This window comes from Cynocephalus volans, chromosome 1, assembly GCF_027409185.1.
Source record: "Cynocephalus volans isolate mCynVol1 chromosome 1, mCynVol1.pri, whole genome shotgun sequence".
Classification (NCBI taxonomy): domain Eukaryota; kingdom Metazoa; phylum Chordata; class Mammalia; order Dermoptera; family Cynocephalidae; genus Cynocephalus; species Cynocephalus volans.
Window position 1 is genome coordinate 2462980 of NC_084460.1, and position 71751 is coordinate 2534730.

General features: G+C 46.9%; 1 protein-coding gene across 1 annotated transcript; it reads right to left on the reverse strand.

Annotated features, from left to right (window-relative positions):
- Positions 1 to 14054: 14054 nt before the first annotated feature.
- Positions 14055 to 38186, reverse strand: CCND2 (cyclin D2). The gene is made up of 5 exons (XM_063112439.1): positions 37750 to 38186; positions 35798 to 36013; positions 33054 to 33213; positions 23695 to 23843; positions 14055 to 14406 (listed from the first exon to the last, which is right to left on the reverse strand). Exons 1-5 carry the CDS (start codon positions 37942 to 37944, stop codon positions 14254 to 14256), a joined length of 873 nt encoding a protein of 290 aa, XP_062968509.1. The 5' UTR covers positions 37945 to 38186; the 3' UTR covers positions 14055 to 14253.
- Between the last annotated feature and the right edge of the window lie 33565 nt (positions 38187 to 71751).

Consider the following 71751-nt stretch of genomic DNA (forward strand, 5'->3'; position numbering starts at 1 on the left):
AAATATCATTTCACCCCAGTTAGACTAGCTATTATCAAAATGACAGAGATTAACAAATGCTGACAAAGATGTGGAGAAAGGGAACCCTCCTACACTGTTGATAGGACTGTAAATTAGTGCAGCCGTTATGGAAAACAGTATGGAGCTTCCTCAAACAACTACAGACAGAAGTGCCATATGACCCAGCAGTCCCACTTCTGGGTACATACCCAAAGGAATGGAAATCATCATGTCGAAGGAATATTTGCACTCCCGTGTTTATTGCAGCTCTATTTACAATAGCTAAGAGTTGGAATCAACCTAAATGTCCATCGACAGATGACTGGATAAAGAAAATGTGGTATATACTCAATGGAATACTACTCTGCCATAGAAAAGAATGAAATTCTGCCATTCACAGCAACATGGATGAACTTAGAGAAAGTTAAGTGAAATAAGGCAGGCACAGAATGAGAAATACTGTATGTCCTCACTTATAAGTGGGAGCAGAGAAGGAAGGAAGGAAGGAAGGAAGGAAGGAAGGAAGGAAGGAAGGAAGGAAGGAAGGAAGGAAGGAAGGAAGGAAGGAAGGAAGGAAGGAAGGAAGGAAGGAAGGAAGGAAGGAAGGAAGGAAGGAAGGAAGGAAGGAAGGGAGAAAGAAAGAATCACAATAATACTTTAAACTTTCAGTAAAAAAGGACTGTGGTTATTAGAGGCGGGAAAGCGGGAGGCGGAGGGAAGCTGCTGAGAAACTAGTTAAGGGTCATAAAGATTGATTACGTTTTTTAAACACGATATACTAATTATCCTGATTTGATCACCACATATTGTATGCATGTACTGATATTCAGTTCTATTCAGTTCTGTACACCATAAAAGACAAGAAAAAACACATCACTTATGTCAAGGGTTTCTCTAAGTAGTAGTTATAATGTTAAAAATGCTTGTTCTGTTCTGTTACTAAAGGATTAGTTTCCTGAGCTATATGCATATAAATAAGTAAGATGTCTTTCACAAAGAAAATTATCCAGAAGGTGGGTGATAGAGAATGTATATATTGCTCTATTTATGTGGCGACCATGCATACTAAGGCAAGCCAACTTACTATTATTACTATTTAATAGAGAACAACTCTGAATATTTTTTAAAATCTTAGTCGATGGGTTTGTATGTTCTTGGTATTAATTCTGTCTACTTTTAATTATGTCACCTTATGATTCTATGAAAAGGCTCTTTAAGACTCACCAGAACAGAGACAAAAGAATTTTAGGTTTAAAACTAAAAATGGACAGACAAAACTGGCAAAACTGACACCACGCAGTGCAGACAGAGAGTCTTTGGGAATGACTGACAATTGTGGTTTTCGCAATTCACACAAGCGATGTCTAACACCACGACTTTGCTTTTTCTTTCTATTGCTTTTAAGTTGGAAATTATGGTGGTTTATGCAGAAATAATGAAAGAGAAAGTCTTAGCCTTTGACTGGCAGGGGTTTTCTCGCACCACCCGCTGTCATAATTGATTACATTCTGTACCTTGATAGAAGAACAGAATTTCTAGGACAACAGAAAATCACAAATACATAGTAAACCATCTGCTTTGTCCTGTAACTGAGAAATAATAATGTGACCAATGATCCAAATGAGAAGGGACTGCCAGTCCAACTGTGCCCAGTCCTCCATCAGCTTGATGTCTAAAGGTGGAGGGAGATTTGTTTTGGCAGCCACTCTGCCAGCATCTGACATCTGTCACCAATAGGTCCCCATTATTACTGGCTCCAAAAAATCTTATCCGCCAGTCAAACAGCTTTTCTACTGGTGGACAGTGTGCCATCCAGCCTGACATGCTTCTGGGGAACTCCCCTTTATTTGAATACATGCACCCAATAATCCTTTTTCATGCCTTGCCTTTTAGCCTGTCACTTAGTAGGGGAAAGAACTCTCCCCCAAGCCCATTGCTGTTTGGAAGAATGGTAGCCGCTCAAAGGGGTTTTATGAAAGTCATAAACGTTTACAGTTTTACTGCTGTTGTATGAAGAGTAGTCTCCTCCATCAGGATCTGCAGAAAAACCCTATCTGCCTCCACCCCTACCTTTTTGGGAAAATAATATTTGCATCCATAGTACCTTTAAAAATAATTAATACACTACTTGATGTGGTTGCATATGCTCAGATTAGCTGATTCTTGTTGAAGCTTCTTATGTATTAGGCACTTTACATAGACTACCTCATTTAATCCTTTTAATAATCCAGCAGGTTTTCTATTTGATAAAAGAATACATAGAGGCTCAGAGCTCATATAGCTAATAATGGCAGCCCTGGGATTCAAGCCCAGATCTTCTTGCTTAAATGAGCCTCTTACTTTTTAAAATTCATTCATTCATTCATTCATTTATTATTATTATTTTTACATTCTAAGATGTTGCGGAGCAGTTGGGGTGGAGGGGGAGTTGTGCAGGGGGAGGGAGATAGGGTAGAGGCCAAGGAAAGGGGGAGGGGCATGGTCAAGGCCTGTGGCACTCCCCTCAATCCAGCAGAGGAGCCGGGAGGCTTCTGGCAGTGGCTTGGTCATGGCTGAGCTGGATGCAGATGTTGGGGGGTCATGGCTGATGCCCTCAGCTCCCATACTCCAGCTTGGGAGCCCAGGGAGCTTCTGGCAGCAGCCTCGTGGTCATCACTGGGCTGGATGCTGTTGTTGGGGGGGCATGGCTGAGGATCTCGGCCTTCCTGGGGGGCTTCCCGTCCTCCAAGTTTTATGGATGTTCTTTGGTGGTGTTAGAGCTTTACTGGTTAATATCCAAATTTTGTCTCTGATCTGTGGGTTTCTCATTTTTCTTTCAGTTCTGTGTTGGATTATTTGCTGTTCCCACACTTAAACTCTGCACTGGAACTAATTTCTTGTCCTTTGCTGACTTCTAAAACGGGGGAGCCTCCTGTGGGAACCAGCACTTGAGCCTTGTGGTTGAGCTAAATTGCTGCTTTGCTGCTGATTCCCTGGGGAAGGCTTTTGTACAGCTCAGGTTTTAATAGTTGACCTTGTAGGTACTTTTGGGTCTCATGAGGTCTGGGACACCTGGGTTGTGTGGAAACTCTGGTCTGGGCCTGAGTCTTTTCAGCAAACGGCACCCCCTGAAGTTATATATTCCTGACCAGTCTATACAGAGTGGGCCTGTGCTGATTGGGGGACAGATCAGCTGTCCATGCTGTGCCCCAGTGTTCCCCAGGTGGTCCATCTCCCCCACTGCCCATACTCCAAGCCCTTCCTATGGGATGGGCCATGTGCTGGTCCCCTGCAATGGCTCACCTGCCTCTGAGTGGCTCCTTTTTTCAGTTGTCTGTAGCCCCTCACTCCTATGTTGGTCCACGGGAATCCTGTCAGTGGTCTAGCTGGCCAAGGGGCCACCAAGGCCCTCTTCTCCCCTGCCACCTCCAAGTAACTTCATACGAAGGGCACAGCTGCGGCTTTTGCCAGCTCTTGCTCCGTGCGCTCACCAGCTCCAAATTGGTTGATTGTGGGAGAGGGTAATACTAGGGACCGTCTATTCTGCCGTCTTGATCGGAAGCCCAGTGAGCCTCTTTTCACTACAGCATCCTGACTCTTTCACAATGAAGATATGTGATATATAAATGTATGATACAGTAAGTAATATTCCAGGTAGTAGCAAGCACTGGGGGATATTAACTGGGAAGATCATAGCTCGAGCTTTTGCCAGAGCCCTGACAGAATGCTAAGGAAAAGAAAAGACTCTTAGGCCCTAAAATCTTGGTCTCCTGGCCCTAATACCTAGGAAGTACCATACAGAAGCAAATCTTTTATAGTCCCTCCATTTTGAGTTTTCAGTGACATATGGCAAATATAAGTGAGTGACTGGTTTTAAAACATCTCGTGCATCAAGACTTCCCAGCAAAGTATTGATCCAGGTGTCCAGAGGCTCCCTGGGCTGAACAATGAATGGAAACTTACAGAGGCCAAGAGTTCTATTCCACTTTCATCCCTACATTGCTGTGATCCTAAGCACGGCATTCACCTTTGCAGGGCCTCAGGCTGTTGCATGGAGGTAGATAATGGATACTCCACTAATTGGTAACTTGAATTTCAGAAATAAGATCTCATTGGTGAAAATAGCAGCCTGACAACTATCACAGAGTAAGTTAGAAACGGGCCTCACTGGAGTCAAGACTGACTTAGACATCTTGAAGACACTGTTCACCTTTGAAAGGACAGAGTGAAGAACCCAGGGGGACTGTGGCCTGCACCATTAGGGTTACTGCTGAGCCTCGACTCTACCAGCCCTCCGTCCAGCCAGAGGGTCAGGAGGCCTTTCATGCAAGGTGGCAGCTGGAACAGAGGCCTGGGGTGCCAGAGCGCTAGGGGACAGATCTGTTCAGGGCCCACTGTTCACCTGCTGAATGTTTGCCTGTATGTGCCACAAAATTTAGTCAAAGATTTGCTTTCATCATAAGCTGATAGCAAATTGTGAGGGAGAGGCCAATGCTCACCCACTTTAAACTTTTTAGTGGCAACAAATGTTGACCAAAAGAATTTAAGACTTCACTTACGTCAGTATGCAATAGTCATTGATTCTGAAGTGGCTCTGCAGGCATGAACTGCAGGATCCCCTTCCCACCTGTAATGCCCCCATCCTCACCCCGAGGGCTGTGGCTAAGCAAACCCAAACTGTTTAAGGGGAATAAACTGTGAATACCCTGGGATTCAGATTCTTCTGGCGAAAACTTGATTTTTTAAGGGAAAATAGTTACATTCTTGCACGTGAGTTCATGAGTTGAGAATCAGAACAGCAACCCACCTACACAGAGAAACTTGAGCAGAATGACTGAGAAAAATAAGCCAGGGAAGTGAAACTTCTGGAAAGAAAATACTACTTCCAGGGTATAAATCCACTGACAAACTTCTCCTTGGATTGTAAGGCCCTTTTCTTTCTTCTTGGAGTTTGTCTTCATCAAAAGACTATCTCCTGATGATTTCAACAAGTGATGTCACCAGCCAATCCATCCCATCTGGCTAACAGTCTCATTCTTTCAGCTAAATTCTCGGTGAGCAAGAGACATCTGGGTTCCAGTCCCAGCTACAAAATGAGGCATCACGTTCAGCAGAGGGTTGCAAGGATTATCTAGAAGCTTGCGAAAAGCTCTTTTAAAACTACAAAACACACTTAGCTGCTAATTATCTAAAAGTCTCCCTCATCTCAGTGCCGTAAGTTGGCAGCAACTACAAGAGTGGTACCTGTCTGTAAAATTAACTTTTAAAAAGACTGAATCAAGTGCCGCCCTTACACTCTGTTTCAGCCTGTGACGACAGCTAACATTTAGCAAGTGCTGACTGTGTGTCAGACACTAAACGTTCAAGTGCTCAAGTGCAGTAACTCACTGAATTCTGACAACAATCCTACAGGAAGACACTGTTCTTATTTATTCCCATTTCACAGATGAAGAAACTGAGTCACTGAGTTTGCTGTGAGCTACTGGGTGGCTAAGGAACATGCCCAAGGTTACAAAGGTGGTGGATGGACTGGTGGGATTTCAGAGCAGCAGGCCACTAGAGCACATGTGTTCTAAGTAGCAGCTGTCCTGTGACTTACTGTCTGTCTCTGCCATCAGCCATTGAGATCAGGAGTGCGGGGATCTTATCCCTGGAAAAGCAGGTACTGAAGAAATATTTGTTGAATGAGGTGCTCCTGTAACAGAATGCCTGCACATGAGCAGCCCCAATCTGTTGAATAAATGTGCAGTGCCCAGGAGCAGAGTGAAAAGGGGATGAAGAGTTGTGATTCTGAACAGACGGGTTGACTAAAACAAAGCCACAGGGATTTGCACCTTTTCAGCAGATCTAGAAATCTTATGGGTTTGTCTTCTCCGTGAGAACTAAAAATGACTCCAAACACAAACAAAAACAGAGAAACTGATCTTTATCCCCACCCCCAATGTATTTTGGCTTACCTGCCCACCTCAGGGTGGGGCTGAGCACTGGGGTCGCAAAGGAATTTCAAAAATCTGGCCCAGCCCAGGGTTATCTGATACCAAAAATCCAAGAAGATAAAGGAGAGGAGCAGAGGTCTGTTTCTATCTGGGGAAGAGAGGATTTTATCATGGTAGGAAAGGAAAGGGAGTGTTCCCGGCCTGACTTGTCAAAGAAGGTTCAGAGAGGATTAGCCCCACCTGGGGCTCACAGGGGTCCTACTTCACGGCCAGAGTTGTAAGAACAGCTACAGATGAGGCTGCAAAGTTGCTAACCTAGAGAAGCAGGTTCAGTGGGCTGCTGGGGGGTGGAGAGAGTAGAAAAAGACTCGGCGACTACAGCCCTCGCTGCCTGGCTGGCCTGTGGCTGCCAGGACTTAGATTTCCCAAGGGTCGTTAAAATCCTGACTTTTATGTGAAAGCTCTCATCTTATACTGGCAAGAAGGGCCAAGACCATTTCAATCACTGTGGGAGTCAAGCTAATTATGTCTGCGGGCTGGATTTGGTCTGCCATCTCTGGATTAGAGGCTGAGAAGAACGGGGAAAGGTGATGAATCAGCAGCAGCCACCCCAGATGGAGCCAGAACGTGGCAGGAGCGGCAGAACCAGGTGAGGGAGCTGCACGCCGGTGGCAGGGAGGAGGGCCTCGGCTCGGCAGAGCCGTCCACACCTGGCTGGCTCGGTGCTCCTTCTAAGTTGGTTCCTATCTGTGGCATTGGTACCACCTAGTGGACTCCACAGGGAGAGCCGTATGCGTCAACGTCCTTGTCGACGCCTGCAGAGGTAGCAACTGTCATTTAGCAGAGCAGTGGGGGACAAGGGCAGCCAGTGAAGGCCACAGCAGAATCAAAGCTGGATTTTGGATAAGCGCACACTCAGAGTTTCAGTGGGATAGTGAGACAGTCAGAAGGACCTCAGCTGAGCTTTGTTGTGCTGGTTTCCCGGCCACTGGTTCCACCGCGTCTGTGGCCAGCAGATGCGACATGCCCCTCCACCGTGGGGAAGGCCCCCAGAGCCCAGACAGTGAAAGCCACCAGTCATCTTCTTGAAACTTCCAGCCTTATTGCTTTAAGCCTCATGAGCAGGTAGGTAGGTGGTAATCCCAAATCAGTGTTGGTGGCTGAGTTTGTCCTGTTTCATGAGGGTGACTGTGTTTCTAATGTTTAAGGTCCAGTATATTGAGCATGCTCTTCAAGCTGCCTATGTGAACATTTTCCCTTCATTTTAAAAATCACTTCCCAGCCCTGTTTTTGGAAAAGGTTAAATTATGTTTCTACTTTTTCCAAACTATGTTGGCCCACACGGACATCTTAATAAAAGTGTTTTTCTAAAACTCATTTGCTTGAGGAAACTTCTGTCTCCCCAGAAAGGGACCACCTGCACTTCAGCATCAATTTAGCCCACATTCCTTTGCATTTGCTGATACACCTCCTTGCAGATTCACAGGCCTGGGTATTTGGTGCCTGCTGCTTTTCCTCCAAGGCCCAGTGCAGGCCCTGCACAAAGGCGCTGGCTGTGGCAGCTCCCTCACCTGGGCCCTCTGAGCCCTCACGCCCAGTCAACAGCATTTTCGTTGCTGTTCCTGGTAGATCAGGGGAGACACATTCCGGTGTAACATTCCGCTTTTGAGTCCGTGCTTCATAACAGTATGTTGAGAATATTAGTGCTAAGCCACCTGCAGAGTTTTATATTGGTGATACCCCTATGTACCGAATAAAAGTTCCATATCTTTGGAAAGTCATCAAGCACTCACTAGAGCAGACACAAAAGATCTGGGATTTCCAGGTCTTCACTGCATCTCTAACTTCTTTCCTTTCAGGAGGGGCATTTTTGCTCCAAGTCTGAGGTGTTCCAGTTTTAAGATAATCTGGAGGAACGTGTCCAGGGCCAGTAAGATCTGTTGTTAGCCAGCTGTGTGGAATGTAACCCTTGCTTCGTCGGCTCCCTTCCTGCCCCAAGACACCCATTGCTCTGTGTGGGAGCAATCCAGGTGTGTTACTGGGCAGAACAGGGACAGTGAAGTTGTAGTGTTCCTAACAGACACCGCACTGAGGCTGCAGGGTGAACAGACGGGGAGGGGAATGACGGGGCCCCGCGTTCTAAAGGTCATGTGGAAGAGAATTTCAAGGACGGCTAAGAGTGGCAACCAGAGGCCCTAGAAACCCCAAAAGGCCAACCAGCTTCGCTAGGCAGAAACCCAAGAAAAAAGTTACCCGTTTGTCTCCAAGAGTGGGGGATGGGAACAAAGGGGAATTTCGAGAGTCCTTGTTAGCTTAAAAGTCATTTGCAGTGCAGTTCCAGGAGGTCAGCAGAGAATATCTTAACCTGGACTTCTCCTGTGACCAGTTTTCCTCTTATTGCTTGTAACGCAGGTCAGAATTAAACTGGAAAACAGCCTTCAATGACTTTGAAAGAGAAAGGGAACTATAACAAAATGAATTTTTATAGTAACTTCAAAATGGCTATTAGGCCATTGCCTTCTGCACGCCCATCACTCCTGGGAAAGAAGCTGGTTTGAGGAGCTAAGGACCAACAGCAGCTGGGACCAGGCCCTGGCAATTTCTTTCACTGTTAAGGTGACTATCCCATCCCTCTCTCAGGCTCTGCCTCACCAGCCTCCACTAACAGCAGTTTGGCCCAGGTTTCACATGAGGGATGCAGAGAGGATCAGGGATCAGATGGAAGCCACTAAGACCAGCAGACAGGAGCCATGAAAGCTGCAGGGGTATGGTTCCCCGGAGCCTTCTGAGTCTGGAGATGACACTGCAGGCTTCTGGCACATCCTAAGCCAGGAGATGCTCACTCACAGCCAAGAGTGAGTAGGTGGCAACAATCAGGGGCTACCCTCTGAGGCTCAGGCACAGTACAGTGATTTATGAAGGTGGGCTGAGGCTTCTAGTTTATAACACGGTTGCATCGGTGCATCGGTGCCCCAAGAGGGAAAAAACATGTCAACAATTACTTGTACTGTAATAACAGAAAAGCACATGTAGATTACCTTCCAGGATAGAATTTGTATTTAATGCCACTACCAATTGCTGCCAACAGAGTTCTGGCAGAGTCATGAGGATTGCTGGTCTATAAATAAGTCACAAATGGCCAGAGAATTTAGGTCAAGGTGAGTTTATTGTCGAAATAACATAAACTAATTGCATCCAAAACCATTTTCAAATCCATCTTTAAACTAGTCAGAAGAACTGGTTATTATTGTTTAAAATCACTTAACACTGAACAGATAATACCTATATCATGTCGCCATCATAATCAATACAACCTTTTTTCCATACTTCCTAAAAGCCTTTTTGTTTACACTGATCATGCTACTTTAGCACTTTCTAGCATCCCGACCAAATAAACACCCACACCTCTTATAGAGTACATTGTGAGAGAATAACATTGACTTGATATGGCATCACACTCATTTTAAAGCAAAAAAATAAAATAAAATAAAAGAATAAAAAAATGCCAAGACAAGAAACTATAACTGAGAGAAAGAGAAAGAGAGAGAGAGATCTGAGGTACATGGTACAAGGGTAAGAAACATAATGGAAAAAATCCAATGGCCCGGTGGGGATGTAAGAGTTGACCAGCAGTTAAAAACTAAAACCAATTAAAAATAAAATAGAAAATTTTTCCCAAGACAGGCACCTGTCAAAATACATTGGCTACTGTAAATGGTTACAGTCAGTAAGGCACTTTTTTTTCCCCAAAGTAGGCTGCAGGCAAAGGAATGAAGGCTGCATACAGAGTGTGTGTGTACATTTGCTGATGGCTTTTGAACCTGAGCCAAGAATAGGATCTGATAGCCCAGCCAAGTTTAAAAGCAGAGATATACAAATGTAGAATAGTTCTAGCTGAAATGACTACTGTGGGTTGTTCAGAATCCAGAATCATTAGAAGGCATATGGTATGAGGAAAAAGCATCCTCCTGAATCTTCCAGCCCTCTTTTGTACAGACGACTACATGAGCAGCTCCTGAAAACTGCTCCAAGTCCACACCAATATAAGCTTGCACTCATTCTATAGCTACAGAGGAGTTGTGGCTTAAGGGGACTTTACTGTCTCAGCACTAATTTCCCTTTTAAAGCTATTCTCAAGGTTGGACTGTCTCGAAGATAAACAAAGAGGAATCCTTTTGGCTTAGAAGCCAACTGGCTTGCTCCGACTTCCCCATTCCTACCTCCAATTCCCACACTGCCAATATTATCTTTCGGAACTAGAAAGTCAATATTTACATGACATAAGGTGCAAGTCTATTTCTTCACCCAGCTCTGTCCCCTGTGGCGCATGGAGAGAAAATCCCCCTGCCCTCTTTGAGAAAGTCACATGATCCCACCTCATCTTCTTAACCTGTCTGTCCTAGAGCTCCCAGGGCACAGTCTGGAGAGGCCCTAATGGTGCTACAACTCCCTCTGAGGAGTCACCCGTCCTGCTAGCAGAGGGATGCAGTGTGATGCAGTCAGGGTGTTCCCCTCTGGCCTTGTCATTATAGCCCCTGCTGGAAGCCATGTGTGCCCCTGACCTGGCTGATAAGGGGCAGAACAGAGCCTCCAGTATGGAGCACGTAACCTGGCTGTGAGACACGGTGCGCTCTTCAGTGGGGTCCTGAAGCACTTCCAAATAAAGCCTCCTGTGAGAGCAGCCCCTTCTCTATGGAGCTTGCCTCTGTGCACACGTGAGATGCCCTGCGGCAGGAACTGCCCCCTGGCTTCCTCCTGCAGGCTTCATGGCTGCTAGGAACCCGCATGGAATTTAATTATGCTTAGCATATATTTTTGGCATACTAGGATTTCCTCCCCCTAGGATTTAGCCAAAACAGGGGAAGGATCAAAATTTGGCAGGCTGGGGGAACAAAGTAGCCCCCACTGATGGAGAAAAAACAAAGATGAGAAAGTAAAGAGATAGATAACAAGGTAAAAAAAAAAAAAGATCAGAATAGATTTTGGAACCCCTTTAGTGGGAAGTGAGAAAGAGAAAAAACATAAAAGAGCAAGTTCAAATCCACAGGGAGAACAGAATCCCTCTGGGACAGAAACTCCTACCAAGGAGACCAAGAGCACATCAGTCACCTTAACAAACCCAGGATTCCTTCTTTCGTGTAAGCAGGGAGCAGAAAGAAAAGCCAAAAACCCCAGCCCCACAGCTACCATCACGCAAGGCCCCCAGAATGGGAAAGAGGGTTACAGGTAAAGTGAAGAGTTGCACACTGTAGGTAGAGTGGTAGGCCTGTTCCTCCCCTTGGTTCTCAGGTTCTTTCATTTGCTGCTGCTGTTTAATCTCAAGGTGTGGTCACTGTTAAATGAATTTGCACCTCGTGTTCTCTTTAGGCTCCAAGACTCCCAGAACTCTAGGGATCATGCGCTCCCATTCTGTGGGGCTCCTTGGGGCAAAAGAGGGTGCTGTGCAAAGTGGGCTCTTGATAAAACACTGGATAACTTACTGGCTGCTCAACTTTCCTCTCCAAAACTTCAGAATTCACCACCTACTGCCCCACCAGAAATTCCCTAGAACCTCAGGGTCATGCTAACTCACAAAGTCCTGAACTACACATACTTCACAAGAGACTGACATCAGGAATTTCACCTCTTTAGAGAAGCAGCCTCTTCACCTTCCTTCAACTACCATCCCATACTCATCTGACCTATTTTCCCTATCATGCCAATTCAACGTGATTTAAAACCTGAAAACTGTTTAGTACTGCTTAGCAGATGACCTCGTGTTGCAGAGTGCTTGCCTGCCGCAGCCTGAGACAAAGCAGGGAGGAGGAGGCACCACTGGCACTGTATGCTGCAGACTCCTCACCCACAGATTCAGACCTAGGAAAACTTGGGAGATGATCCTAAACTGGGGGTGTCCGTACCAGGGAAGGGGAAAGATACAGGGGAAACTTTCCAGATGAAAGGGCCCTAAGCAGATGAAAGCCCTGCTTTTGAGACAGCTGGAAGGTGAGGATCTCCAAACAGTCTGCTGGAATTCTTTTTAGCCTGTTTCCCGATACCTGGTACCTAAGTGCAAATTATGACTTCCTAGACCTCTGCACAAATGTTTGTGTTCAATGTCTACCTTGTGGGGGAGGGAGGATCTCTGGGTTCAATGTATTTTTTCCATCATGATGAGGATACCGGAGTCAAAATGGGAGCCTGATGGCCTCCGTGACTGAGAAGGTCCCTGGGTCTGAGACCCTGGGGACAAATCCACCCTACCTTGCACCTGAGAGGTGCCCACCCGCCTTCTCTAGTCCTCACCCAAATGGGCTCCCAAGCAGAAACTGATGTGAGGTATCATGAAAACAAAACTGTGAATCATTGCCTTTTGTAGTTATTGATTTTGTCCAGTAAACCTGAGGTAAAGAATACTCTGTCTTTGAAGAATGTGACCAGAGGAAAAAAAAAAAAAAAAAACCAAAAAACCAACCATGAATATGCTACCAGAAGAAAATAAACTATGGAAGGGCTTTTCCAGTACAAAGAACTCGTATCTCAACCATCTACTTCAGGACTTGGAATTTAAGCAGTAAAATAATATATTATAAAAATGTTTATAAAATAGCAGCACACTCTGTGAAACATTACAGCTAGGTACTGTTAATGTGAATAAGGATGAATGATCTTAGCTTCTTAGCAGCGCAAAAAAAAAATAATAATAATAATAAAAAACTGAACAAAATAAAATGAAAAATAAGAGACCCTTAGATTTTTCTCCATCTTCAACCCTCATACTATAGTGAAACAAGGCAGAATTTGTGTATAAAATAATTCTTCAAAGTAGCCCTGTTCTGATTTTTCTTTTTTACTTTAAAAAAAGTTGAATATTTTAACAAATAGCTTCATCACCTGTCAATTACGATTGTGCAAAAAAAAAAAAGAAGGTTGTTGCTCGGACCTGTTTGCTAACTGAACGCCTCTAAGAAATGGAGAGGAAAAAAAATTCAAGTACGCTGAATACAACGTTGCAATAAAATCAACAAAAGACGAAAAAGGGAACAAAATGCCACACCTGCTGTTCAGCTGTCCTCGCACCAGCAATAACTTTTCTTCCCATGTCCAAGGAGAAGTATATAGATGGGAATTAAGATCCTTCTGTGACATCAAAATACTAACAGCTCTTTGTTTTCAGGCTTTTCTGAGGAGTGTTGTGGTGAGAGTCTCAGTGGGAGGGGTGTCACTTGAGTCCTGGTAGGGACACCAGAACTGTGAACCAGGGAATGTCGGACACCAGAAATGAAGAGTAACGCAGTCCGGGGCAGGAAGGAAAGGGGCAAAAGAGAAGAGGGGAGGAGTATTCAGCATGATTTGCATAAACCATCCCATCTATCCCTCGGGAACCATTTTTCAAAGTGCTTTTCGAATGGAATGGTTTATAACAATGCTAAACTGTGGACCAGACATGCCAATCAGCACCAAAAATTAGTTTTTCCTAATAAGGGATGCCAAGGTCACATTACCCTCTTTAAAAAAGTAAGAGAAAAGATTCCATCCCAGGTCCCATCTGCCTCCATCTCATGTGCGTTTTGGTTATGGCCCCTAGCTAAATCTCCCCATTAGGTAACAACATGGTGGTGTTTGCCATGAACCATGTTTGGAAGAAGAAGCAGGATGTCACAGAATATGAAACCTAGGAGCCAATCACCTGTGTCCGACTGGCAAAATAAAACATCCTTTTCAGGTAGCAGCTACTGTAGACAGCGGAAGTCCATAAGGTAGAGATCCAACAATGCTCCTGACTTAGTAGCAGGTGGTTGGGAGCAAAGGGCTTCTCCATCCAAAATGGTTCAATCATGTCGAGAGATTGTTTGGTACACCTTCCCCATTGTGTCCCTCCTTATTTCTAATTCCTTCTTGAGTTCATTGCTTTGCAATCTAATCATGCCAAGGATGACATATACAGTTCCTTGAAATCATACTAAAAGGGGTGTATGTGCTAGTTCATAACATGAAAAAAAAGTCTCCTCTAATTTGTTCCCATATTGCAGGCATACATATTCTCTAGCTACTCTGCAGGTTTTCCTGTAAGCATTTTACTATTACTTTTACATAATCAAACAATAACTGTTCGCATATACAAGGGATTCCCTTATGTTGTACTTCCAATAGGCACCAAATGCTTTTAATTATTCCGTTTTTATAGGATCTTTTTCTCTCACTTCTAAAAGATCTTTAAATATGATCTAGGTGGGGGCAGATTTTTTTTTTTTTCTTTTTTAAGCTTCATCCTAAAACACAAAGAACAAAACATAACCAGAGAGAAGGAGAGGACAGATGACAAACGCGCCTCTCTTGCTGGGCCCGACCGGTGTCCTCACAGGTCAATATCCCGCACATCTGTAGGGGTGCTGCTGGCTTGGTCCAGTTCATCCTCCGACTTGGACCCATCACGCTGGTCCTGACGGTACTGTTGCAGACTGTTGAGCAGCAGTGCCTCGATCTGCTCCTGGCAGGCTTTGAGGCAATCCTAGAAGAAGAACAGTCCAGACCAGAGCTGTTAACAAGATAAACAGGGCTCAGAGCATAAAGAAAACATACATGATTCAACTCGTGTAATTCTGTGCTAGTTTTCCAGAGGAAATGCACGTGAAGTGAAGGAGAGATGTTCTTCAAGTGCCATGTGACTTCACTGCTCCAAAGGGCTCCGTAGGGCTCCACGGGCTGGTGCACCTGCATCGCCCGGGGGCTTGTGAGAAATGCAGAAACTCAGTCAACCCCAAACCAACCTAATCAGAACCTGCATTCAGCAGGAGCACAGGTGACTCATATTCTGAGACGCATGGGCCTAGATGATGGTGCACTCACGGATGTGCATTGCCTGGTAATCAAGGGGCCAACTAGATAAATGCTTTCTGCCCGGGGAAGTTGGGAGATGGCAGACACAAAGGCAGATACCAGAATTAGCAAACTTAGCACCCAAGGAATAGATAAGAAGGAAGATGATGGATCTGTACCAACCTTCACATAAACTGTGGAAGTGCTTAAAAACAAACAAAAATCCCTGATTTTTTTTTGTTTACCACTCTTTTAACTCTCATAAAAATACAGTACAGAATGTTTACAAAATTCTGCACATGAGTTGTCTAATTTGGGAATAAGCAAGAATTTGCAGCATAGCTCTGATATTAGTCTATATTTGGTAGTGGAAATTTGGAGTGTTTGCCCCAGGCAGAAGCTTCTATTAGCTGGTGACATTCAGTGTAACAGCAAGCTATGGCCATCACGAGGAGGGACTGTGGGTGTGAGCTGAGAACCTTCTCTTAGCCTCTCTCCTCTGCAAGGCTGCTTTTCTACACTCTCTTAAGCAGCAAATACATATGAAAAATATGTTCAACTGAATCTCCTTGTGTTTGTCAACAGATGAATATATACTTTCCTTCTCTTTGTTTCACTGTGCATTTTTCACTACCTAGAGGTTACAATTTTGCCAAGAACAAATGCATTATTCTTATTTTCCAAAGTTCTAAAGTAAAGTTGGCATTAACTGCTAAGGAACAAAGTTTCCATAACCCAGAATTTTCTTTTCCTATCTCTCATCTATTCCACATTTCAAACTACAGCTTTGGATGAAAATTAAGATTAGGAACAACAGCAGACCTAAGTCTAAGGGCTGAAATGAAGTATCACCCAAAATGCATGAATAATGAAAGAGGAAGGGTGTTATTTGTTGCCCTCCCAGCATACTTGCAGGCAGCAGCTAAGTTATTTAACTTCTCTGATCTCAGTTTCCCCATCTGTAAAATAAGGATAATGAAACGATCAAAGGGTCAAGAGCAACTGAGATAATATGCATGAAGTGCTAGGTGGCAGCTCAATAAATGATAATTATTTATTATGTATAGCAATAAATCAGTCCTGGAATCTGAAAGAATTCTTTGAATGAGGTACAGATTAGCATTTACTCCAGATTGGTGCAGGGTCCACTATGTGTCTGGCAAGGGGGACAGATGTGAGCCAGAAGCAGAGGTGTCCCTGCCACCCTGATCAAAGCTGAGGAGGAGTCAGGCACTGACAACTAGGGACCTCCGATCATCTCTCAAACTTTTCTGTGCCATCTCCCATCTGCTACCCTGTCTGACCCTTTCACTAGTGATTAGAAATCTCAGGGTCTTGCCCACCTCCCTGTTCGGTTCCTTCTCTGTCCCTCCTCCAAGGCCAATTCCGCAGTGCTGTGCTCACAGGTCACTACTTCCTAGGTGGTAAAGGCTGAAAGTACAAAATTTCTACGGACCTGCATTTCAGCAGAAGATATCTGAAAATCTTAAAGCTTTAGAATCTAAACAAATTAATCTTAAATACAGAGTTGAAGCTAATGTGGGGCAGATAATGTATAAGGCAGAAGATGACTACAGTCAAAACCACTGTGGAATGTTCCTTAGGAAGGTCTGACATCAGAGATGGGTGGTGAGTCTCACTGTCAAGAGGTCGCTCTTTCCCCACCTGAGCGCCAGATGAAGGAGCCGGCCTGTTCTCCGGGGCTATGCCGCAGGGGGATGCCTCTCTTCAAATGCTGGAATCATCCTGGGCTGATGAGATGCTCACCCCTCGAGATACCAGCAGGAGCTGAGACCCAGGAACGGCAGCATCACAGACCGCAGCTCAGCCCTGGGCAGACTCAGCGAGTGGAAGTCTGAGCCTTAGAGCTGAAATTATGACTCGTTTCCTCTTTCTCTCTCTCTTTTCTTTTTCCTGGCAGAAGATAATCAGCTGAACGCAGGGAGTTTATGTGCGATGCTCCTCTACAGTAGAGGTACTTTAGGAGCTGCTGAAGGGTATGTTCAAAATTTTTCTTCTGGGAGGCAGGAGGAATGAATCAGAACACCTTCGTACCACGGAGGTTGTAACTATATATACTTACTTTCCACTGTACACTCATCCATGGAAGACAAAGCTTACCCAAAGCAGAAAGCCTGAAAGCTTTTGTTATCTAAATCTTCTTTAGAGATGGCAGGAGTCTCAGCTGATTGAGGGACTGTGTGTGTGCATGTGTTGTATGTGTAGTACGGATAGACAACGGCTCTGAACCACGAAATTGGAAAAGACATGCCCGTGAGGTGTAAGCAATGAGGGAATCTTTAAAGAGGACTGCGCACAGCCCAGCCACGTGGTGACTACCTTCCGATGTGCTCGCTCCCCAATGAGAAACCGAGTGTCCACTGGCCAGTCCGTCTTACTTTCCCTCCTCAGGGGCTCTGTATTGGCTCCATGGTGAGGTAATCCGGGTTAGCGCATAATATGACCAGTTTAGGACTCCACAGCCATCAGTGCATTAACCACACCAGCATCCCTGAGATAGACGGGCTCCAAATGGGGTGCCCAGGCTCCAGAAAGCTAAAGCCCTTGATTTCAGGCAGTGAGGGGACTTCCATTTTGGGTCACCAACGTTCCTACTTATCCTGATATTCAGCCTTCCCTTCCAGTAGCCTGAGACCTTAAAGGAACAGTTCTGAGAAAATCCTACAGGGAGGACTGGGACATTTGGCAGTCCCTTCTACTGGACTTTCAGAGCTGGGGACTCAAGATTACACGTGCTTGAAGAGTCGCATGGACTTAAATTCCTGCCAGAATGTGTGCATGGGCTGTTTTGAACAAAATGGAGGAAGATTTCCTAGATTTCATGCAAAATACCTCTCTCCTTTCTTCAGTCTCATTTAAATTTCAATGCACATCACTACTGACCACGGCCAGCTTTTGATCCCTGACCCTCTTACTTGAGGAGAAAAAGGGCGAATCAAGCAGTTTTTGCAGGAACGCAGGACACAGAATCCTACTCCCTGCTCGCTTCTAGATCCAGATCGGGACACAGCAGGCCACACACCCTCTCTGGGGTCTCTGCCTAACCCTCCTTCAGGTTCCACTTCTCATGACCTGGCAGTCTTCAGCTTGATTGTCAACTGCTGAATCCTTCGTTCTCAGCTCAGCAAGATGAAGCCGGCAAGAGCCTGTCTCGCTTAAACCCTGTCGAACATTCCACTCTCTGATGATGGAGAGAGAGAAATCAGCATCCCCCTCCCTGAGACAGAGCTCACCCCCTGCATATTGATATCCTCATTTAGCATTGCAGGAAACCTCCTTGGACTCCTAAAGGGCATGTGAATTTTCGGTGAGCAGGTGGAAAGTAAAGGAAGAGGAGAATGTGTCCTGGTGCTGTTACGTGCAACCGGACATACCAACCCCACATAGCCCCAATCTTGCCTGAAGCAGGAGGCAGGAGAATGCATGGGATTGGGGTGTGGGAGGCAGTGGACTGGAGGAAGGGCCCTGCCTCAAATCCAGCCAGGCTGCTTGTGCTAGGAGGTCAAGCTGAGAGAAGAGTGGAGTTAAGAGTATTTCCAAAGGGGCAGGACTGTATGGCAACACACATAAATAGTTAGAGAATTGTAGAACTTGAAGGTCTGAAGGGCCTTTGGAGATCAAACAGCCAAATGCCCTCATTTTCCAGCTAGGGCAAGGTGAAGTGACTCGACCCCAGTGACATCTAGTTAAAAGCGGAACCTGGCTTTAAAAAGAGCAAGGCTCCTTTTTAGAACTCTTTTTCCCTACATACCTGTCTTTCCAGGCTCTATGTGAAGACATACAGGCCAGAGAATCTCCAAGAAAGGGAGACAGCCCAAGCAGCCAGAAAAGAAGATGCACCTCCTGCGAAAAGCTGCTACGCGCACATGGGGTGTCGTGGCTCTAGGACCTCAGCTTTCCTGCAGCCTCCAAAAGCACCAGCCTTTTTGCTCAGATGCCTCAAATTAAGCTGATTAAAAGGCGAGCCATAATGCTCGTCTGTCAGCCTGGACAGGTGGCACTCTACAGCATTGGGGGTCGGGCAGTCCTCCAGCTTCTACGATGACAGGCCCCCTCCCTTGGCCTTCCCCCGCCCGCAGGCCTCGGGCCTGACAGCAGCGTTTGTGATCTCCAGCTCCTTACAAGGGCTGCTGACTTCCTCCGCTTGCTGGCTCGAGCTCCCAGCCCTGCACCCTCCTCTGCCTCCATGAATGAGCTGACGGAACTCCTACCACTAGCCCCAGTGTAACTGCATCACTCCATTGTCACCACACACGCACTGCACTCAACAGGGGGACAAAGGGCTGAATGAGCCCCAGACCCGCGGCCAACTCAGGCAGAGACAACTTAGGAAACTATCTCATTCTTCCTTTCTTCACAGGCTGTTTGGCTTATTTCCTTGCATACCAAATGAGGCGCACAGAAAAAATGAGGCAGGAGAAGGAGGCATCGCCCCCACTGCCACCCTTTCCTTCCAGCAACTCTTCACAGGGTTCCTGACCGCAGGCCCTGCAAAGTCCACAAAAGACAGACTCAGTAAGAGCTGCCTTTAGGAGAAGGTGTGCTGGGGGTTTACTGGTGCTCCCAGCCAAGCAGGAGAAAGACACAATGCTGGGGGCCCCTGAAGAACACGCAGGCAGGGTTGAGACCGCCTCTGCTGCACGGCTGATGGTTTTTTACAGCTCAGCAACAATCAGGATCATAAAATGCCAGGATGACACTAAAGAAGGGATATCCTGGAATCTTCTGTGGATAGTAATTAAGAATGTGACAAAGAGTTCTGATGACATTCTTTGACCTGATGGGAAGAGTCTCTATCTGTTCTGTTAAATATCTTCTAATAACTTCACAATACCTTCAGGGCCAGGGAACCTCAATTTCACTTTTTAGTTAGTGAATTAGTGAAACTGTGTCATGTGAAAACTGAGACAAAGTCAGGTAAAACTCAGGGACCCTAACATATAATTAATGTTAAAATATTTTTTTCCAGCTTTCTGAGAGCTTTCTGAGTCCCCAACGAAGTGGAAACACAGTTGGAAACCATCTGCCCCCCCCCCGTCCTTCCTTCCTTCCTTCCTCCTTCCCACCCTCTCCTGAGCACTGCTCCCCAGTGACTCCGCCAGGGCCTCTGGATAAAGAACTGAGGAAAAGTTGGGTCTTATTCAAGAGGTTCTATAGACAAGTAAACAGTGACATAAACGCTGGCATGAACATGAGCAGAGTGCCGAGGGGACAGAAGAGGGACCTCGATTCTGCCTGAGGAAACAGGGCAAGTTTAGCAGCGGACCCAGGACAGTCCCTCCCTCCTCTCACACTTACCCGTGGCAACAGAAGCCCTGGTTTAAGTTCCCCCGAAAGCCAGAACTGCCTCTCTGGCTGGTGTCTGTTTTTAGCAACTCTTACGATTGGAAGGAAAAAGTCCTTAAAATACACCACCCTCTGAGACTTTTATTCCCTGTAAAACTGTCAGGCTTCTCACTCAGCGTTCTCTTTGGAATGAAGCGTTCCGGTTTATTTTGGCAACCAGATGAAGCAACAAAGACCAACTTTCTCAGAGCCGCATGGGTCCCTCCTATCAAGGCTATCTGCTGCTGGCCACTGAGCCAGAGACACTTGTCTGGCTGTCTCAAAGGAATCAAGGGGACCCTCTTCCAACAGTCTGATCACTGACAGTCCGTGACCTATCACTCAAAGCGATGGAGAGCGCTGCATCGTACGTAACAGGGTGCACAGGGGCTAGTGTAGAACTTCAGGCATTCTAGAGTGAACCACAGTTCTTGATTCCTCTTGGTCAGTGCACTAGGCCAGGGGCAAAATGTGTCCTGTGTGTGTGCACGACTTCTCCAAGGGACAGCACAGCACAAACCTACAGGCATTTCATAGTGAGGCCCAAGGCTGTTTTACATATACACACATACATACATGTATATGTGTGTGTGTGTGTATCGGCATTATGTGTGTGTGTGTGTGTGTGTGTGTGTATGTGTACTTTATTGTGGTAAAATAACGTAAAATTTTAACCATTTTCAAATGTACAGTGGCATTAAGTACATTCTCTTTGTTGTGTAGCCACAAGAACTCTCCATCTCCAGAACTTTTTCATCATCCCAAACTGCAACTCCATACCCACTCAACACTACCTTCCCACTCTCCCACCCCCCTGGCCCTGGTAATCTCTGTTTTATCTATGAATTTGACTACTCTAGGTACCTCATAAGGGAATCAGACAGTATTCGTCTTTCTGTGTCTGGCTTATTTCACTCAGCATGTTTTCAAGGTTCACCCACGTCATAGCATGTATCAGAACCTCATTCCTTTTTAAGGTTGCGTTCAATATTCCATTGCACACACATGCCACATTTTGTTTCTCCACTCCAAGGACATTTTCAATCACCAAGTTTACTCTACTGGGCAGCCTGCATTTTACATTAGACCTCACGAGCTTCTTCCTTTGAAATGATTTCTTACTGCATTTATACTTTATAACTATGATCTTAACTTGCTAGAGTTTCACATGCTTTACTCTTGATTCTCTGGACAATCACTAAGGTCCTTGATGGCATGAACCTCATCTTGTGTCTTCCATGCACCACCCACCCCAACTCCTAGCATGGTGCCTGGGGACATGCCTTGCTCACCTCTGTCCATCGTAACACAGCAGTCTGCAGCCGCCAGGCCTTCAGGAAACATTTCCATCAACAACTGGAGAGAGTGCCTGAAATACTACTTCTTGACTCATGAAATGGTAAACAGAGCTCAGGAAGCAAAACTCCCCTCCCTCCAAATGCTAATGTGTTATAAATTCTAGTCCTTTCGTTCTCCTCCACTCTGAGCTTCAGCTCTTCAGAGAACACAAGCTGAGGGTGGGAGGAGGTTAAGCACTTGGGAAGATGCACACACCCGAACAGCTCAGCCCCTAGCCCCTCGAACCTTCCACAAAAAGCACTCCTCGGGAGACAGCTAACAAGCCTCTGGGGTACCAGAGATGATATGCCTGGAGCTTACTGAGGTCTCAAATTTTTATGTGAAAAAGTGGTTTAAGTTTTACTAAATTCATGTTTGGTTTTTAATATTAAAATGTTTGACCGAGGATGCACTCGTGAGAATGAGGCATGGACGTGCCTCCCCAGTTAAGAGACAGAGTGCAGACCCGCCACAGAAGTGCGGTGCCAACCGAGTAGCTGGGATTGCTGACCCTAAGCCAGTTTTGCATCCGCTTAACCCAGTCCGACAGCCCACTTGAATGGACTGGCTACGTAGTGTCTGAAAGGGCAGATGGTTTCTCTAGTGTGGGATGACAGACTGGTTCAGTCGTGAAAAGAAAGGCACAGTCCAAGAGCCTCAGTGGCAACCAGGAGTGACTTTTGTCCACTTGAAACCACGAAGGGGGGACAAAGAGATGTGGGAAAAGGCTGGAGACTAGTGGGTGGTCGGCCAATCAGAGCAGGTCTATAAATATCTGGAAGAGGTTACAACGCCCAGGGTCAAACTCCTGTCACTGACATTTTTGTCTCTAGGGGTCAAGGAAGGGCTTGGTTTAAACTGGTCGGGAATCCTATTTGTAAGGCAGCCTTAACAGAAGACGTTCAGAAAAGGAAGCGAACCATTTCTATAAATGTTAAGTTCTGTCAGTGATTTTTCTCTGGAGAATTAGAAAAGCATGCTGCACTACAGGGGTCTTTTCGATGTGTATTTTGGAGCCCTTGTTTTAAAAGCGTATGTTTTGGAGCCAGCATCTTAAAAGCATATCTAAGAACTGTTTCAGATGAGGACTCTGGGGCTGTCCTGTCAGGCCCTTCACCATCTCCTGGTGCCCTTTCTTTGAGCACGTAACATATGCAAAGGGGAGATGCAGAGGGTGGCTGAGAAGGTGGGCACGCTGCAGCCTTCAGCCCACCGAGGCTTAACCTTCTGCCCGGCACCCCTCACGGAGGCATCAGCGACAGGCCTGTAGATCTCATGATCCCTTAACTTGATAAATTCCCCCATACGGCATTCTGAATCCCCAGAACATCCAGAGAATGTCATCATGAAGTCCCCTGCATTCTTGAGCCTCTCCATGGTGATGCTTGAGAGCTAGAGCTAACACCCCTTTCATGAGCTGCCTTTAAACCAAAGGGCTTTTTCAAACAAAAAGGTCCCAGGAGCTGTAGCAAGGGCGTAGTGTAAAGTTTCCAGGCTGCAGTCAGGGCTTGCAGGTTCTAGTCCCAGCTCTGCCACTATTAGCCCTCTGTGCTGCCCATGGAAAATGCTGGAACTGCCTCTCTGACCTCGCAGAACCATCCTGGTTCGGACCTTCCAGGACTGCAATATCCTGCCAGTTGAATTCAGGGCCTCACTTGATCCTGGTCTATCTCAAAACCTTTCTTCTAAGGAGCTTCAAGTCCTGGCAACCAGAAGTAACAGCCTCTCCACGGGGACCACAGAAAGGAAAAACCTATAGCTGATAATAGTTTCTTGAATTTGTATGGCATTTTATCTTTTAAAAGTGCTTTTTAATCCACGGCAACATTGAATTTCATTGAACACAAGGGAAGCGTGAGAGATGGGAGGGGCTGAGAGGTCCACTGGGGCTGGAGGCTCTAGCTGTCGCTTCCCTTCTCTCTGTGCCTCACAGGCGAGTGTGTGACAGACACCGATGCACCACGCTGCAAAGCGGAGGCAGCTTCACACTGTGTACGTAAATGGAAATGAAGCAACAGTGCAGACCCCTTGGGAGGCCCACGCCACAGGGGAAAGTCAGTTAGCAGCCCTCGCCGCTCCTCGTGTCTGCTCGCTGAGTTCTTCTCTGTGTTTTATGGCACACAGGCTTTCAAAGCCTTAAGTGGAGACTTCACCTGCTGAATTTCATACTACCTTGTATGTTGAACTTAGACAACAGAAACCAAGATAATACCTGACACATCATAATGAGACCCATTTTCTCTCCCTGAGCTGAGAAGAGACATCTGTCCTAACCAAGAAGGTGGCGGCCACCTACCACATCGGTGTTGGTGATCTTGGCCAGCAGCTCGGTCAGGGCATCGCAGGTGAGCGAGCTCACTTCCTCATCATGCTGGAGCCCGCAGATGGCCGCGCCCACGCTTCCAGTTGCTATCATTGACGGCGGGTACATGGCAAACTTAAAGTCTGCAAAGAACGAGACGCAGAAGGTCAGGGCACAGAAAGAATTTGGATCCCAAGCCGGCAGATGCTCAGCAATAGGATGGCGGCAGGTCAGCTGCACAAGTCACCCCCATTCTACAGTCACGTTCTCTCTTGAGTTACTCCTTCACAAGAAGCCCATTATTTATTAGCCTTTACTGTGGCTGTTCCAGATTTAAAACAAGAAGACTGAGGCAGGGAAGGAGGAGAATTTTATCTGAGTGCACATAATGAATTCACAGAGGACTCAAGGTCCCCATCCCACTAAGTCACACATCACGTAAGGGGCTAGCATGTGCAAGATACTATTCTTGGCTCTGCTGGGGGTGGTGGCAAGGTAAGTGAGACAGCGTCTCCTCTCGAATGACGGTGGGAACAGAGCAGAGGAGGCCTGAGACCTGTGCAGACAAGACATTCGTGTGCCATCCAGCTGGGATAAACCATGGGCGCGAGAGCAGGTGGGGCAATCAGGCACAATCTCAGGCAGAACGATAATCCAGATGTGACCTTGCCATATTCTCTGGACAGTCATTGAAAACTAACATGGCCCAAAACAAAACAAGATTTTGTAAAAAAAGAAATGAAGTGAGAGTAGCAACAACGCAGGAGATGGGGGAGTGGGGGTGAGTTTCACAGAAGTCCCAGCTTCCAGCCCAATATCAGGGATCCACAGAAGAGCAGGACAAAGGACAGGACTTTAATCAAGCACCAGACATTAATCATTGCATCCTAATTGCATGGATCACTTGGTTTAGATTTTATGGCTCTTGAGCCTGGAGTCCCCACTTTCTTGCTAGAAAAAAAGAGGACTTTACTACACAGAAAGGCAAAATGAGGTAAATTTGAGGGGCTCAAAACATCACCACTTCTATTTCTCCAAGAGCAAAGGCAGATGATGTTCTTACGCACTAGGGGGCTCAACCTAGGAGACCAAACCCCTCATCTTCCTGTGAGCTCTCCCCTAAAGGGGTTGGGTGTCCACGATCCAGTGACTGCTCGGTCCATCCACACCATCCTCCTGTTACTGCTGCTCACAACCGTCTACCAACACAGGCACTACCCTACCCGATGCGTCACTGAACGCACACATCAGGCACAGAAGTTGCACACGGCACTCCCTGGTGAGGGGGAGCAACGTGCAACCACTGAAAGCATAAGCCGCCCTTCCGCTGCTTTGTGTTGATAGGCTAAAGAGGTCCCATCTCATCACTCGCCCTTGTGACAGTCCTGGAGCACGGCAAATCCTCCACACTATACCATCTCTAGCTTTAGCATTCCTCCAGGGAGCTGACTGCACATAGAAATGGAAGGCGCACGTGGGGGGCAGGAGGCAGAGCGCACAGGGAAACATGAGCCATACTTTAAATTATAGCAAAAATAGGAGGTTGAACCTACAAAGCACCAGTTCACCCTAGTATATCACCTTCTTCCTATCCAATGCTCTATTACAAAATCATTTCCTAAGGAAGCACATTTTGGTAGCATCTTAGAAACACCGTGGATCACTGAGCCATGCACGACCCTTCCCTCCCATCTCGGCTGAATCCCATGAACACAGGGGGCCTGGCTGGCTGGCTGTCTCCTTGGCTCTCTCCCCATCGCGCATTCCCCATTTCCACCTCTTGAGCGTGTTGCACCCGAAACCTGCTGTCCTCTGCCTTCTCTATCCCCACGGAGGGTGTGGCAAAGCCAGCCTCCCCCTCTGCTGTAGGTCTCTTCCACGAGGGTCACAGGAGAGTGCTTCTCTGCCCAATAACCTCGTTAGCTCCCCCCTGTGACATTCATAACACAAATGAGGCAGCCAGCTCATGGCCCTGGGCCCAGAAAGGCCCTGGGTGGGAGCATCTGGCAAGAAAGGGGCAGGACAGCATCCCTGGCCCTCTCTTCCCTCTGCCACAGGCCTCAGACCAGGGCCACACCTCACAGAGGCCTCTCGCAGCCATCCCACTGCTCGCACAAGCAACTCTGACTTGTAGCATCTGAATTCACTCCTGGAAGCCAGCGGGTGGGCTGTCCTGGGGTGGAACAGGTGCGAGAATTGCACACGGGGCTCCACCTCCCTTCTTGTTTGACTAATGCTGAGGGGAGTCCACTTGGGGACTCTGTCCCCTGTCCCACAGAACTGGAGCACACTGTGTGCAGGGATGGCTGCCTCTCAGCAGCTCCATGTGGCGCTGGCGGGGCAGAGTCCTCCCACAGCATGACGAGATGATCGGCTGGAGGCCAAGCCGGTGCACCACTCCTCTGCTGCCACCACCATGGAACACTGGCATCTTCCTCTAGAGCCCCCAGCACATCCCGCTGTCCTGTTAGTCAAACACTGAGCAGCACCAGCACTCAAGCTAGCGCAGACTGTGTGACCCTGGGCAAGTCACTCTGTCCTCTAAGCCCCTGCGTGCCCGTTTGCCTGCTAAGGGATTGGTTTAGGTCAGGGTTTTTCAAACCTCCAGCTGCAACTCGCCAATGGGTCATGAACTTCACTGTGGGTGACCAGCACTTTTCGTTACTGTTTAACTGAATAGATTGGGATACAAAGTATCGGGAAGTACTTGCATGCAGTGAAGAGTAATTATTATTGGGGGAGATTTTTGTATTGGTTTGGTGTATGAGTTGTATTATAAAATGTATTTCTTCCTTCCTGGTTTAGGTTAATGGGTTTAAAGATAGTAGGCAGGATGGTCTCTCAGCAGCCTTCCAGCTCTAATGTGCTCTTACAGGAGAATCTGGAACGGGAACGAATCCCAAGGCAAAGAACCAGAGAGACCATGGAATGCAGCATGGCTCCTCCAGCCAGCAGTCACAAGGCATCCCCTGCACCGAGCAGCCCCAGGTGCCCTCCAAACAGAGCAGAGACACAAACACAAAAACGAAACATCACTTCATTTCCCCACTAGCCTCACCCACTGAGCTAGCTCTGGTTAGCCAACCCCACGCTCACCCACGGAAAACTCTACCCCACCTATTCAGCCATTCCTGGAAGCCCTAAACTTTGGCCATACACCAGGAGGGAGAAACGTTCAGGATATCCACTCGGGAGAAGGGGCGGAAAAACAAACTGCATGCACACGCTATAATGAAGATAACGACCTTCCGTAAACATATAAATATAAATACATACACGCATGCATGTGGATGAACGAGAGGAAACACAGAAAAGTGAAAACTGTCCATTAGGTGGGGGAAACAGAAATACGCTTGTAAAATTTTCTTTTAATATTATCTTAACAAATAAAAACCAGGAAACGTCTCTCAGAAATTTCTTAAATCTCTTAGTCAAAACTTCCAACAAGCTGTATTTTGGTGTGGGAGGCGCACTCAGGGGCGAGGGTCGACCCTCTTCCCTCTGCTGCTACCAGGAAAGGTGTGATGTTTATGACTTCCTGAGACCCCTCCTTTACCTACAGCAGAGTGAGAGGCAGTTAACTGATCACTGACCCATTCTAACAGGTCATTATAACATGCTCCTCCCTGTGCCAGGCAGCATGAATCCCCCCGAAAATGTAAAATATTGTTCATGCTCCAGACACCAGTCTTCTTAAGGCTGGGGACTGATTCATTAGGCAGTAACACAACACAACATGGTGTATAGTACATGGGCAACTTCTCAAGAAACTTCTCAAAGAAGGGAGACACTCAAGTGGAGAGGAGCACTGGAGATACTTCCTAGGAGGACTACGAGGAGATGGGACGATTTGGACAGTAGAGCCAAACAGTTTCAAGAGGTTTAAGGTGGAGTACATTGTGGTTGGGTGGCCTCCACTCCTGCCCACAACCCCAGCAGAGACAGGAGGGTCTTCCTCCAGCCCGTTGCATCTGGGTATCTGAACAGAGCAGAAACAGCCACACACCTTCACAGGGGACAGAGGCTGCACCAGTTCCCAGGGCTCTGGCTCACCTCCAGCCATGGCAGATCTCTAGAGCAATGCAGCTCACTGGTTCAGATTGTCGGTTCTGGAGTCAGACAAATCCCTGCCCCACCACCTACCAGCTGTGTGAAGATGAGTAAGTTACCTGACCTCTATGACCTACAAATAGGGATAACAATTATACCCACCTGATAGTGTCCTGAGGGTTAACTGAAATGACCCATGTGAAAGCACAGTACCTGGTTCATGACAAACAATAAGAGTCAGCCACCGTCATCATTGCGACTATCACCTCCACTGTTCTTACTGCAGGAACTTCCTGTGGGATTGTGATGGGCAGTCTGACTGCTGCAGATTCTACCCAACATCTGGACGGTGAGGAGAACGCAGCCCAGCGTACCTGGAGTGCAGGCAGGTGCAGAGCCTGGAAGCATGCTGGGGCCAGGAAGAATGAGGGTTCTGTGCTGCCTGGAGAATCCTTCACTATCCAGCTGTGTGTGTGTGTGTCACAGAAATGACCTCATCGAGTCCCCAAAGCCTCCTGCTGCTTTGTCAGAGTGGGAGAAACTGAGACCCCACGGGAGAATGGGAAGAGCCCTATGAGTACTCGATGAATGAAAGAAGTTGGCAACTATATCCCAGCACACCCCACATTCATTCAGATGTGGCTCACAGCCAAGGAATGATGCCCACATACTAGGAGCATGTGACATTACCTCCTGCCTCCTGGTGGGTGGAGGAGGCAAGGGACACACCTTAGGGGAGTCCCAGGTCTGCAGACAAGCACAAGGCGGCTCTGGTGTCATCTGCACACTTATGCTGGTGGTAACAGCAGTAAGGTATGAATAAAAAGGAACATAAAGTTTATGTTTCAGACATCTCCTTCAAGTGAATCAATAAAATCTTGAGCAGTTAACTGATTTGTCTAAAGTCACTCACTTACTTGAGCATTGGGCTTGGGGTGAAGATGGAGACTTCTGCACTCCAGCTCCAGAGCTCTTTATAACTTACCAGAAGCTGAACAGCTCCTCAAGGTCACCTCCCACATACCACTAAGGAATATAGGATAGTTTTTCATAACAGAAATGGAAAAAAAGTCCCCTAAAAAGTCCCTAGCTCAGGAGTCAAAAGATAATGGGTCCTAGTCCCAAACAAGGCACCAGCACCCTGGCCTTGCATGAATCACTTAACCTCCCAAGGCTGCCTGGGGCCCCTGGAGGTCCTGCTGAGCTCCCTAACCTGGGTGACAGCCCTGAGAAGTGCTCCAGAGTCATCAACTCGGTATCTGCACTTCTTGGTAAGATTTCACCGAAGACAGAGTTCTGAGCTAAATAGATTTAAAGCAACAGATTATATGGCCCTGCCCAGTAAGTGTAGTGCTGATTATTTTGCCCATAGAGGCCAAAGCCTTGAAGTCCAAGTGTGACTGTGTGGCTTCTGTTCACCACTAGGGGGAGAGAGATACTTGCTCTGAGACAGCAGGACAAAGCTTCCCCCACCACTGGACCTCCCAACCTGCGGTCAGGTGCAAGTTTAAAGGGCCAGAGCCCGCGGAGCTCATTGGCCAGTGATGTCATTCAGCACATGCCTCACCTACCACCCCCAGAATAAGTTTGGCACACCCTGTCCTTGTGGGGCAGGATGGCCATGACAAGCCCATGCCAACCTAACTCCAAAGGCCTGGAGAGGGGGGCATGGAGAATGGCAAGCAGCCTGCTTCTCATTCATCTCGGCCAGATGGGAAGTGAGACAGCCAGTCACGCTGCTGTCCCCACAGGGCACACTTGCAGAGGAACCAACATTCCACTTCCCCTCAGCCCCGTGACCTCTCGGCTGCGGAGGCAGCTCAGAGGCTCACAGACGGAGAGGTGGGTTTCGATTCTTCCTTGCTGGCCACCACCAAGGCAAATCTGCCATTCTGGAGCAAAGGCCAAGTCATCTAACTTCTCTGGGCCACCACCACCTGACTGTAAGCCAGGGATGGAAGCTAAGGAGACACCTGCAGGTAAGCAGGATGACTGGGAAAGCGCAATGGGTCACTGTCACCAAGGAGGCTCAGGCCTTGGGTGGGGAGGCCAGAGAGAGGGACAGTCATGTGAGCACAAATATCTAGATGCAGCACCTGAAGGTGGGCTCCTAATGCAAAAAGAGGGGTGTGGGGTGCCAGGGGAGGGAGGGGGAACACCTCGTCCCTGCTCCTTGCTGGGCTCGAACTCAATGCCAGTGGCTCTTCTGGACTCACTGGAATCATCTGTTGAACAGGATATCACATCTCAAGAATCTCCCAATGCTGGAGTGCGATCCTGAGACATCTTAAATGGTCTTCTTTCCTGGTTTGTGGACCTGGGGCCTCAGTTCTGCCTCCCCAGTATCCAAAGCTCTAGGACAGGGAGGGCCAGGAGCTGCAGTCATGAAGAGCCGCGCCCCCACCCCAATGCCTCCACTGACCGGGACTGGCCAGAGAGAGCCACCAGGCAGCGCGAGGCACTCTCTCCCCCAGAAGCCATTTCAGGCTGCGTGGGGATAGGAAGGAGGCACCTCTGTGCCACCATCTTACCCCAGAGCCCGGTGAAGGAAGACCGCCGCTCGGCCACCCTCCCGCGGCCCCTCCATGCTCTCGGCTCTCTCTCTTCCCCTTTCACACACACATACGCTCCCCACATACTCTGCAGAATGACTGCCAGCTCTTTCACAACTAGCTCTTCCCATAAACTAGCCACACAGCCCAGGGTTAGCTGCCATCTCCTGCCCCCACCCCACCCCCACGGGCCTCAGAGACCCCGGTGCGGGTGCTTCATCAGCCCCAGGGCAGAACACCCAGGACTGGGGGGAAAGGGCCACTTGCCAGACACAGCCATAGCCATGGGTACGTGCCCATGCATGCTCTGGCCCTCAAATGCGGAACCTCATCTCCCTGGAAGGTGCTTCCTACAAGAAAAGCAGCCCTTGGTGTTTCTGCTGTCCAGCTGCGTACCAGAAACCTCCACGCAGCAGGGATTCTGTGACTCAGTCACTTGCCCCAACCCAAGTGCAGATCAGGGAAAGAAAGGCCATGTGAGAGAGGCTCACCCTTTCTAGACCCAGGAAACTTCTGAGATTCTCCCTCTGCTCTGACCAGTCCACGCCTGAGGCTTAGTACTTGGCACGCAGTTTTCATTTGGTTGGAGGTGTTCTTTCTCCTATCTGTCCGCACCCCCCGACCAAAGCCAGCTCAAGGCCCCCAAAAGGCAGTCTTCACGAGGGCCTCAGCCTTCCTTCGGACCTCTGTCCTCAGTCCCTCGATCCCAGGCTCCCTAGTCTTGGCCCCAGAGTTGGCAGCCACCCCAAGGATCTGGGCAAGAAGGCTTCAGGTGGGGGATGGGATCCCCAGTTTTAGAGAATGGGCCTATATAGAATCCGGGGATCTACCCGTGCCTGGCTAATCCTACCCAGCACCCCTTCCCCAATCAGAGATCAGACAGGAGGAAGGGGCGGACAGACCCCAAAGATCTGTCAGTCAAGAAACAGGTCGACGCAGAACTCTGGCGATCAACAGCTGGGCAATGGGAGGGTTTAGGGTTGGGGGGTCGGCTGTCCTAGGGCCAGAGAAAAAGGACTGGATGACCCCTCCCCACAGTGAATCATGACAAGAGAGGAAAGGGACAGCCCAGCCTGGGAGACAAAATGAGACAGGTCAATGTGGAACTGATCTCTAGGTCCCAGGCCAGACAGCAGGAGAAGGGAAGGAAGCAGAATGACTGTCTAAAAGGCAGCAGGGTCCCCAGGGCCACAGCCAGGGCATCTAACTCCCCCAAAAGATGCACAGGGCACATGTACGCTCCCGGAAGTGTGATCGGGGTCCACAGGGCAGGACTAAAGACACCCAGCAAGGGGAAGCCTGTCCCCTGGACCCAAAATGGGGAGGTGCAGAATCCTACACTGAAGACAGCACACGCAGAGAACACAGACCCGGCTAGAAGCAGATGAGGGCAGCCGGAAAAGTCCCCGTATCCATCTCGGTTGGAACAGTTAAAATCAAAATCAGAGTTAAAATTGGAGATGGTGGCATTTTCCCAATCAGCATCATGGCACATCCGTCCTACTCGGCTCCTGGTTTACAAGGTGCATCACCTCCTTTTGACTTTAATTTTCCTAACCACTCTGAAAAGGCTGCAGGATGATGATGTATCGACAGGCCTGTTTTGCAGATGGAGAAGCTGGACTTCAGAGGGGTTAAGCAGCCTGTACAAGTTCACCCAGTGATAAGGAGCAAAAAGCCCGACCTTCTGACTGTGAACACAGAACATATACACGATTGCACATTACATGATCTTCTGTACAAACTCATGAGTTGCATGTAACGAGGTTCTGAAAAAAGTTAACTCCCAAGTCTCACCTATATAATTCAACTACTCTTGGCAAATTTGAGTTGAACCATCCCAAAAGGTCTGCCAGAGGGGTCGGTTCTCACATTTCTGACTGTGAGAATATGAACTCCTGACACCTCTTTCCTGGCTGATCAAGGTTCCAGGGTCTCTACCATGGCCACTACCAAGAAAAAAACAGTATAAACTGGCCAAGGTTCAGTTTAGTAGGATAAAGTGAAACCACTGCCTTTGCTCTATTAGGACATGCAAGCAAATAAGAACTATGTATCGACTGTGGGCATGGGGGGCAGAAAGCTTTTAACAAGAAAAAGCCGGTTACTTTCTCTACTAATTGCTATGTTAAAGGCTGGAGCCAAAATGGAAACACGCCACTTGAAGGGAGGGCTTCAGAACCTCGGGCTCCACAGTGGCTCCTTGCTGAAAGCCGACCAGGCTCACCCCCCATCCAGCAGAGGGAACAACTAGGAGGCAATAAACGCCCTACAGTAAAAAGAATTCCTTTGGTCTCCCTTGCCACTTATCAGGGCAGGCAGCATATTTATCTGGACATTGTTCCTTTAACCTATATTTGCCCCCACCCCCTAAATTTCCTCTTGGGCTTATCTCCAAGCCATCCTTTTCCTCAAAAGATTAAAGATTTAAACACAACCAGTGAGCAGTATATGTAATCTTCAAAGAGCACTTTAGACATCATAAAGCATATTTTAACAGGCACTAATTTTTTTCCCTTACCACACCTGTCCTCATAAACCATTTATGAGTTTAGCAGAGAAAGAGAATATACCAGCTCAGATAAAGTTAAAGAAAAAACCACCCAGGAATGAAATCTCCGACTCTACACTGCTCAAGACCACCCCTCCCCTAAACGACCAAACATGAGAGTTCCCACAACCTTTGGTCTCCCCCTAGACGTCCCCCAAAGAGCTCCCCAGCCTCCCTCCTGGGCTCAAACCTGTCCTTACCGGTGGCACACAGAGCAATGAAGGTCTGCGCATGTTTGCGGATCAAAGACAACTTCTCCCTCTGCGGGGGCAGCTTGCGAAGGATGTGCTCGATGAAGTCATGAGGAGTGACAGCTGCCAGGTTCCACTTCAACTTTCCCAAGACCACCAGTTCCCACTCCTGGGGAGGAAGGTAGGGAACGGAAGAGAAGAGAATAAAAGCCACAGGCTGACCCGGTGTCAGGGCTGGGGGTTGGGATCCAGACCAGTTTTAATGAGGCTCATTAGGACGTGGCTGCTGGATTGTAAGGCGGGACCATTTGTCAATGTGCCCCTAAAGCTTTGAAGTCGTTGACGGCTCTTCTCATGCTTCAAATGTCAGGCTCCAGAGAAAATAATGAGAGCCCAGGTAGCTGTTGCCAAGATTCTACTTTCTTCTATTTCTTTTTCTCTCCAGCTCCCCACTCCTCCACCTAACCCTGACTTCCAGCAATGCTGCTGCCGCCCACCCAGAAAGCTGAACCTACAGTAAGATATGGCCAAGGTCATTGTGGCCCTTTGGTAGTAATTTATTGTATATGTCTCTATCACTGGATTAATAGTCTTTTTAATCCTCATGGAAAAATGATGCACACAGATGAAGCTCAAAATAAGGTTCCTTGGCCCAACTCCTTGGCAACCAATTAGCTTGCTTCTACCAGGTGCCAAAAAGTGCCATTTTTCTCTTTGCTATTAAAACTTTCCCCTTTGACACATCATGCAGAAATCTTGGGGATGTGATACAGCCCTTTCACCTAAATGTTTCACAGGCCTTTGTCATCATGACTAAAGGGTTAGGACGGTCATGAGCTGCCCCATTTGCAGATGGACCTGAGGTGAAGGGGTTTGCTGAGGGTCACAGAACCCCTCAGTCCGAGTGCTGGGACAGCACAACCTGGGCTGTTTGGGCCTCTCACCAAGGAGCCCACCTCATGAAAAACCTTGTTTCTCTCCTTTACTAAGATACTTATGGGAAATTGTGCTCAAAGGGAAATGGGCCAAAAATAAAACCTTAAAAATATGTGCAAATCAGAGGGAAAGTATGACTATCGATCAGTCCTCTTTAGGAGAGTGAGAGGCAGATCCCAGCTTGCCAGTGCAACCAACTTTCCTATTCACCCTAAGAGCCCAGAATCTCTTGGATTTGCTAAGCCCAGGGCCAGATGCTAAGCAGCCGCCAGAGCCCCCACCCTCAAGCTGCAATTCTATTTCCCTCCCCGGCCTCCGATCTCTTATTTGTAAAACAGGAAGAGTCTTCCAGATCCCAACTTCTGGGATAAAGACACAGGGAATGGAGAAAAGGCAAGTTTTTTTTTTTTTTAAAGCTATAAATTAGCCTGAGTAGTCCTGGAAAAACTGGGGTGTTCTGAAGAACACCTCAACCCACCATCAAATCGAAACAAATGAACCAAAGATTATTTTTTCTGCTTTCCCATGAGAAAAACAAACTGGTCCCCAATTCTAACAATTTTTTTCTTTCCAAGCTTTAAAATTTGCCTTGGCTTTTTACCGAGCATTGGAGTAAAACAACCAGCGACCTCAAAGATGGATTGAAATCTCAGCCCTTCCTTCTCACAGGAGAATGTGAGAACAAACCACTCGCCTTGCACTATTATTAAAGGAAGCAGATCTCCTAGAAGAAAGCACCTTTCTGGGCCTCTCGGACCAAACCAGAAGCAGCTGAAATCTGGCAGCGGTTCAAAGGTGAAGTCATTCATGCCCCTCTACATTCTAGGCAATTCCTCCGCCAGCCTTGCGCATGTCTGCCACTAGATGGCAGCACAGCCCCAGCAAGGAAGGCTCCTCACAAAGGGCTCAGTTCACGAAGGCAGTCTTAGCCCCGTGCACTTTGTGCAGGGCCTGCCAGTAAGGAGGGGGAGGGGGCGAGAAGAGGGGGCCCCTTTTCTAAACAGTGCAGAGAAAGGTGTGCGAACCACTGAACGGTGGGCCTAGGAGCTGCTCTACCATTCCAGTGCTGCTGCAATATGACTGTCTTACGTATAAGGCTGGAGAAAAAAAGAGTTAGATTGGCTGGGGGAAAAAAGAGTTAGATTGGGAGGAAAAAAAGAGTTAGCTTAGGTGGGAAAAAACAGGCAGAAAACCATTGTCAAGACAGGACCCCTGGGGTTGTACAGAGATCACAATCCCACTGGGGCTAGAAACCCAGACCTCAGACTCCTCCAATAAAAGGCCAAATTTTGACTTTGCTCAAAAGTCGGTGCACTGACATTTAGTGAACCGCTACTATGTGTAGGTATCTTGAGACTTTATAGCCACATAAGACATTACCTTTGAACCCACATTCTTGAGACACACCATAACTCATTTCTACCATGTGAATACATTCTTATAATGTAAGTCAGACTGTTTTCTCAGAGCTTAGTGTTTGAAAATTTGTAATTGAAGTATTATCACTGTTAATTAAAACGTTCCATGTTTCCCCTACACACACATACAAACACAATTGCAAATAAATTTCACCAACACAAATCGCCATGAGGATCTTATTCATGGATGTAGCCTTCAGGCTTAGCAGAGTGCCTGGCACACAGTAGGAACACAAAAAATAGACAGTTATCTCCTATTAAAGAGATAAGTGTGAAAATCCGGGTGGTGAGATAAATTTGGATCCTAAGATTTTGTTTTCAATGCTGTGGGTAGGGTGCATATTGTCAGGAGAGAGGGAGGAGGAAAGAGCAGAAAAGGAGCAAGGGGACAGTCCTTACCAGCAGCTCCTGAGGCTTGATGGAGTTGTCGGTGTAAATGCACAACTTCTCAGCGGTCAGCGGGATGGTCTCTTTCAGCTTGGAGGCCAAGAACATGCAGACAGCACCCAGGAGCTGAAGATGGGTCTTGGGAGTTGGGACCCCAGCCAAGAAACGGTCCAGGTAATTCATGGCCAAAGGGAAGACCTCCTCTTCACACTTCTGTTCCTCACAGACCTACAATGGGAGTGGGAAAGAGTTGGGGGGAGAGAAAATAGTATCAGAGAAAGAGAAAAGCAAGGAAAAAGCACAATTTGCAGAAACAAAAAAAAAAAATTAATTTTTTTGTGGGGCGGGGGAAGGGAGTAGAATGTGTTATCGATACGAATAAACGTGAGCTCAGTGGGGCAAATGTAAATAGCCCCTCGGCGCCCGGGTGTTCCCGGGCAGCCTAAAGAGGGGGTGGGCTGCGGAGCGGAGCGGGGAGCCGACCCCGCGCAGCCGCCGCAGCCGCGCCCGCGCGCTCTGGCTGCTCGCTGCTCCGTGCACTCCGACTCACTCGCTCTCTTTTTTGGATTTCGTCATCTTTTCAAAAAATCAATAAAAATATTCTGGAGGCTCCGGGGGTCTACTTCTTGGTCCCATCCGGACCTCCAGACTCTGCTCTATCATTCCCGACAATTGGAAAAAATGTCCGGGGTGGTCCCTGCGGTCCAGGGGCCGCTTTTGGAGGGGTGGGTGGGGAGAGGTGGGGAAGAGGGGGGAGGGTGGACGGGAGGAAGAGCGCCGAGCCTCGGCGTCTGGAGCTGGAGCAGGGGGGGACGGATTCAAAAAATAATTAAAAATCGAGGAAATACCCCAGAAAAGCCCTTTTGGCCTGAAAACCCCAAAGAGGATCCAGGCTTCCCGAAACCGAGGTTTCGGGTGCCAGAAAGGTCTGTATCTAGACCCCTGGGGCTTTGGATCCCCGGGGAAACTTAGAGGGGTGAGAGCCGCGGCGGGAGTGTCCGGCTGCGGCCCACAAGGGCACCAGCCAGGGAACGTGGTGACGAGCTGGGGGAAGACGGGGACAGGGAGCCCTGGAGAGAGGCACGGGGGGCTCTGGCCTCTCATTGAGGGGTGCCCCGGTATCCCCCCCTGCACGCACCTCCTCCCCCCCTTTCTACCCCACCCAAATCTCCGCACCGAGGAAGCTGGAAAGCCAAACCGTGAGTAACCTCCACGAGGTGGGGGTTGGGGGAGAGGGCATGACTAGAAGAGGGGTGGCGGGGTAATGGGGTGCGAGGGGGAGCGGGGACGTTCTCCAGCCTTTCCAACTGGAGTTTGCAAAGCAACATGGCGAAACCACGGCAGGTCCGGAGCTATGCATACGTGGGCACACAGCTCGCTCGGCAAAGATTTGGGGCAAGGGTAAAAAAGTGGTTCTTCTGGGTTCCCCTAAAGCACAAGTTTCTTCGGTGTGACTTCCGGGGCTCCTGAATTCCCCGTTTCTCTCCTCCTCCCTCCTCCCGCGTCCCTCCCCCTCCCCCCTGAAGTGCCAACGCGGAGTCGCGACCACATGCGGGGACCTGAGGCTAGGGCAAATTCGCTCCGGCCTTTTGGGGGGCTGCCTTTTTCCTGAGGACCCCGATTTCACGCTCCTACTCCTTTCTCTGCCGCACCGAAAGCAGCCGCCGCTTCGCAAAGACAGGTCGGGACGAGGGTGGGAAGGAGAGGAAGCCACACGCAGGCACGCGCGCGGGATGCGCCCCCACCCCGCCCCAGCTCAGCCGCGTTTCCCCCAGACTTTCCTTCTTCTCCCCTCCCCCCGTCGATCTGGCAAGGAACGGAGATGGAGCCGCCGTCTCACCCAAGGGCGCGCGGTAACCTCCCGCTCGGGAGCTGGGAGGCCGGCGCGGGGGGTGCCCTGCCCCAGTTTGGGGGTTCCTGCGTAGGGGGCCGAGGCTCCTAGGGGGCGTCGCCTGCAGACCTACCTCCAGCATCCAGGTGGCCACCATCCTGCGCATGTAGGGCTGGATGTCCTTCTGCACGCACTTGAAGTAGGAGCACTGCGGCAGGTAGCGCTCCTCGATGGTGAGCAGGTTCTGCAGGACGCGGTCGTCGTAGAGCAGGTTGCGGTCCCGCACGGCTCTGCGGACCGGGTCCACCTCGCAGCACAGGAGCTCCATGGCCAGCCGGGCCGCCACTCGCCCCCACACTTTCTCCGGACTGGGAAAAGTTTTGGTTTTTTGGAAGGGGAGGGGAGAGGGTTCCCCTTACTTCCTCCCTTTGGCTAAATAGGCGGTTTTCGGGGAAAGGTACGGGCAGAGAGAGAAGCAGGGGGCGAGAGGAAGGGCTGGGCGGTGGGCGAGCGGAGCCTCGCGGGCGCCTGCTTCGCACCGGTCCTCCCCTTCACACTCGTCTCGCTCTCCCCAGCTCGCTCTCTGTGTCTGAGGCAGTGACGCAAGCTGGCTGGGCAGTTACTTCTCCGCGCCCTGACTCGCTCCCCCCTCTGGTTCCTCCTCCCTTCCCTCCCCTCCCGCCCCTGCCCGCCCTCCTTTCCCCGCTTGTTATTAAGGAGAACAGCAGCTGGCCCGACCGAACTTCAAACGCCGTCCCCGCCCCCCCACCCGCTCCCCAGCTCTCCGAGGCCCTCTCCCTCTACCCAGCCCCGCATGCCAGGGGCCCCGGCTGGGGGAGCCCATGAAACACCCCTGATTCCTATTTATTCCCTCTAATTTTGCACATTCTGTGGGTGTAGGATGCCAAAGTACGACCCTCCGACTTTGGCGTCTTATAAAAGTGATCCCAATACTCCTGCCCATGTATTCCAGATCCAGGAAGGGAGGGTCGATTACTTGAAGATGGGCTGAGCTCAGACGATTGGGAAATAGATTCCTTAAGTGACAAGGAAGAGGGGCGATTTTGGAAAATAGCAACCTCGCACACCCAGAGATAAAGGTTATGTCCCTGAAGCTTATGTTCCTGATAACCTCGAAGCTGTTTCAAAAGCCCGATTAAAGGGACCGGCGACGACGTCCCGCCTGCGCCTGCTTCCCCCCGCCCCCGGCCCCCGAGATGCGTGGACAGGAAGAGGAACGGGTGGGTGTTAGGAGGGAGGGGGGCTTCTCTGGCTTCATCGAATGGGATCCTCGAGTGCTTGGGGGCGCTACCCACTGGGCAACGCGGTGAAGTGCCGAGGGCTGCCGCAGGCGGGGGGCAGGGCTACCAGCGGTTCCTGCGTGGCCGCCGGAAAAAACCCGCTTCCTCGCCCCTGCATCTGCTGACAAGCCGCCCGAGGTGCCTGCGCCGAGCGTGGCCACCCTGATACAGCTTTCTAGGAAATAGCCCGGGAGGGGGAGGGGAGGGGGCGAGGGCGGGATTAGGTTGGCTCACCCTCGCACCCCCTGCGCAATCCACCACCCCTTCCTTTCCCCGGACGCCTAAGGCTTCCACCCTCGGTCCCTCGCGGGCACCCTCACCGACCCCTCGGGGATGGCGCCTCGCTCGCCAGCCAGGGCCTCCTCCCCGGGAGCGGGATTGCGGTGGACACGCTGCCAGCGCAGTCGGCCCCGCCATGTGCTCTAACGCATCCTCGAGTCAAGGCTGGTTTTCCAGGGGATCTGGCGGTGTTTCCTCACCTCCCTCCCGCCACCCCCCACCCTGCCTTTCCGGGCATTCCACTTGGGGAGGAAGGGGAGAGAGCAGGAGCCCCCAGCGTGCTGGCCGAGCTGGCACGTGCAGCGAGCATGGCGCGGGTCGGGCTCTCTGGGCACACCGGGGAGGACCGAGTACCTCCTTCGCCGAGGAAGGGGGCCCAAGCAGGGGCGCGGAGAGCAAGCGGGGAGGGCGGGCGGGCGGGCTGCGTGAGCTGTGCACTGGGTTCCCCGCAAGGCGGAGGAGGGGAGCGAATAAACCAGAGGTGCCGGCGATTAACTCAGGCCCGGGGCCAGCCCCTTCAAACGAGGGTGGGGAGGAAGGGGTTGGTGGGGGGGAAAGGGGATATCGCTTTAAAAGGGTGAGTAAGAGTTTGGGGCGCCGTCTCCCCTCCCTCTATTTGCATAGCCAATAGCTCTGGGGCTCCTGCTACTGCGCGCTGATTGTTACCGGGCAGATTACTTTTTTTTTTTTTTTTTTTTTTTTTTTAGTAGGACGCGTTCCCCGCTACATCAAAAGGAAGCCAGGGGAGGGCGGAGGGAGAGCGGGCACTGGGGCGGGCGAGGCCCGGGAGAGGCCCGGGCGCCTCCGACCTTATCAATAGCCGCGGGAATTAGTACCCAATCTCGTATATGTAAAGAAAGGGGAGGGAAGGGGGCGGGCGAGGAAAATGTCTAATTGCTGTGGAAGCCATTAGCTTTCGGGAAGAAAAAAGCTCACCGAAAATCCCACGTTGCAAGCTCAAAATGAAACAGTCCCGCGCAGCGGATGACACTCGGGGAGCACCGCGCTCACCCGCACACGGTCGGCCCCTGACAACCACCTATTGATTTAGTTAAGTTGGACTTCCCGACTTAAGCCTTTGAGTCATTCCGGATAAATACATTAACTTACGTTTTAAGACCCCATAAAGGAATTACTCAAACTTCACCTCTGCCACCTTTGAGCGGATCAAAGAAGGCTGCTGGGGGAGAGGGGAGAAAAGTAGGGGTGAGAGAGGTATTTTTAAAGGACTGTATAAATCTAACCCGACAGGCAAGGACAGGAGCCGGCGAGGGCTTCCAGCCTCTTGACATCACTTGATAACCAACTAGCCGAGCACGGGCGAAAGCATCCCGAGCACGGGCTCTTCTGAAGTCGGGGACGGGGACGGGGGCAGGGAAGAGGCGGGTGGTCGTCCCCGGGGCCTCGCCCACCCGGAGAGGAAAGTCTGGGTGGCGAGTCCTCACGTCTCCGGACTGAGCCGACGACCCTCTCGCCCCTTCCGTCTCCCCTCCCCCCACCCCATCTTGCTTTACAGAGAAATTCCAGCGGGGAGGGGCCCAGGGGAGGGGGCAGAGGTGGCCGGCGCAGGGGAGGGGCGGACAGGGTGGCGGGCGGAGGCGCCCTTCCCCGCGGCCTCTTCATTCACGGAGACCCGCGTGGCAGGCTGGCCTCTAAGTTCCCCCCATTCACTTCCCCTTCCTATTACGAAGTGTTCCCGAACGTGAACCCCGCGTCGAATCGTCCCGGGGTCGCTTTGCAGTCGCCAGCACGTGGCGTGGGGCGTGAGAGGGCGCGGAGGTTGGCAGGAAAGTCTCCCGGAGGCTGGGACTGGAAACTGAGTTTTCCCTTTTGGTCGCCACTGCGACTGTGTGTTAAAACCTGAATTTGTTGTTAAAAGGCAGTCCGCCTGGCACGCGGGAAAAGGCACGCTGGTTTTCTTTGAGTGTAGACCTGGGTTTAAAGAAAACGTGCAAGCGTGAAAAAAAAGGTGTTGGTTCTGTTGGGTTTTCCTTATGCCTTTTTTAACCCTCAAGGAAAAAAAAAAAAAAAGTCCTGTCTTTTGTAGGATCGGTGATGAACTCTAGCGAACGCCAGTTTTATTGGATTTCATTCCCTCCCGGGCCGGCCCCGCACCCCCCACTCCTCGCATTTTGGAGTTTCGGTTGGAAAGTGTACAAAACCCTGCAGGTACAGGGTGCAGCCGGGTGTCGGGTGTTTATAGGCACATTTCTGCAGGAGCCTGCCACGCTGAGCACACATCCGTGCTCACCTGGCGGACGCCGGCCAGCCAGGTGATCCCGCAGTCGGCTCCAAGCTCGGGAGCCACGCGGGTTCGAGCCCCGCCGCCCCCGCGCTGGGCGCTCAGGCCCGCTGGGGGGAGGGACTGAGTTCGGGCTGAGGAATGAGGGCGGTCGCCCTCCCCGCCCCCGCAGGACCGAGGGACGGATGGGCAGACGATCGAAACCCAAAACCCGACGGTCACTTAAAAGAAGATGGCGAAGTCAGAGGAGGCACAGAAAGAGGAATGGGGAGGGGGTGGAAAAAGCAAAGTCGAAAAGAGTGAGGCGGACACGAGAGAAAAGTCGGGAGCCGGAGAGCACGCGCTGGGAAGGTGGGAGGGCCGGGCACTCCAGCTCCCCGACGCCGGGGCCGGGCGACGGCAGGTGCGAACGTGCCCGGGACCCTGTGCCCACAGCCCCGCGCGGCCTCGGGGCGCTGCGGCGCGGGCGGGGCTGTCGCTTCAGAGCGCCCTGTCGCTGCACCTCCGCTTGGACCGGGCTGGGTTCCGGAGGCAGCAGCTGCGACAGGCGTGGGTGAAGGCGGCCAGCGCCTACCGTCTGTTCACCCACCTCGCATGTCACTCCCTTCCCTTAATAAAAAAAAAAAGCTAAAAAGACCCGAACTTCCCCCTCTTCCTGTCTGATTCAGCCTCAGGACACGCCTCACACGGCCGAAAATAGCTCTGAAAAGCATTCGTTCTGTAAAAGTGACTTTTGCACTCGGATCTGGGGCGGGGGGCTTCGGCTCGCGGCGTCGGCGTCGGGGGTCGCGGCCGTCTGCGTCCCTCTCCCTCCCCCAGGCGCCCCCGGGAGGCGGCGGCCGGGCGGCGGAATCGCGCCTCCGCTCGGGGAGCCACCACGCGGCTTTTTCGCGGAATTTTGACGTCACCCACACGTGGGGGAAGGGGCTGGGAGAGCGAGAGGAAGCGGCGGGGGAGGGGGCCGGCGCGGGCGGCGGCGGCTGCGTGTCCGGCACCCTCGCGGTGGAGCCGCCGGGCAGTGTCGCGCGCCCCCGGCCGGCTTGCGGAGCGCAGGAGCCGGCGCCGCGACCCTCCGCCCAGAGGCTCGCTCTCCCGCCCCCGCCGTCTTCCACCCCCAAGGAGTCTATTTTGAAATCGGGAGCCGCTCTTTGCTCCGGAAAAAGCTGGTGTCTTCGGGTTGTGGTCCAGTTCCGCTGGATGCTGAGACCCGACTGAATATCGCGACTGCTGGTCGCGACGCCCGCCGCTTGAGTTTTTGTGTGCATGTGTTTTTCTGTTCCTGGGGGAGTGAGTTCTGCATTTACTTTTGCACTCGGAGTTTCCCACGCGCGACCTAGTCCCCCCTGCCCCCGGCCCATTCACTATCTAAGTGTCAGCTGCGTTGGTTGATGCTGTGATAATTACATGTGCGATGTCCCGTGGATGCATGTGAACAATGTTGGACGAATTCTGCTTTTGGAGCAAATCCATCTAGAAATACCCTTGTCAAAAGAGTTCTGCAAATAGGTGGGCAAAGGTGCTGGGCGACTCCCCTCCCACTCGCTGGATACCCACGAGGCATGCTACTCGTGGAGAACCTTCCAGACTGCAAGGGCTAAAAAGTGCTACTGCAGAGTGAGCCCGCACACCTTCATTTCCCCTAAATGTGGGCAAAGTCTTTTCAATCTTTCAGTCTTGGGGGATAATATCTGAAGTGTGTCATTATTTTCTAAACCCACGGTGACAATTCTGGGTTATGCTGAAATTTACAAGGAGTTTCAGTGGGGATGTTTGGGAGAGAAATACTGTGAACTGGCTTTTATCTCTTTGAGGTAAAGGGACTGTTGCAGGAATCAGATGCAGAAAGCTAGGGGCTTCTTTCAAAATGTGGATTTGGGGTGGAATTATTTGTTTCAAAAGTAGGGGAGGAGCTTTCTGTTTGAATCAGATATGAAGTGTGGAAATATTTCTTTTTTTAAATGACAGGGTTTGGTTATGAGCAGTACTTTCTTCCTTCGTTTTAACACATTATCTCTATTTTTAATTTATTATTTAATTCTTTTTCGTTTAATGATTGCTGGTCTGACCCAAGAGACTTTGTTTTGTTTCTTCTGGGGGAAAAAAGGAGTTATAATTAATAAAAATGTGTATACTTACTGTTGAAGCTCAGCCTGAGGGAACTGTGTGTAAGAGTGCCTGCTTTTTGGTGCCTTCATTGACGGACACTTGGTTTGTATGTACAAGGGTGGAAAATAGAATAACTTATTAAAAGGAAAAAAAATGAAGGAGCCAAAGGAGTGTTTAAAAAACCAAAAGATAAATGTCCTTTAAATTTTGCTTCAGCTTTATTTCAGATATTTAAGTTGTGGAGGTCAAGTTAAGCGCTTTGTAGATGTAAATACTTTGGAAAATGTCAAAACGACTCCCACCAGAATTTTTTTTTTTTTTGAGCAATAGTCAATTTTATCTGTTTTCTAAACACTTTTAATTCTATCCATATTCAAACATTCATTTCCCTTTTCAATGTCCATGTCCCCAGTATGACTGAATATTCTTTCGATTTCATGGTTTTATTCAGCTGTGTATCTGTTACAACCAGACTGAAGCAATATAAAATATTTCTAATAAATATTCCTTATTTCATATTTTATGTTTCAATCTTTAAACATCGGGATTGCCAGCATGTGTTAGTAGAATTTATAACATAATTCCATAACATACTGAATTCATATTCTCCAAACTTAAAAAAACTCATTAATAAAAAAACAGAGAAATAGTTTTCTTCCTAAACCCTTTTTTTTCTTTCCTCTTCTTGGTGGCAAATTTCAGGAGGCAGATTGAAATTTTTTCTAAAATTATTTTCTTGGTGTTCTTTTGTTGGCATTAAATGGAACGAGTTTTGAAATGTGAAACAGGTTGTTTTTAAAGTTTTATAATCTTCAAAATGTGCACCTCTGGAGAGATGTATTCTTTCAATTTTAGAATTAACTTGAAAAGCAGTTTTCAAGTATGCTAGAACATCCAAACTAGGGTGGATTTAGACTCCTGTGAGGCACGAATTTCCTCTTCACTCAGCCTTGAGTAAGGGCATCTGCTTTTACATGAACTTGAAACAAAGTCTGCGCCTATGCATTATGTAAACAACTTTAAAAAGCACAAATCCAGAGCAGAGGGGTTTATGTGGACAATGAAATTAGAGCAGAAAATCCGAATTTATTTCTGCTCTTAGCTTTCTCAAACCACACTTTCATTGTGGTCCCATCAGCTGAAAACCAAATAATCCTTTCTTTGTGATGTGTAAAAGTGAGTTCCTTCAAGCCCTGTTTAGTAATAACAATCATGATGATGATAAAAACAATAATTCCCCTTCTCATTCTTGCAACGAGTGTGTATCAGGCTTTACTTTCCATTTAAAATTTTCATCAAATTGTAAATAAATTAGTGTTACTAAAGTTAGGTTTTTGTTCTGGGAAGTAACATCAATTTTGCACTTTTAAAAATAAAATGTCACCAAAATTTAATATACCCTTGTCCAGGGGAAGGAAAAAAACAAAACAAAACATATAGGATTGAAAAGAAACAAGAAAATTCTTTTGCCTCATTTCCAAAGCCTTTCCTTCATCTTGCCTACATATGTTTCCGTTTTTGAGAGCAGCCAGTGGGTCAGTTCAGCAAATGTAAAACCCAGAACCCAAATTCTTTCCTGGTGTCCAGGAAGGTGTTCTGAAGCAAACGGTTTGGGTTAGTTTACATAAGGTTTCAGATGAAATGTCTTACATTTGGCATGTCCTGGCCACCAGTTATTTCAGGATCATGAAACACAATTTAAAAAAAAATATTTTGGGAGAGGGGAGCCTAGATCATGGGTTAGGTCTGTGCAGGCCATTTTGTATGGGGTCTCACTGAAATAATGTAAATTCAGGAAATTTAGTTGTATCAAGTAGCAGCACGTGATCTCTATTGTGTGATTCCAATAAACTACTGAATTGCAAGTTTTTCTGCCCCCTACTTTCTTCTGAATATATATTCTTCTAATGTTTCTCTTCAAATAAAATTATATATCTAATTTAAAATTTCCCTAACAGAATACTGAATAAGGGTCAAATTTACTTGCTTTTTGTACAAGAAAAGTTCATATAATTACTCTTTGTGGTGTAATTACCAGCAATTTTATGTGATCTAGCAAATGATTTAAGTAAGTTGGTAGTGGAATGCCAGTGAAATTTGCTACACTTGAGATGTAAACCATACATACCTCAAGAAATCAAAGTCTGACCTTCCAAAGTCTTCCTTAAGACTTTACCTAGGCAGACTTCATTCAGTGGAAATCTTTCAGATTTAGGAAAGCATCATTCTCTACTATAGATTAGATGCAGTCTCGCATGGAGCCAAGGGCAGGACTGTAGGACTTTGTGCCATTTTGGCCAGTCATAGAATACGCCTTCTGTGCCTGGGAGTCTGCAATTGAAATTCTATACAGTATTCATCAAGGTTATTCATGCTGAGTGATCATATATGTGTCAAACTGATAATATCACAGGTCTGTTTTGTGCACAGATACATCAGAGCATGTCAGGGGTGTGATTGAGATTTGTAAGGTAGAATTTAAGTGGTTTTAATGGAAGAGTCAAATATGCTGAGATTTCTGTGCTTTGGGGTTTGCAATGTATTCATTCATTAACTTGATTAAAATTTTTCTCCTTTCCATGTGCCAAACATTGTGCTAGGCATTGGGGATACAGTGGGTATATAGTAGACACTCAATAAAATAAATGGTTTGGAAGGCAGGCAGGAAGGAAAAAGACTTGAATAATACTCTTCCTTTCCCTGAGAAGCACATTGTCTAGTGATTAAGCATGGGAAAGAATCAATATTCCAGATAAGTGGATGTTTTTTAGAAATAATAAAACCATAGAACAAAATGCATAAAGTGCTGTTTTACCCATCTTACACAGCCTACCCTAAACCAGGAAGATGGAAATTCTATCTTCTCTTTAAAACTGAGTGTAGTCAAGTAACTATTACTTGGATTGCATATGTTTTTAAAATTATGTTCGTAATTTGTTTATAATCTATTGGAACTAGTGGGTTGGATTTCCGGGTCACATGTCACATGTTTGGGGTATGGTTAGTCCTTCTAAAGTAGCCAAAGATAGAGCGTTTCCTTGGTTCATCACCCTAGAGCATTCCTCTCTTTGCGTAGCTGTATTTCCCACTGTATCTGTTTCTAGTCTGAACGAGCCCTCCCTAGATCTGACAGGGTATCAATTAGTGTTCTACTCGTTTGGCTAGGGAATTTGAGGTTGTAGGAGCTCATTTTCTTGTCCTGCGTCACCCAGCCATCAAGGACAGAATATAGACTTCTGGTGTTTCCCACAATCGACACAGAAAATATTGCCCTTGTCATTAGCATCATGTTGGTGAAACAGCTCTAGCCCAGAAATCAGAACATAGTTGTCCCTTCATATTGGGGGGCGACTGGCTCCAGGACCCCCGCAGATACCAAAATCCACAGATTCTCAAGTTCCCCATATAAAATGGCATAGTGTTTGCATATAACCTGTCAATCCTCCGTACACTTTAAATCACCTCTAGATTATTTATAATACCTAATACAATGTACATGCTACGTAAATAATTGTTATACTATACATTTTTATTTCTATTCTTTCTTATTATTATATGGTTAACTTTTACTGTTTTTCTCCAAATATTTTTGATCTGCCGTTAGTTGAACCCATGGATTATGGAGAGCCAACTGTACTCTTTTTCTGGTTTCTACTCTGCCACCAACTAGCACTGTGACCTTGGGGATAGCTAACCTTTTCCTTTCTTCAGCTACAAAATTAGGTAGCTGTAGTAAATGATTATTACGTTCCCTTTCTGTTCTAAATCTCCAAAATTCCAATAGCTTTATTATCATTATCATCATCCAAATAGGAATCAAATCTAATGGCATCTTTTACCTATTTTATGTTTTATGTAAGGATTCTTAAATTGTGGGTTTAGGTATGTTCTCACTCCCTAGGTATCTGAGTTGCAGCCCTTTAAATTCAGTTTCTCATATAGGTGAGCTCTTGGTATATATTGTCAGGTGATGGAAAAGGGGTTTTTCTCATCCTAAGTCAATAGAATAAAATGGTAGTTTTCAAAAATACACAGAATATAAGAATATATGGAATATAAGGCTGTTCCAGGGTGCTTAAGGCAATCCAGCATATGGGTTAAACCAACCTAATGCATATTCCTACATCTCAAACAGAGCCCCCATCAAAGCATATACAGACATGGTTTGGAATGGACCCTAACTTACAGATCCTTCTTTAGGTAACTAAGTGACAGTTCATAGTCCTCATGGGCCTCTTTAAATTAGGCTTATTCTGAGCTACATAGAACTCAGCAAGCATCAGTTTGCTCCTTTGGTGAAAAGTGAGTGAAGCAAATTTCCCGGAGTTGCAATCTTCAGACAAGACATCCTTTCTTGCTTTCTGGCATGTCCTAATAACTAGAAACATGCAAATAAAGCTTTTCTGCTGTGTTCCACTTTCCTACCTCTCTTTTCATTGCTTTGAACATGTGAGAAACTTACAGTGTTCTGTGTGATTTTTTTAAATTTATGGTATATAGTGTGTAGAGAATGCTGGACTTGGGCTCAGGAGGGGTTTTCCAATCCCCACTCTACCACAAGTCGCATAACTTGGGGCAAGACTCAGATGAGATCACAGCATTTTAGCATTGTAAGGGAACTCCATGAGTCTCCCAGGTCATACTCCCATCTATCATGGAGGAACGAATCTCTTAGCAACTTTAGTTTACTAAAGTTCACAAAGCTAGTTGGGGGCCTGGACCTCCTGCGTCCTGGTGATTTTCATCTCTGGCCACGGAAACAGGGCAGAACAAGCCATCGCCCTCATTCACATCTGCAGTTGGTCAGATGTTTGAAGGTGCCGTCCCTTCCTCTTCTCTCCCCCAGGCAGAATTACCCTTTCTCTTCAGCTGTTCAGCTGGATGTTAGCCCCTCACCAGCAGGCTACCCTCCTCTGGATCCTGACTAGGTTACCGATATCCATCTTAAACTGACTAGTTCACTGATATCCATCTTAAAAGTGCTGTATCCTTCTTAATGTGTGGCCAATGGGAGACAGCAACTTGGAACAGCTTCAGAAGCTGCAGATTATTGAGGTAGTTACAGCAAAACACAATAGAGCCAAGGACTGCCCTCCCCTCACCTCCCCATCCCCAGGCTCTTAGAGCAAGCATCCTCCAGTACCACTGAGGACACACTAGTCTAGACAGGAAAGAGAAATGGTTATCCCATCTTCTGAAGGCTGATTTCATTAATGAAACCCCAAATTGCATTCCGTTTTCTCATCTATAAATTGGGTGAATTAAACGGTGGGTCATCTTACCTATTCTGTGTTTTGTGGCCCCAGGGAGCAAAACTAGTGTCTCTGATAAAACACCAGAAGAAGGTAGATTTCTGCTTATACAATGAGCTTTCTCTGCAAGCCAGCCCAACTTGGCAGGGTTGCCTTCAGTAATTATGTAAAGGACCTATGGTTACTCATCAGGATGTAATGAAGAGATTGATAAGTCATTTGCTCTGAGCCTTGGTTTCCTCATCTGTGAAATGGAGATAATAATACCTACCAGGCAGAGTGGATGTAAAGAGCAAATGTTTATAGCATGCTTAGCACAGTGCCCTGGTATAGAATAAGTACTGAAATAAAGCTAAGTGGAGTTTATCATTATTGTTAAAATCGATTGTGTTGTTTTCTTTCAGAATCAGTTCAGCTCTAGGAGTCTATGGAATTATTAATGTATTTCATATACTCTGCAAAGGTATGGAAATTTCTGTACCAGATCTCAGCTCTGGGATATCTCTACCCATGGTTCACCACCTCCTTGGGTCAGTTACTCAGTGGCTGCTGCCAACATGGTTAAACCAGTCAAATCTAAACTCCAGATTACCTTGTTCTCACAGACATGTACTAAGAGGTGATCTTCCAACTTGAGTAGAAGGGACAGGGGAAAACTCATTCACACTATCACAGAAGTGGAAAGAACCTTAGACATCAAATCCAGTGTTTCTCAAAGTGAGTATATGGAGGAGCATTTTGTATTTTAGTAGTCTGAGATTTATTTTAATGTGTTAGAAAGAAACGTAACATATTAAACTCATGATTTCACAAATAGTACAGTGGTATGTAAGTTTAAAAGGAGAAACCTTTTTTTAAAAAAATTAGGTAAGTTGAAGAAGTGATACATAGATATGTTTTTTTTTAAATCAGGAAGGTTGTATGCAAATAGAAAAATTTGGGAAACACTTTCTTTAAAAACTCAGAGAAGGATAATAATTTGCATACTCCAGGATCACACAGCCTGTCAGTGATGGAGCCGGGACTAAAATAATACCCCTCACCTCTGAAACTAAAGAAGTTAAGACTTTGCATGGATTTGTTTTTTCATTTAAACAGCGTTGTTATAATCTTCTTGTTCCCTTCTTGTTTCTTCTGCCAATATTTTTCCAATTTCCCAAATGAATTCTGCTCTCTGGATGGCCTTAGACGGTCTTATGGCTCACTTCTGTTTGAATGACGTTTCCTACATTGGATTTTTGGATTGGGTGCCTTGTTTTTCACCCGCCATTACTACCTGTGACTTTTGCTTCTCCAAGTGGATTTGCATTTGTTTTGTCACCGTTCCAAACTTCTCTGCCTTTATATGATCACTTTTTGAACTATCTGGAAGTTCTCTGGAAAAGGTCTATTCTTAAGGCTTGTTGTTATTTGGCTTGATTCAGAGTTTGTTCTCTGCAAACCCAAGGCATTTGTCCAAAACAATCAGCAGCAATTGTTTAACATTTTAACTACCCAAGGTGGTGATACCAGTTGGGGCTCACAAGAGGCTGACTTAAAAAATTGAAAGGGATAACTGGGGAATGTGCTGTCCATAGAGAGCTTTGAAAAGCTCTGACGTATGGTTGAGAACCTAGGAGGCCGTATACATGTGTGTGGCTTTGCGCATGGTCAGGAAAAACCTGAGAAGGTGCTCGTCTCTCATCGCCAGCTGACCTTGAGGCTCTGTGCAAACAGTGACAGTGAAAGCAGAACTTTACACTTCCCACAAGATTGTTGAAAGCAGGCTCCAACAGACACAGAGTCCCTTGGCAAAGACTGAGACACGTACTGATTTGGGCATTTAAAGAAATCTCTGTCTAATAATTAGCTGACTTCAGTGGTTGTACATGACCAAGAATACAGACTTTATAGAACTATTCCAGGGAAGTCACTAAGTAAACAAACAGCAACAACAACAATTAACCTTGTGGGGGATGGGGGGAGATTCTGAGTTGTTACCTTATATTATTTAAATATCCAGTTCTCAGAAAAAATTATGAAATACAAAGAAAAAGGAAAGTATGACCACTGCACTGGGGAAAAGAGAAATCAATAGAAATTGTACCTGAGGCAGCCTAGGTGTTGCACTTCTAGATAAAGATTATGTCAGCTATTATAAATATAAATATGTTGAAAGCACTAAACAAAACCATCTCTAAGGAATTAAAGTAAGAAATAGAGAATACCAAAGAAGAGATAAAATTATCGAAAAGAACCAAACAGAAATTCTGAAACTAAAAAGTAAAATAACTAAAATGAAAAATTCCCGGGGTCTGGGGGGTGCTCAACAGCAGATTTGAATGAGCAGAAGAAAGAATCAGGTAACTTGAAGACAGGTCAATTGATATGATCCCATCTGAGAAATAGAAAGGAAAAAATTGAAGAAAAATAAACAGAGTCACGGAGATCTGTGTGACACCATCAAGCCTACCAACATACATGTGTATTTGGAGTCCCAGGAGAGGAGGAGAGAAAGAAATGAACAGAAAATATTTAAAGAAATAATGGCTAAAAACGTTCCAGTTTTATTTTAAAACATTAATCTCCAGGTACAAGACGCTCATCAAACTCTAAGTAGAATAAACTCACGGAGAGTCACACCTAGATACAACACAAAGACAAAGAGAAAGACAGAAACTTGAAAACAGCAAGGAAAAAAACATTTTATCACATATAAGGGAATTTCAATACGTTTGACGATTGACTTCTCATCAGAAACCATGAAGGCCATAAGGTAGTGGGACCTAATGTGCAAAATGCTAAAAGAAAAAGACATTCAACCAAGAATTCTATATCCAGCCGAATTATCCTTCAAAGATGAAGAAGAAGTTAAATATTCCCACATAAGCAAATCCGAGAGATTTTGTTGCTAGCAGACCCTCCGTACAGGAAATACTAAAGAGAGTTCTTGTGGCTTAAACGAAAGGACACTAGACAATAACTCAAATCCACACAAATAAATAGAAAGCACTGGTAAATGTGACTACATAGGTAAGCATAAAAGACAATATCGATGAAGTTTTTTTCTTTTTTGTAACAATTTTCTTCTATCTGATTTAAAAGACAACTGCATAAAGCAATAATTATAAAACTGTTCATAGGCTTGTAAAGTATAAAGATGTAATTTGTATGAAAATAATAACACAGAGGAGGGAGAGGAAATAGTTCTGTATTGGAATAAAGTTTTTGTGTAGTATTGAAATTAAGATAATCTTAATCCAAACTAGATTGTTTTAAATTAAGGTATTAATTGTAATACCCAGAGCAACCACTAAGGAAACAACTAAAAAATATAAGAAATGAAACAATAGGAGAATTAATACGACACACCAGACAATATCTATTTAATGCAAAAAAGACAGGAATGGAGGAATAGAACGAAGAAGACATAATACATATAGAAAACAAATAGCAAAATGTCAAACATAAATCCTACCTTATCAATAATTACATCCAATGTAAATGGATTAAAAATTCCAATCGAAAGGAAGAGAAAAAATAAAACATGATCAAACTATATGCTATCTATAAAAGACACACTTTAGATTCAAAGACAAAAAGGTTTAAAATAAAAAGACGGAAAAATATATACAATGCAAATAGTAACCAAAAGAGAGCTGGAGTGGCCATACTAATAATAGACAAAATAGACTTGAAGACAAAAATTGTTTCTAGAGACAAAAAGAACATTTTGTAATGATAAAAGGGTTAATTCATCTGCAAGTCCCAACAGTTATAAACATATATGCAGGTATATGTCTAATAACAGAGACTCAAAATGCATGGAAAAAAATCTGTTTTGTATTGATAGAAACTTACCTGTCTGCTGCTTTTACTTCTTGATTTTGTTTCTGTTCTCTGGAGTCTCCCACAAAATCAATCTAAACCCTATAATAGAGAGTTTTTCAAATACTTGAAGCCAACTCTCATGTCTTTTCTTACCTGCAATTTTTTTAAGTGACCTTGGTCCTATAATTTTTTTCCTAGAATGTAATTGTACTCTTCTATAAAGAAGCCTACTGCAGTGTTAAGAAAGGGACCTGCTTTCATGGAATTTTAGAGTTGGAAGGAAACTGAGATGACCTTTTTCAAACTTCTGCTTTTGTAGATGAGCAAGCTGGGTCCAAGCTGGTTAAATCATTGAGCTGGTTTATGGCAGACCAAGATCCATAATCTTGGTTTCCAAACTCCTTGTCCAGTGCTTATTCTAACATTTTCTTTCTGTGATAGTTTTCCCTGCGTTGAGTTGCTGGATTGGGGGGGTGGGCAGGAGGGGGGAAAGAGAGACTAAATAATTTCCTTCTTCCCCCTTCTCTTAGTGGTATATGGCTTCCTTCATCTTGGATTTGCCATAGAAGAAAACAACTGAGAGTAATGGAAGAAATTGCACTGTGCGTTCAAAGACGTGGATTTTCATCTTTTTTGGTCACTAACCAACTTCTGAGACCTTGGGTAAGTCACGACAAAAGTGATAAATCACTTGGATAAGATACTTCAAAAAAAATCTATTATTATCCAATGATAACATCTTATTCTACCTATTGAGCACTTACTGTTTACAAGGCACTGTGGTAGGCACTCTACCTATAAGCCTTTCCATGTAAGTGTTCAAATGTGTCTTCTTTCCTATCTGTAAAATTAGCAGGTTGTTCATTATCCCATCCAGCTCTAGAACCGGGTGATTGTAAGTAGCCATCTTTATCAGTATATCCTTACAATGCCTGAGGGTTGATGTTGGTCTCCCTCTTTCTTGCTTTTGGGGGCTGGCAGTGGTAAGGGAGCTGTCGAGTCATTTCTCTACAGTTGTTTCACTACAGTGAACCCATGGACTGTGTCTTCCTACTCTTTACCCTCCCAAGGGACTTTTCATTTTCCGTAGGATTTGGCTTGACTTTCACTGGTCCTTTTCAGGGTTTCCAGGATCATATACTCAGCCTTCTTTTCTCTTTAGATTCTCCCATGGGCCTTTGATTCACTCGGAAGGATTCTTATTTCACCTATGGGCTCCAGAGAAGTCAAATACCTTGGGAAAGTTCACTCTTCTATAACTGGCAAACTTGGCAGTCTGTCTGATCCCGTTGCCTTGGTTATTTCTGCTATAACATGATTTCCATCTCTGAAACTTCACTTGATTTTAATTTGTTACCCTTGTTTAAGACATAGCTCAAGCCCCATCTTATCATCACCCCAGCCTGGCCACGTGCTCTTCCCTCCCAATTTACCCAGCAAGTGTCTGCATTACACATCAGGCACCACCTCGGGACTTTTGCCGTGGCAGACTCTGTGGTTTAGTGATTATGAATGCAAGTCTGGAGTCAGAGGGCCAAAGTTAGAATTCTGGCTCTACCCATTACTAGCTGTGCAACCTTGGGGAAGTTACTTAACCTTTCTGGGCTTCAGTTTCTTCAACTATAAATTAGAGATGCTAGCAGCACTTATCTCATAGGGTTGTTGTAAGGATAAATGTGAAAATCCATGTAAAGACAAGTAGCATAGTGCCTGACACATGAAAGATGAACCCTATAAACTGACTCCAACCCGAGATCAGAGGTGAGCCTGACTGGCCCAAGCTGATTGACATAATCTCATCCATCTTGGCAGAGTGATTGAGTCAGAGTTGGAAACATGACGTTGACTAGTTCAGAGGGACTTGCAGGACTGCAGTTTGATGCTGTGGTCTCAGATGTGAGACCTGGAATTGCTAGGGCCATTTTTTTTTTTTTTTTTTTTTTTTTTTTACTAGAAGGGAGCCAGCCTGAGAAAAAGGCTGACAGATACAGTAAGGCAGAACTAAGAAAATTAAAGGAACTAGAACCAGAGGCCTGATCAAATATCTCCTGAAGTCCTCCTGACTTCTGGAATTTTCCATTTCTAGAGCCAATTTAAAAAATTGGTATTTAAGCTACTTTGCTAGCGGTTTTTTTGGGGGGGGGTATCATTTGCAGCTGCTGAAAATATTCTAATTGATAGTCCGTATGATGATTATTATTACTTTCCCTTGCATATCCAGCCCTTCACCTTTAGATTGCAATGTCCCTTTGGAACAGAAACTAATTTACAAAGCTCTGTGTTGTCTGATCTAGTACAGATCTGACACACAGCAGGTTTTCATTCATTTATGCTTCACGTCAGGATGCTCATTTCCCCTGGTTTCTGTGGATTTTGAGCATCTTTGAGGCAGAAAGAGGAGATGGCCAGAGTCCTGAGTAGGGTGGTCCTTGCTGCTTCTTGCTGTTGTAATGATAGGGAAGTAAAAAACTTAATAGATTAGCTAAACCTTATTGACCACCAGGCGTTGTACGTGCAAGATAATCATTTTTTCTCATTTACCTATGTGTAACTTTATTATGCCCTGATTTGAAACCGATGCTTAGAGAGTTTATTTAACGAGTGGAGGTCACACAGCTTCTATTATAATTTAAGATCCTGCACTTAAATTATTGCATCTATAGCTTTAAGTTCTTATTCCACTTTAAAGAAAATGAAACTAGAAAGTTTAGAGGATGCATTATGGGTGTGGCTTTTACATGAAAGATGATGTAGAGTCTAATCGGCAGACCCGTACTGGAAATCAGCTTTGGACTGACATCAAGAAGTTGGTAAACAAATACACATTAACTTCAGATAAACTGTTTGAGGTATGCATGATTCATTTCTTATGACTTCTCACTTTCCCAGCATTCTCAGATCACCCACCACTCTCCTAATTACATCAGAGAGATCTTTATGGTTTGCTTTTTTTGAATCTAAGTTTTAAAAAGTAAATATCTCTCCATTTACAAGAGTACTTCAAAAAGTTTGTGGGAAAATGGAATTAAAAGATAATACGAATCTTTCCATGAACTTTTTGAAGACCCCTCATTATTGTTCCATACCTTGATTTTTTCAGTTAAGGGTAATCTCTTTGAGTCTTTCCATTCCAGTGCGTACAGACCAGCTTCATTCATTGTAAGTACAGAATGTTTTTTAGTAGCAAGGATGTACCATAACTTAACAACTTTCCACAATTAATGGGCAATTGGGTGCCCTCCCTTGAGATTGTTTGCTTTTATAAATAATGATCCATCAAGCACTGTTGTACTTGCTTCTTTGTGCATTCGGTTGTCAGTGGAAGGAGAAAAATCACAAGGTCTTGCGTCTCAAGTGACACAAGAAAGAAAAATGAATATCTTGAGGTCCCCACTTTCAACAACCTTACAGTCTGTAGGGGAGCAGACATATTCATAGCTTTTACTTTAATATGCAAGAGAGAGGGAGGGGAGCAGCTAAACATTGTGGGTGTACAGGAAGAGAGAGGCCGAGGGGTAAGTTGAGTGGAGGACTGAGAAGAATGCATGGAGGAGGTGGCACTTGAGTCTGGGCTTTGAGGATTGGAAGGCTCTGTTGCTTGGTCTGCTTATCTTCATATCATTGCCTGGCACTATGTCTGCTATTTGGTTGAACTCTTTGTTGGACCATTTGGTTGGATGATTAGTGGGCAAAGATGGAAGAGAAGGATGCTCTGGGCAAAGGCGATAAAGCCCAGGAACAAAAGTGGAAAAGTGCACAGGGTGCTCAGAGGATCAAGAATTGGCTGGTGTGGCTGGCCCATCAGGCACTCTGGGGTAGCATGGGAATAGAGAGGTGTCATGGGCATGGAATAAAAAGCACCCAGGAGGGATTTAGTTTTCCTAAGAAAAGAATTTTTCTTCAGGGTGTGTGATGAAGGTTTGGTAGAGAATTTAAGGATGTAGCAGGTATCGCTCTGATTGGGCTGATATGGACCAGAGACATGGACCCATGTTCATTACAGGTGACCCACCAGCCCTAGGTTTACTGAATCTGTTACTATGGCAGTCTCTATTCCTCACTTTTTGGGATTGTTTCTGCTTTGAATTCAAGTGAACTAGCCATGTGGAAGAAAAACTACGAAGTTTGGGGGAAAACGCCACCTAATTTTAGCTGCCACTGTGTCTACATCCATAAAAATCTTCTCCATGGGTTTCAGCATGTAGTTTATCTCATTTGTTCCATAAAATGTCAGATGCAACTTTAATGGCCTAAACCCAGAAAGGTAACTTGACAGCCATCAAACATTCAGCAGGGTTCCAAATAACCTTTTGCTGGAGCCAGCCTTCTACGGGGCCATGTGGATGTCATACACACACAATTTGAGTCACGCTGACATAGCTGGGATGCCTGGATTGCGATGGAATCTCAGGGGTACCAATCACAGGCCAGAGAGAAGCCATTGGCTGGAAGAAACAATGCCAGAGTGTTCACCATCTCTGCAGAAGGAGGGGGTGTGGATGGTGAGGAAGTGACAGTTGCAGCCAGAGGGGGACAATGATACCAGAGCAGGAGGGGCACAAGTCGGTGATGCAGGGCCCTGGGCAAAAGTGTTCCAGGGGCTCAGGCCAAGGTCACACCCTTCTCCTCACCCCCAACCAGAAAAATTAAGAAGGTATGAGATTTTCACTAAAACTACTTCCTGAACAGAATGCCCTGCTCACTTCAGGGGTTTGGGAAATCCAGAGTTGTCGATAATGGCCAAAATATATTAAGCACTTATATCTGCCAGACACTGTGCTAGGCATCTAATAAGTAATTCATCTAATTCTCACGACTCCATGATGAGGAAATTTTCACAGTTCCCATTTTATGAAGAAGGAAACTGAGGCTGGGAAGTATTAGGAAATGTACCCACGTCCTGTGGCCAGTACGTGGCAGAATTGAGACTTGAACCACAGCCTTTCAAAAGCCAGAGCCTGGACTCCTGGCCTCTACAGGGGTGGCCAGGCCGCTGCACGCAGTTTGTGCCTGACATGGTAGCGCCCTCCCAGACAGTGAGACACTGCGTGTGGAGCTAGCAGAGGAACATTCTAAGACAGATTCTTTTTACTCCCTGGTTTCCTGGGGGTTGGGTAGACGTGTTTAAACACACTGTTCATTCAACACTTGTTTACTTCAGTGATTGTGATGTGCAAGACCCCAGGCCAGGCACAGAAAGGGGCTGGGAGAGTGACCCAGATGCGGTGACTGCTCTGGAGGAAGTTGAGGACTGGAGGGAATGTTGCAGCCAGCAGCATTTTGGGGGCTGGGTTGCGGGTCTTCTTAGATGTCGTTACTTTTCTAGCCAGCATTTTCTTTTTCTTCCTCTCTGTCTTTCTTTCAAGTCTTTTTTTCTTTTTTTAAGTTGTGAGCCTTTTCTGACTTACTATATGCCAAGTGCTGTGCTAAATGATGAACATAAAGCCATCAGCATGCATCATCTCATCAGGCCTCCCACCGTCTAACAAGGCGGGCGCTATTATAACTCTCATTTTAAGAAGGTGAAGAAATGGAAGCTGAGAGAGTTCAGTCGATGTCTCCAGTGTGCCTGATTCCATACCCTGCACTCGTAACCACTAACAACATCAGCAACATACCACAGTGCCCTCTGTACTAGGCACTGTTTTAAATTCTTCTTTTATATGAATTCATTCAGTTCTCAAAACAACACTGGGATAGAGATTACTATTATCCCCGTGTAATAGATTGGGAAACTGAGGCACAGAAAGTTTACGTAATTTACCCAAAGTCACCCAGCTGGTACGTGACAGAGGTGGAATTATGTTTTACTGTTTGTGTTTCACAATAAAATATGAAAGCAGTCCTGTTTTTGTTTTGTTTTTCACTTTCAATCTCCTGTGAAGGCCCAGGGTGGGATGCTCGGTTACTGAGAATGACATCTCTGAGCTGAACTGGGAGGGGTGCGAGTGACGGCTGCGTGCCTGCAGCTCCAGAGGGCAGCCACAAGCCCTGCCAGGGAAGGCCTCAGGCCACACTCATGGGCCGGCACCACCGTGCTGGGCAGTGCACAAAGACCAGTTGCGGCTTCACGGAGACCAGCAAGACATGGTCCTTGGGAGAGGAGAAAACCTGAGGGAAGGGCCGGTGCGACCTCAGCCTTCAGATCTGAGAAGGGCTATTCTGTGGAAGAGGGATGTATGTAGCAACACTTCCAAGAGCAGGGCAAGAAAAAGCAGGCTTCTGTTTGAGCAGCAGCTGGGGGACGTCAGGGAGAGAGAGGAATGCATTCCTAACAGTGCATAATGACCAACCCTGGAAGAAGTGGCCACTAGAGGGGCCTCTAGAGAGAGGAGGGGGCCACCTGTAAGCTCACCTCTTTATTGTCTCTGTCCCTAACCTTGTGGAACCATGTCCCTCTCCAGTGCCGCCTCTTCCGTGAAGCCCTCCCTGACCAACCATCCCCCCCACCCATAGAACTCGCGGTTCTATTCAGGGGACAGAAAACCTCTGGGCCCTGAGGTCCAGGACAGTCCACATTTATTTAGGGAGGAGGTCCTTGGTGGGCTGAGTCTAAGGCCAGTCATTTGGGAGCTGGAAGCCACGGACGCTCTGGGAGCTACACCAGTTGGTCCCGGGACCCCTGATAACACTCACACCCCATTCTTACAGCAAGTACACCCTCTCTACTATTCATTTGGCCATGGGCATTGGGTATCAGGTCACCTCCCTGGTACAGTGGCTCCTGTTGTTAGCAGCTTCTTGTATGGACACATTTCTCAGGTGCTCAGACAACACTTACTGGACATGCACCATGTGCTGTGCACTATTGTAACTGCTCCAGGAGTTATCTGATAGTCCTCCCAGCAACCCTAATGAATTGATACTATTTTTATCACCATATTACTGAGAAGGAAACAGAGGCCAATGTACTCAGGGGCTCAGGGATAAGCTGGGACTTGAACACAAAGTTGAAATCCCAGTGATCAAAGTCTGGGGTTTGTTTCCGACCTGTCTCTCAACAAAAAGATGTCAGAGAGCTTCCCAATCCTTTGTATCTCAGGCCGCTCCTAGCAAGGATCTGTACATAGCAGTTGTTCAAAAAATGCTGGCTTGTTAATTGTTCGAAGACATTCCTAGTCTGCTTTTTCAATTATCAGTGAGATGGGGTGCTTTTGAGAAGACAAAATAGTGTTGAATCTTTGCTAGATAAAATTGGGAATTTCTTGAAGAAGTGAGAGAGATTTACAGGCCATGTCCGAGAAAATTTATTGCAAGTTTTTCAGGTGGCAAAGAGAAATGTGATAAGCAGTTGGGAATGCAGCGAGGTAACCCATTTTAGTAAAACTGTGATTCATTGATTCAGTCCATTAGAACCTTTTATTAACGGCTCTCCTTTCTTCTGTCCTCCACTTACAGGAGAATATACCATAAAAGTGGTTCATACAGAGATGGATGTTGAAAATGCACCTAGGCATCAGTGTAGACTCAACTCGATCTCTGCCCCCTCTGTCTGCATCTCCACGTCTGGACAGCAAAAAGCTGGTGGCCAGTGGTGACCACAGCCAGAACCCCACGAGATCAGGGGCATTCCTTGCTCAGTGCTTGCTAAGGGTGCGTTTCTTGCTTTATGGTTGCAAATAGAAGTACTTATCTGTTTTTGAGAGAAATCTCCTGGTTTTGAGAGAAATGTAAAGGACTTTTTTCTCAAGTTAAGATTCAGCTCATAAAAATGGAGTTTGGAAAAACTTCTGCAAATGCCGAATGTTTTGGTCAATTGACCTTTAACTGTATCAAGCAAATCCAAAGCCACAAATAAATTGGGAAGGAAGGTATACACTTCACAAAAGATTTGTTGCCTAGCTAGGCATTCTCTTGTGGTGATTCTTTAAATAGAAAGCATTTCTAACACAAAACCATGGAAAGACATTCCATGCTCTTAGATTGGAAGAATTAATACTGTGAAAATGTGCGTACTACAGAAAATGATCTACAGATTCAATGCAATCCCCATCATAATATCAATCACATTCTTCACAAAAATAGAGAAAAACAATCCTAACATTCATATGGAACAACAAAAAACCCCAAATAGCCAAAGAGATCTTGAGCAAAAAAATAAATAAGCTAACGGACCTCAAATTGAACTACAAAGGTATAGTAACCAAAACAACATGGTATTGGCATAAAAATAGACACTTGGACCAATGGAACAGAATAAAGAACCCAGAAATCAATCCACATACTTACAACCAACTGATCTTTGACAAAGGCACAAAGAACATACGTTAGGGAAAAGACAGCCTCTTCAATAAATGGTGCTGGGAAAACTGGAAACCTGTATGTAGAAGAATGAAACTAGACCTACATCTCTCACCATATACCAAAGTTAACTCAAAATGGATTAAAAACTTAAATGTAAGACCTGAAACTATAGAACTCCTAAAAGAAAACATAGGGGAAACACTTCAGGAAGTAGGAGTGGACACAAACTTTATGAATAAGACCCCAAAAGCACAGGCAACAAAATAAGAAATAAATAAATGGAATTATATCAAACTAAAAAGCTTCTGCATAGCAAAAGAAATAACAGAGCAAAAAGACTACGTACAGAGTGGGAGAAAATATTTGCAAACTATTCATCTGTCAAAGGATTAATACCCAGAATACACAAAGAACTCAAACAACTTAACAATTTTTAAAAACCTGATTTAAAAAGTGGGCAAAGGGCCGGCCCCGTAGCGCACTCAGGAGAGTGCAGCCCTGGGAGTGCAGCGGCACTCCCGCCGTGGGTTCGGATCCTATATAGGAATGGCCGGTGCACTCACTGGCTGAGCACAGTGTGGGCAACACCACGCCAAGGTTGCAATCCCCTTACCGGTCACAAAAAGACAAAAAAAAAAAAAAAAAAAAAGTGGGCAAAGGAGCTAAATAGGCATTTCTCAAAGAAGGATATACGAATGGCCAACAGATACATAAAAAAATGCTCAACATCACTAAGCATCAGGGAAATGCAAACCAAAACCACATTGAGATATCATGTCACACCAGTCAGACAGGCTATTGTCAAAAAGACAGAGAATAACAAGTGCTGGTGAGGATGCTGAGAAAGAGGAACACTCCTACCCTGTTGGTGGGACTGTAAATTAGTGCAGCCATTATGGAAAACAGTACAGAGGTTCCTCAAACAACTACAGATGGAACTGCCATATGATCCAGCAATCCCACTACTGGGTATATACCCAAAGGAATGGAAATCATCATGTCAAAGGGAAGCCTGTACTCCCGTGTTTATTGCAGCTCTATTTACAATAGCCAAGAGTTGGAACCAACCTAAATGTCCATCGACAGATGACTGGATAAAGAAAATGTGGTATATATACTCAGTGGAATACTACTCTGCCATAAAAAAGAATGAAATTCTGCCATTCACAGCAACATGGATGAACTTAGAGAAAATCATGTTAAGTGAAATAAGACAGGCACGGAAGGAGACATACCACATGTCCTCACTCATAAGTGGGCGCTAAAAAATAAACAAATAAATAAGAAAAGAAAGAAAGATACAACTATCACAATAACTTATTGAACTTTCAAAAGGAGAGAACAGAACTGAGGCCACTAGATGTGGAAAAGGGGGTGGGGGGGCTAGTGAGAAATTGGTAAAGCATCAGAAAGAATCATTACATTGTATAATGTTGAATATACTAATTATCCTGATTTGAGCATCACATATTGCACACAGATATTGATATTCAACACTGTACCCCACAGATATGTATAATCAATTGTGTTTCAATAAATTTAAAAAAAATAAATAAATAGGGAGCATTTCTGGTACATTTTAAATAATTTCATTCACTTGAAAGTAAGATTTGTATATTCTGTTTAGAAAATCTGGTGGATGTACCTGCTTGCTTGAGAGCCCTAAAAATTTTATCATGTAAATGGTGAAGGGGGCATTTGACCTCACTTCAAAAACAAAGAAACTGTGGCCTGAAGAAATTAAGTGACTTGCTCACATCGCAAGGCCTTGTCTGTGGCAGGCTGTTCAATTTCCAGCTTTCTCCCAGTACTGTGTATCCTCCTCATATCCAAGATATCTCACCATCCCAGGCAGGACTTTACCTGGTCCTCACCTGCCATCACAGATGCTTAATCATTGACCCTCTTTATAGATTTTGGTTGTATTGTTTTTTTCCTTTTGCTATGGAAAACTTTCAAGCCTAAAAGTAAAGAGTATAATGCAATTAACTACCATGTGCCCCTAACCCTGCTTCTAAAATTATTAACATATGGCCAATCTTCTTTTATACCTAACCCCAGTTCCCCCTCCTGACCAGATGATTTTAAAGCAAATCCGAGCATCACGTAATTTCATGTACAAATATTCAACGTGTAACTGTGTATGAACCCTGTCATACATACATGTACATCTACAATATAAGTATCACAACTGAAAAAAAATGAACTGTTATTCTTTAATACCATCAAATTTCTCCAATTGTCTCTCTCTCTCTGTCTCTCTCTCTTGTAATTGGTTTATTAGAATCAAGATTCAGACAAATTCAGAGATGGTGTCTCAGGTATCAGGTTGAATGATTGATTAGCTAATCATTCAAAGTCCCTGCATTAGAATGTTTGTTGAATGAGGGGAAATAAATTGCATAACAAGGACGCTTCGTAATAATCATAGATCACATTTATAAATGCCTTTACACTCATAAGCGTCTTTGAAACATTTGTGTCACATACAAGAAACTGAGGGCTGGAGGTGTTACAGAATCCAATTAGTGGTCAAGCTGAGACCACCAAAGTTTCCTGCCTCAGCTCTTCTTACTGCACAAAATCTCCTTATAACCCGCATCTCATAACTTACAGCTTCTAATTTTATGGAGCTCATTAGGTTCCAACCTTCTTCTAAACACTTCATAGGTAGAAGGTCATGCAACCTTCACAGCACCCCTAAGACGTAGGTGCCTTTCTTCTTATTGCACTGATGAGGAGTCCCAGGCACAGAGAAGCTGCAACATTTTCTCAAGGTCACCCAGCACCAGCATTTAAACAGGTCTTTCTGATTCTGGAGCTCGTAATTTCCATAATATACTAGTGTCACAGAAGGAGGCAACTGTCATTTTCAGTGTTCAAAATTTACCTCAATTTACTTTATCTTCTTTCCCTTTCAGAACTTGGCTTTAAATGTGAAATAAAACTACATTTTAAAAAATTTCTACTATTCAGACATTTTATAAACATGGACGTCATTTCCCTTTACGCGAATATGTGAAATTCTGCACGACTCCCAATTAAATAATTAAGGGCTGAGAATAAATCCTGGGCTCCAGACCTGTCTGCCCTCACCTCGCACAGCCAGTGGTTCATGCCTTGGCCGGGCCCTGCTCTCTCTGTCTTGTGCTTTCAGGAGCAATCAAAGCCCTTTTTAAGAAATATTTTCTGGTCTTCTGTGGCCTTGGATGGACAGAGTTTTCCACTAGGCTTTTTTTTTTTTTTTTCCAGCCACACTGGCCCTTAAGAAGATGTTACCCAAGGCTCCACACCTACTTCAAACATTTTTAGGGGCCCCGGCTGGGGCCTCACGCATGATTGCCAGGAACCCTACGGAGAGGAGGAGCCCGACTCTTGGGGCCTGGCCTTGGTCGCAGTGTTTACCAGACCTCGCGGAGGCCCTGCTGTCAGTGTGCCGATGCTTTTTCTCACACTTCCCCAAACAGCGTCTTCTTGTTAGGCAGCTGTTGCTCCCGAGGCCTTCTTTCTGCCCCCAGTTGCTTTTCCCATGTTTGTCTCCCTGGCGTTCTTCCCCCTTCCTTTCTGAAGGGCTTTTACTCTAAGTCTTTCTGTCGCTGAACAGCTGTGCTCTGATACTAGATAGAATGTTTTCTGTCCTCACCACAAGCTTATGAACAAAAGGGTTTTAAGAACCCTGATAAATGAACAAGGTCTCTGGGAAGATGAAATGTTACCAACATTTCAAACAATCAAAATCCTTGTGCATCTCGAAGGGTTTGCCCTTTCAAAGCAGTGCCGGGCGGGTATTTTGTCTTGGAGCCTTGGAGACTGTGATTTTTTTTTTTTTCTGTCTCCCTATCGACCTGACATGGGAAAGTTGGTGAGAAGATGGCCCTTTGCTGGCATCAAAGCTCCAAGTTCACTTTCCCATTGGCTGTTTGTCCTAGTTTGAGGCCCCTTCAGAGAGGTTTCGGGGGGTTCTGTCAGCACAGAGAGGCCAAGGCTGGGCCTTTTGGTTTCTGTTGTCTTCCAGTTGCTGTCGAGGTTCTATCATCATCTGAAATACTCAGAGCCACCTGTCTGCAGGTGCTTTGTCAAGTACTTGGCATTGTCCTCGTTTACCTGCAAAGCAGTCCCGTGAAGTCTGCGTTGCGAGCCCTAACTTTCAGACAAGGAACTGAGAGCGAGAGAAGCTAAGAAACTCACCCGAGGTTGCTCAGCAAGGCTGTTTGCAAGGCTGCTCCAACTTGCAAGCAGGCGGTGGAGCCAGTATTCCAGCACTGATTTTTTGGACTTTGAAGCCTCTGCTTTCTTCAGTAAAAATGAAATCCCAAACGGTCTGGCCAGGGATGGCTGGACAAGGGGCTCCTAGGCTGTTCTGCCTTCCTCCTTCCGTGTAGGACCTCCTTCTAGAAAGGGGATCTTCTTTCTTTAGACTCTTCTCTTTACCCCATCCCTGCCTCCCATGCACGCCCACTGGAGTGTACACTGTCCTTTCTAATTTCTCATTTTAGGTTATCCAAACCCTAAGCTACTTGCTTTGGCTCACTGGCAGCCCCCTCCGGGGTCCAAACCCAGGCATTCTCTCTCCAGCCCAGACTCCTTCCTGGTGCTGCCTTACATGGGAACAGAAAGGTCAAGGCTTAAAGTAAAATGACAGATGGAAAGAAAAGCCTCCCCCAGCCCATGGAGCTCCGTGAAATCCTTCATTATGAGATCTCCCTCGTCAGGGCTGCAAGGAGAAGCCTGAAGGCTCATGGCAAAAATCGACAACACTTAAAGGCGCTGTACACACAGGCCTTGCTCATCACAGTGAAAACATCTGACAAGCAGTCCCCAGGGTGGGGGCAGTGGGGGGATGGGGAAGGACAGGGAGGAGAGGAGAGGGAGAAAGAGGGAAATGACCAGCATCGTGATTCCATTTCCTGCCGGTTGGCACTGGTGCAGAGATTCGAAGAAGAGGTCTTTTAAAAATGCAGCAGGAGCGACTTAGGCTAGATCTAAGGAAGAACATTAAAGCTGTTTGAGTCGAGAGACCCAGGAAGAGATTGTCAAGACATCTTCTTCTCTGGAGATCTTAAAGATGAGGGTTCGGACTCGTCGTGTGGGGAGTTTAGGGACGGCCCGCATGGAGGCAGAGGCGGGGACCCAGGGACTCAGGGGTGTTGGCCCTGTGGACTCAGGAGGGAGGAATCACGCCTGCTGCTGCGGGTGTTCTCGTCTCAGCCAGTGGTTCATACCTTGGCCGGGCCCTGCTCACTCTGTCTCATGCTTTCAGGAGCAATCAAAGCCCTTTTTAAGAAATATTTTCCAGTCTTCTGTCTCGACTCTGGTAGGGCCAAGTCAGTAAGTCCACACAAGGAACCGCAAGAGGTAGGTGTGTATGGGGCACCCTCCAGAAGCCCTGCCCTAGCCGTCCGCACCTGCTGGACACCTTCTCACCTGCCTCCATCCTTCTCAAGTTGCTCTAATTTCCTTTGCCCTTTGAATCTTCCCATTATCTTTATGCAAAAACACAGACAAAGCATCTTTCTTTGTGGGGTTTTCATGTTGATGAAGAAAAACACTTGCCCAGGACACAGAGTTGATCTCAAAACACACGTGTCCAGCTAGTTCGGGGCTGGGGGGTGGGGGTGGGCATGGGGGTTGTTCTTTGGGCAAGAAGGGCAGGCAGGTTCTGGTGCCCAGACATGGTGAGGCTGCCCAGTGCACTCCCTAAATGGGGCACCTCCAGCTTCTTTTGTGCTGGGGGTGTCTGTGGAAAGTGCAAAGACACTTTTGCAGTGGCCTCTGGGAGTGTGCTGTGGTCTGGAATGTGTGGTGGATAGCATGGCACCAGGAAGGTTCCACAGGTTCCACACCACCCGTGGGTCATCTCACCTCCTTCAGTCTCTGTTTCTCCTTTGGCCAAAAAGGGTTCATCTTAATTATCCTGCTCGCCTCGTAGGGAAATCATGAAGGTCAAGTGAGATAAAGTTTGGAAAGTTCTTTGAAAGGTTGAAAGGGATACTTCAATGTGATTGCTGTTATCCTGGATTTCAGGAGTGGAGAACTAGGAGCAAGCAAGAGGCTACCCATCCCCTTCTGCCAGAATTTGCCGAGCCTCTGAGGAGGTGGTGACCATACCTTGCCAGAAGCCATGGAGGAGAGGGGCTCCAGAAGCCACAGCAGTTGGAAGCCAGAGAAAAGGGTGGCCGGCTGAGCCTGCGGCGAGCAGAAACCACTCACCTCCCTCTTTGCCTGGCCTGCACCAAACCTCAGGAAAGTCAGAGTTTCTTTGGAAACTCAAGCTGTGCTTGCTGGACCAGGCTGGGGTGGGGGTGGGGCTGCTCTCCACCAAATGGTGCCAGTGGGCATGGAGGGGGAGCGACAGCTGGAGGGTAGAGAGCTAGAGGCAGTCAGAGCCTGCTTCTGCCAGCCCATGCAAGGTCTGGGGATGCCGCCTGCTCTCAGCTTAGGTGATTCCTGGGGGGCTCGGAGTGGGGGCAGGATGAGGCTTGGAGAGCCTGTGTGTGGGATGCTGGAGAGGTCTGGGGCCAGTAGGCAGGACATAAGGTGCCCACTGCTCATCAAGCCAGGAGGGGGGATGGGTGGAGCCTGGCAAGTACTGGCTGGCTCTTCACTTGGCTAGAATCACTTGAAAAGGCCATGGACCACCCTGCCGCTCCTGGGGTACAAAGACCCCTGTCCCATCACCACCCCGCCATATGCATCTGCATCTAGCTCGGCCCTCAGGAAGGCTCCATATGCGTGTGCTACTTCTCTCTCAATTCTCCCTTCTGCCGGCCACCCAGCCGAGGAGTCACCCAGCCAAGGAGTGGAGCTCACAGTGCAGGGGCCAGGGCAGCAGATCCGCAGAAGTTCTCCCTGAGCAGGCCTGCCCCCGAGTCAGAGCTCTGGGCTTCCGAGGTTAGCCCTCCCGATGCAGTTTTATCCTCCTACACGCTGGGTAGCAGTTCTTACAGCCTGGCCCCTGACATCAACTGCCCTCTCCATGACTGGCTCAATTACTCACACACCTTGAAGGAGCCATGCAGGTTAAAGCCTCTGGCTTTTTTTTATGGGGTATTTCTTGGCTAGTGTGATACTCGCATGGGGGCTTAGGAAACTCCTATTCTTGTTCAAGCACCTTACCCTCTGAAATCTTCCCAGACCTCCTGAAACAGTTGTGGCAATTGTCTCCTCCTCTGGTTAACACCTCCTTTTCTATCTTTCTGTGACCCAGCCAGTCATATCATATGGTCAGTATTCAACAGCCTCTGGCTCCTCTATGGATCTGTAAGCCTCTTGAGTGTAGGGACCAGGGTTTATTTGTCCTTAATTTTGTAGCCCTAGTTATAGTACCTGGTGCTAACATGTACTGAAACTTTTCAAAGTGCCAAGTGCTTTACATGGATTATCTTATTTAACTTTCCTAATAACCTTGTGAGATATTATTTTCCCCCTTTTTCAGACAAGAAAATTGAGAGTAAAAGAGCAGTGGTGGCTCCAGAGTTTTAATCAATAAGAGAAATTTATAGGTTATAATCTGGTTGTGGGGATACCAGGAGATTTTGACCTGAAGCTGAGTTTCACTGTGCATTGTTTTTACTTTGCACATTGTGTAATTATGGGGACTAAAGCCCTTTCTTCCAAGCCACTCCTTGGTACCACTTCTAGAAAGAAGTGAAGCCACTTGCCTGAAATCACACAGCTAGAAAGTAGGAAAGTCAGGACTTGAACCCCGGACAGCTGCTGGAGTGCACCAGAAATGGTTGCCAGTAGGAGGTTAGTTAGAAGTCACTTGTACTTTGTGCCAAGTCACTGAGCCGTTAACATAGAGTTTACAAGAAGAAACCCAAAGGCCACATTTTTTTCTAGATTATGGGCTAATAGGGAAAATAAGTCATTAAAATGTACGTCGTGACACAAACAAAAAGATATACTCAGCAGGTGCAAAAAAAATAGCAACTGGGCAAAAATCTCCATGTGGAGCTGCAGAGTTCCTGGGTAAGGGGAATTGGGTAAATGGGTTGGTTTCCAGGCACAAGTGTATATGACTCAAAGTTTTGAAGCGTAGAGATGTGCTGTCATATTTCAGCTGCAACCTACTTACCTCACTTACCATGAAGTTCCAGTTTCCTCAATGATCTCAAAGGCCCCTTCCAGCATTGATACTTTATGACTGGTTTTGTTTTAAAGTGGAGAAAATATTGAACACATATAGCACTTAGACTCTCGTCTATTCCTGTGACTTTATAAAGGCTACTTTAAAAGAACAGCCTCTCAGACATTTCCATGTGGAATGTCCATCTTGAGATTTGTCTGTAGCCAGGTGTCATCAGGAATCAGCTTCCCTCCATCCCTATCCAGGGAGCATGGATTTTAATGTTCATTAGAGTCAGGAAAGCCAGCTGCAGGAAAAGAAAAAAAAAAAAAAGACACGTAAATTTCTCCAAAGCCAAACACAATTGGTTTGGGGTTCTCGTGACTTTGTATTCTCTGGGCCAATCCTTCCTTACGACAGTGTGGAGGATCCAGCCTTTTCATCTGAGAGTGCGGGCAATCCAACAGCACCGGACGGACAGCCGGCTGTGCTTTTCAGGCTGGTGAGCCGGCCCTTCTCAGGCAAGAGCAGACAGCCCCATGCTAGGCTGCCTTCTCGTTCTTGCCCAGAGTCAGAAGTCGAGCATCGCACAGGGTCGTGGGGAATCCGGCTGCTTCCCAGAAACCAGTCCACCCCAACCCCCTTTGGAGAGTAAGAGAAAGATGGATTTAATGATTCTGGTTCTAAGCCCAAGGGTCATTGCTGAGTTGGGGCGAAGGTTACCAGTACTCAGAGTCTAGGGGAATAGTGGCGGCCTGGGAAACCCATGAAGTTGCCAAGCGCCTTCTATCCAAAGATCCCAGCGGCCTTCAGAGGGGAAAATGGGCAGGGGGAATGGGGGAGGGGGTGGCATGGAGAATGATGGGAAAAGGCCACCGATGGGAACTAGCTCTGTGAAAGCTCTGCGACTCGGGGTGTTTCTCTAGGGACCTAGAGGGGAGCCTATCTGTGCACCTTTCCAGGAGGGAAGCGGTAGACAGGTGGGAGGAGAGGCCATGGGCTGTGCCCTGCACACTGCCTGTGGGATGGCTGGTGCAACCAGAGCCCTCACGGCCTGCCGCGGGAGACCCTTCCATGGGGAAACAATTGCAGACACGCATTTGACAAATCATTCGCTTGTGCCAGAGATTGTTTACCAAGAACACTAACTTTATATGTTTTGTTTCCACCTGGATTAAAGATAAAGTTTAGGGTGGTATATGTAGAATCCATCTTTATAAGGAGATTGAAGAGGATTCCAAAAAGAGAAGAGCTGCCTGCCCACCACCTCTTTTCATGCTGTCACTGCTGCCTGTCTCTTCTTCCGAGTGGCAGGGGGAGGCAGAGACATGGGATATGGGGAAGTGGAGGGACAGGGGTAGCGGCTTCACAGGGATAGCTTGAGTAGCTCCTTCTCTTCTGGATCCATTGAGACTCCTGTGAATCTGTAGCTCAGTCCTCCTGCCCATTTGCAGATCTGGGTGACCTTTTCCAGGGACTGGGCTGGCCAGTTTCTCCCAATCCAGGTTCTAAGCAGCCTCATCCTCCTGGGTCTAGATGAGTCTTCCGACAGACAGGGTAATTTCTATCATCCCTGCTCAGTCTCATGGTTTCCAAGACCCAACATCACCTCTTTGCACAGGAATCATCTCACCAAACTTAAGGGAAGATGGAGCATTTGGGATGTTCTCATTTACAGTGTGAACAAGTAAGAAAGTGATGCTCTTCCAACACGGAGAAAATGCTGCTGACCACTCTCCCCGCCCCCAACCCTCCTCAGTGCAGGTGTCCCAGGAGCATCCTGGGTGGGGGACGTAGAGACCAAGAGGCCAGCATCAGGCTGCCCACAGCTCACAAGCTCCTGCTGGACACAGGTGTGCACAACATTGACTGCAGCACCGGGGTGTAAATGTGGCTGTGGGGATAGCGGATGGGGAGGTTTTCATCACCTCCCAGCAGGTAGCCCACGGAGGCAGAACAGCTTGGAGGAGGTGAAATTTGATTTAGAATCTGGAGGACAGTAGGATTTTGACAGGGAGAGGTGAGGGATGGCACCCCCCACACAGGAAGATTTGAGCAAATGAGGGGGAGCAAGAAATGGTGTGTGTAAGGAATGGCAAATATTATATTTGCTGAGCCCCCAATATTTGGGAGGATGCGAGGAGTAAAGATTCAAGTGAAAGTGTGAAAGATGTTATTGGAGACACAGGGGATTCCAGCCAGATTATGGAGGACCTTAATTCCGCCCTAAAGATTTTGGATTTTATCCTATAGGTAACGTGGACCCACAGATGGTTATGAGTTTGAACAAAACTCTGTGCCCATTTGTCCTTTCCCATTTTCAAGAAGACTGCCAAGAGCCAGGAGCCCAGGCTGATCAATGCTCACCAGCCCTGCCGAGCAGTGATGCTGTGACTCCAGCTGCCTTTGCTAGCCCCATGCTCTGATCAGCCAGGTAAACCACCAGAGCAGGAGGTGAGCTTGGATATTCTTGGGGTGGAGGTGCCAGATGGCTGGCAGAACCAAAAAGCAGCTGGACCTTCTGCTAAGCCAGACCAAGGTCCAGAAGCAATTCAGTATAGTAACAAGAATGATAAGACCCAAGGCTCAGGATACCTGGGCTCCACTGGTCCTGCCAGAAATGAGGCAAGTGGTGGTTGGATGGGCAATTCATGCAACACGTTTACTGAGCACAGATTGCAAGCCAGGCACTGGGCTAGACCCGAAGATCCAAAAGCCTAAGACCTGGCCTCCATCCGCAGGGATCCTCACAAGCTAGACAAATAAACAGGTTGTTTTACTATCATGCGATAAGTGTCCTTATGTGCTTCCAGTCATGAGTGTCTGTGACCTC

Bases quoted from the DNA above. Each gene is read 5' to 3' on its own strand.
- CCND2 (XM_063112439.1), bottom strand. From the start codon at position 37,944: ATGGAGCTCCTGTGCTGCGAGGTGGACCCGGTCCGCAGAGCCGTGCGG. The intron at 23,844-33,053 runs GTAAGGACAGGT...CGTTCTTTGCAG, and splicing joins CATTGCTCTGTGTGCCACCG to ACTTTAAGTTTGCCATGTAC. The intron at 14,407-23,694 runs GTAGGTGGCCGC...TTCTTCTTCTAG, and splicing joins AGATCACCAACACCGATGTG to GATTGCCTCAAAGCCTGCCA.